Consider the following 50,732-nt stretch of genomic DNA (forward strand, 5'->3'; position numbering starts at 1 on the left):
CCAAAAGTGTCAAAAATATCAGTTAGGGGTCCGATCTGTCCGCCGCAATATCCCAGTCCCGCAAAAAAAATCGTAGATCGCCGTCATTACTAGAAAAAAAACAATAAAAATGACATAAATCTTTCCCGTAGTTAGTAGACGCGATAACTTTTGTGCAAACCAATCAAAATACACTTATTGCGATTTTTTTTTTTTTACCAAAAATAAGTAGCAGAAAACAAATTGGCCTAAAATGTTAAATTTTAATTTTTAAATTTTTTTTTTTTGGGATTGTCATATAGCAGAATGTGAAAAATATATATATTTTTTTTTTAAATTGTCACTCTTTTTTTGTTTTATAGCGCAAACAATAAAAATCGCACAGGTGATCAAATACCACAATTGTCCGTTAAAGTGACACCGTGCCGAATCGCAAAATAGGGCCTGGTCAGGAAGGGGGCTGAAGTGGTTATTGGTTGCTTACATGTTCCACATGGTGTCCCTAAGCCCTGGATTCCAAGGCTAACCTCTTACGTCGCCGGTAAACCCCATTACCCCATCCCCTGCCGCCCTCCATTCAACCTGTTGAACTGTCAAGAACTGTCAAAGCGCGTCATATCTCTCGCTTTATCTCTACACCCCGCCCACACTCCACACACAGCTAATGGAAGCGAAGACGCATGCCTACAACGTCATTTCCGCCTTCCCATGATTCCTTGTCAGCGCTCAGCACGATCTTGTACATTTTCCCGGCTCTGTAACGTAGAACAGCACCCGCTGCTGCGCAGACCGAATGACAGGTGAGCCGAGCCGAGCAGCGGAAATGCCGTGAGACTGATTACCCGTCCTACGGTCAATGCTCGTCTACCGTGGTGATTGATTTCGATGAGAGCGTGTCGTTGGAGAAGGGCGAGCGCACAGCCTGGCCATTGGACAGACAGCTGCGAGGGCTGTTATCAGTCATAAGGTGAAGGTGTTCTGTGGAAATAGCGGAGTTCTGGCTTTTCTAGTCCTATCGGTATCTAGGCTGTATTTATGGAGGATTCCCTTCCTTGGTAACACAGCATCACACAACTAGATGAATGGGGGCTCTGCTGTGACATGATCATATCAATGGATTGTTGTTGTAAACATCAAGGCCCCTTTCAGATTGGCTGAGTCTGCCAGCTCAGTAGGGGGTCTCTCCTCTGATCCCCATTAAGCAGGAGGATGACCGGTCCCTGTCCTCTCCGCTGATGCAGAGTGGACACAGACACCATCTGCTGTCCTCCATGGGCTTTCAGATGGAAACTGACCCCCTGTCTGTTTCCATCCGACTGTCATCGCAACTGAATGGGGAACAGATTCCTGTATGTTTGTTTTTAGTGAACAGGATTGGATTGGTGTTCGGGGTGTCAACGGACACATATCTGTGGACATCCGCCGCTCCATTTATAGCAATGGATGGTCCGATCGGGTCTGCCTGAAAAACCGACAGGCGGTCCCGATCGGTCTATCAATGTGAAAGAGGCCCTACATATACACAGTGAAGTGGTTGGCCTCAGGTGACACATAGTAATGAAACAAATACTCCTTCATACATTGTACCTGTTTATCTGCAGTCTGCTCTTCTCTGCAGCCCTTCAAATTGCAGAATGTATAAAGCTTATCTGAGCTTAGAGAGAAGAGTTCTGAAAGCTGATTGGAGCGAAGGGACACAACCCCCCCCCCCCTTTTCACAGAGCCGAGGCTGGAACTGCCTCCCCTGTCACCTTTTTTCTCTTGGTGTCAGAAAACCTTGTCAGAAGTGACTCATACAGATAGCAGAGGAACGAAGCAGCAGACAGAAATTACATTTATGGCGCTTTTCCAGTGCATGCAACCGAACGGTTCGGCTCGCTTTTTTGCTTTTCCACTGCTGGTACCGCATGGCACGGTGTAGGTACGGTACGGTACGGCGGCGCTTTTCCACTGCATGGAACCGAACGGTTCAGCTCGCTTTTTTGCTTTTCCACTGCTGGTACCGCATGGTACGGTGTAGGAACAGTTTGGTACGGCGGCGCTTTTCCACTGCATGGAACAGAACGGTTCGGCTCGCTAAAACAGTACCACCTCGATTGTGGTTCCAAGCGTACCGTACCGGTACTAAATTCCACAACCCCTCCTATGCAGCCTGATTGGTCCTCACTACAAGGCAGTGATTGGTCAATAATCATCACTGTCATTGTTTATGTGACACCACTGCAGTGAGAAGCTGTGAGAAGCATTGCTGTGTCTCCTTAAGATGATGTCACGGCAGTAGAGGCGGTGCAACTACGGAGTAATCCTGCCCACTACTTATCAGTACTATAAACGGTGGAAAAGCAAACCGTACCGAACCGTTCCAATACCGTACCATGCGGTACCAGCAGTGGAAAAGCAAACCGGCCAAGCAGGGCCGAGCCAGTACTTGCAGTGGAAAAGTGCCATTAGTGCTTTTAATTGAGACAAGTACATACTATAGTATAGAGCAGGGATCCTCAAACTACAGCCCTCCAGCTGTTGCGGAACTACACATTCCATGAGGCATTGTAAAACTCTGGCATTCACAGACAGGACTAGGCATGATGGGAATTGTAGTTCCTGAACAACTGAAGGGCCATAGTTTGAAGACCTCTGGTATAGAGGGATACACTTTGTAAATATTCCATGTCTGAGGTTCCAACCACTTTAAAGTAGAATTCCAGCTAAAGCCTAAGGCTACATTCACATTGATGATTACGGCTGGTGCAAATTGTAGCTGCAGATCTCACTGCAGGCAATGGCTGGCTGTGCAGAGAGCTGCAAATAGTGAACAGGCCTGACAGTTGCATCTAGCCACTCATCTGCAGCTGTAAACAAAAGGTTTCTTCTGCTAAGACGGTTTGCACCAGCTTTCATTGCCAGTGTGAATGTAGCCTAACTAGTCTTAAAAATGCTTCTTCTTCCTTCTAACACCTATACTAACTAACCTGTGTAAGAAAGATTCATATACTTACCTATTTTCAGCCCACTCTGGTGTGGGGGGACTGCTAATGATGGCTGCACCATGGAAGGTGATGTCATCACTCTTGGCTTTCCTAGTCTTAGTCAGGCACTCTCTCCTCTCCCCCGGTAGACGCAGGGGAGATCACATGACCCAAGCAGGCTGAAAATAGGTGAGGATATACATCTTTTTTTACACAGGTTGGTTAGTATAGGTGTAAAGAGGAAGAAGGGCAGTTTTAAGACAAGTCAGGCTTTAGCTGTAATTCTACTTTGAAACTGAAAGCAAATTTCTGTAGTGTTAGATGTAAAAAAAAAAAAAAAATCTGAAGTTGTGATTTCTTTTGTACTTTGCCTTCTTTGATTTAATACTCCAATTGTAGTGGAGATGACAGTTCTATAATTGTTTCTTGTGGAATGTTTAAGCCAATCTGATTTTATTATTGGTGTGCCTACTAAGTTTAACTTTAGGCACCATTTGATGTTACTGTCATGGATTGGATTAATAACGTAGTATTTACGGCCATAGTTGAGTTTTCTCTTTGGTGAGAACTCCTGATGACCTTTTATCTCCTGCCACACCAGAATATTGGAAATGATGCAGGAAAAAAATGAAGATTTCTACTGAAAGCAGAAGAATCGGGACAAGGGACAAATAGCTGTAAGCTACGTCCCTTGTGCTGATTTTTCTATTTTTAGTTTTATTAAAACTTTGGCTTTGACCTGTTTTTTTGAATGCCCTAAAGCTTTATATATTTTTGTTTTAGACCATGAAGTGGCCCTAATGCTTTATATATTTTTGTTTTAGACCATGAAGCGGGTACGCACAGAGCAGATTCAGCTGGCAGTAACTTGTTATCTCAAACGCCGTCACTATATAGATATAGAAGGATCCCTAAAACAAGGGCTGCGGCTTTGTCAGACTGCAGAGGAGATGGCAGCCAATCTAACTGGTAAGTTGATAATTTGTTGCAATAGTACTGGCACTAAAAACTTGATGGGAGTTTTATTTCTCAAATCATTCTCTAGGACGGTTGACTTAAGATGGCTCTGCCCACCTGTAGGAAACACAAGACTAGAGTTTAAAAAGGTTCACAGGAGCCAGCAACCTCAGATGTTGTGTTTCTTGTCTACCTTGGAAAACAGGAAAGCGTAGCCGCTCAGGTGTATGTCTAAGAACCTGGTGCAGGTCGGAGCCGTAGTCCGGAAGCATGCAAAGTATGAGAGGATTGACCGCACTGGTAAAAATATTTCTTGAAATCAAAAATGTTTTCTTTATTGTTCCAATAAAATCAAGTGACAGACAGTGTACAAGCAGACAAAGGTTGACGCGTTTCACGACATTACCAGTCGCTTACTCATAACCACACTACTGTAAGAAAAAAAAAACACCAAAAATGACAAATCTTTCCCTTTGTTAGTAAACGCGATAACTTTTGCGCAAACCAATCAAAATACGCTTTTTGCGATTTATTTATTTATTTTATTTTTTTTACCAAACATATGTAGCGTGAAACAATTTGGCCGAAAATGTTAAAAAATTTTGATTTTTACATTTTTTTTTTTTGGGGGGAATTTCATATTAAAAAAAAAAAGTGAAAAATATTGTTATTTTTGCAAAAATTACGCTCTTTTTTTGTTTATAGCGCATGATCAAAAAATCGCACAGGTGATCAAATACCACCAAAAGAAAGCTCTGTTTGTGGGGAAAAAAAAGGACGTGAAATTCGTTTAGGTACAGCGTTGCACGACCGCGCAATTGTCCGTTAAAGTCACGCAGTAAAAAATCGCAAAAAACCCCCTGGTCAGGAAGGGGGTAAAATCTTCCGGGGCTTAAGTGGTTAATATAAATGGACTAATAACAGCGATGCATGAGCTAGAACAAAAGCTTAAAAAGAACATGGAGGCCGAGACACAACAAATCTTGTATCAAAAAGAGATAAACTAAAAGAACTAATGGAAGAAAAGACTGGACGCACTTTTAATAGAGTTGCTAGAGAAATATATAAATGGGAAAATAAACCAGGAAAATATTTAGCAAGAATATTAAAGAGTAAAAATTTTAACAAATACATAGAAAAAATAAAAAGCAATAGAGGAGAAATGGTCTATTTAACAACAGAAATAGCTAAAGCATTTCAGAGTTGTTACGGAGCTTTATATGAGAAACAAATACTCCTTCATACATTGTACCTGTTTATCTGCAGTCTGAGAAAAAAGGGATTACATGAAGCAGAACAAAATAGAAAACAAAGGTTCCAAAAATATACAAGGGAATAAATTACCTAAATTACAAACAGAAACACTACAAGTTCTAGAGGCCCCAATCTCTCAGAAGGAGATAATGATGGCACTAAAAAACTCACCTGTAGGGAAAAGCCCAGAGCCTGACGGGTTCACCACCCGCTACTATAGAAGGTTTAAGGAAACACTAGTACCAAAACTTTGCACATATGGGAATGAGATAGAAGGGGGGAGGATGAGAGCAGAATCTTTATAAGCATATATAACGGTAATACCCAAAGATAGGAACTATGCAACCCTGTGCTCTAGCTACAGACCAATAGCGCTGTTAAATGCCGATACAAAACTATACGCAAAAGTTCTAGCAACTAGACTAAAAAATGTAATGCCAGAGTGAATCCATGCAGACCAAACAGGATTTGCCCCAGGCAGAGAGGGAAAAGATAACGGGATAAGAACATTACTCTTATTACATAAAGCTAGAGGTCTCAACCAAGACCTACTACTGTCAATAGATGCCGAAAAAAGCATTTGACAGGGTGGACTGGGAGTTTATGCTAGAAACAATATAGGATTTAGGTATTGGCCCAAAGATGATCCAACGGATAAGAGCAATGTATAGGAGTCCAAAAGCATCGGTAAAGGTTCATGGAAATCCCCCCCCCCCCCCACTTTGAAATGTGCAAGGGGATGAGACGGGTGTCCTCTCATCCCTGTTTTTTGTCCTGTTGGAACCACTATTGGCGACTATAAGGAATAACGTAGACATTAGGGGAGTAAAGGTAGGACAAGAAGAACATAAGGTAGCGGCGTATGCCGATGATGTTCTGTTTTACATCACCAACCCTAGAATAACCCTTCCCTAATGTTAATAAAGAGTTAAAGAAATACGGGTAACTATCTAATTTTAAGATCAACCCAATAAAGTCAGAAATGTTAAATATATAAGCTAAGTAAGAAAGAAGAGCACTGCAGAGTGAATTCCCATTCACATGGGCAAAATCAAAACTAAAATATCTTGTGATAAATTTAACCCCATCATTAAAGAAAATCCCTACCATGTCAACTACATATCCATGTTAAATGAGATAAAAATAGACGTTGAAAAAATATCAAGACTCCCACTTTCTTGGTTGGGAAGAATGAACATGGTCAAAATGACAATACTGCCTAAAATCCTATACAAATTTCGATGGTTACCGATAGCTATACCACCGGTATACTTTAAAATAATAAAAACAATGATATTTAAAATTAATTTGGCAGGGAAAAAAGCCTAGAATACAATTTATGATTCTCAGCAAAGATAAATCACGGGGGGGGGATTAGCCGCACCAGATATTAAAAGATACAACACAGCAGTCATAATCTCACGTATGATAGAATGGACAAAAATAAATAAATTCAGACAAAAGATGGGTTAAGAACGAAACTACACTATAACACATTTAAACAAGAATATTAGGATTCCACCAAAATATAGGGAAATACACGAAGACACACATGGTATGACGAGAGTTGTATATAAGACATGGGACATGGTACACAGACAAGCCAAATGGGAAAATAACTCTCCACTACTATCACTAGAAGGCACAAAATATTTTACACCCGGGATTGGGACACAATTTGGCGGTTGGATTAAAAACACGCAGTTAAAAGATATTCTACAAGGTGGAAAGATAAGGCCATATCACAAACTTAATAATAGGAGAGAAAATATGATATTGAATGAATGGAGCTATCTTCAGGTAAATTTTGTGAATCTCTGCTGCAACCCATTTGATCCGAGAAGAAATTTAAATATGATGGAAAAACTTTGCAATCCACAAACAAAAATAGAAGCTAATATATCTAAGATATACAAAATGCTAACCGAGACGCCTGGCCTGTCGAAACCTCCATTAATAGAAACATGGGAGAAAGAGAGGTGGGCGGAGTATCGGAGGTGCAGGCATCAGAGCAGAGTAGAGGGGTGACAGTTAGGAGGGGTAGAAGGGAACAAGGCAAGGAGGCTGATCCTGGGCTGGAGCACCCCAATAGATACGCCCCGTTGTGTGATGTTGGGGAAACCAGTCGGGGACCAGCATTGCTGGAGCAGAGCGACGCCCCTAGCTGCCAGGGGAAGAACTCCTCCAGTGAGGCTGGGAGAAAGGGAAAGGAAAGACAGGTGCTGGTGGTAGGGGACTCAATTATTAGAAGGGCAGACAGTGTAATCTGTGACCAAGACCGTGTGCGCCGAACAGTCTGTTGTTTGCCGGGCGCTCGGGTTCGGCACATAGCGGATCGGGTGGACAGATTATTGGGTGGGGCTGGGGAAGACCCAGCTGTCATGGTACACGTGGGTACCAATGACATAGGCAGAGGAAGACGGAGAGTCCTAAACGATTTCAGGGACTTAGGCGCTAAGTTGAGGACTAGGACCTCCAAGGTAATATTTTCCGAAATACTACCTGTACCTCGAGCCACACCAGAGAGGCAGCGGGAGATTAGGGAAGTTAACGAGTGGCTGAGGAGCTGGTGTAGTAAGGAGGGTTTCGGGTTCCTGGAGAACTGGGCCGACTTCTCAGTCGGTCACCGGCTCTTTGGTAGGGACGGATTGCACCTAAATGGGGTGGGTGCAGCCGTACTGGGTGCGAGGATGGCCGAAAAGTTAGAGGGGCTTTTAAACTAGGGAATGGGGGGGAGGGTACAGATGTAGAATTACCCAGTGGAAAGCAAGTTTCAGAGGGCAGAAATGGGGGCATTAGCGATAGGGTGTGCGGAGCTCCTATACCCAGGGTGGGTACGGGGAAAAATCAAGAGAGCAGCCTAAAAACATCAAAAGAGGATAAATATAACCGATCAAAATTACGAGGTTTGTATACCAATGCCAGAAGCCTGGCCAACAAGATGGGAGAGCTGGAGCTGCTGATATTTGAGGAGGACTTAGATTTTGTGGGGATAACTGAGACTTGGTTTGACAGCTCTCATGACTGGATGGCGTCCATTCAGGGGTATTCCCTTTATCGCAGAGATAGAGAAAGTAAAAAAGGGGGAGGGGTATGTTTGTATATTAAGAACAGTATACAGGTAAATATGAGGGATGATATTAATAATGGAGCTATGGACGAGGCAGAATCCCTATGGGTAGAGCTTCAAAGGGAAGGCACGGCGGGGAAGGTAATATTGGGCGTATGCTATAGGCCCCCCAACCAGAGGGAGGAGGGTGAGGCGGACCTCATGTTACAGATAGGATTGGCAGCAAGGATGGGAAATGTCATTATAATGGGGGACTTTAATTATCCAGATATAGACTGGGCAGAAGGAACCGCGCATTCAGCCAAGGCTCGGCAGTTCCTAAATGTTTTGCAGGACAATTTCATGGGTCAGATGGTGAATGCACCGACAAGAAGCAATGCGGTACTTGACCTACTGATTACCAACAATACAGACCTGCTCACGGATATAGAAATACGGGACAACTTAGGGAACAGTGACCATAGGTCAATTGGTTTCAGTATTAATTACAGTAATAGGAAACACAAGGGTAATATAAGGACGCTGAATTTCACAAGAGCCAATTTCCCTAAACTGCGCTCGCTGCTAGAAAATATCAAATGGGATAGAACCCTGGGAACAAAGAACACGGAGGAAAAATGGGAGTGCTTCAAGAGCATACTTAACAAGGGAGTGGGCCAGTGCATTCCACAGGGAAATAAATTTAAAAGAGCAAAACTAAACCCTGGGTGGCTAAACTCCAACATTAAAATGTATATTAGAGCTAAAGAAAAGGCCTTCAAAAAATACAAGACTGAGGGGTCATTGGCAGCATTTAAGCACTACAAAGAGTGTAATAAGAAATGTAAAGATGAAATCAGGGCGGCTAAAATAGAACACGAGAGACATATAGCGGAGGAGAGCAAAAAGAACCCCAAGAAGTTCTTTAAGTATATAAACAGTAAGAAAGCCAGGCCAGAGCACATTGGCCCCATAAAAGATGATAAAGGAAAAATGGCCACTGAGGACAGAGAAAAGGCGGAAGTGTTAAATAATTTCTTTTCTTCAGTCTTCACAAAGGAATCGGGGGGCTACACGAAACCCGCTTGTAAGGCCGAACTAAATAATACACCTCAGGAAGTGCCGCCATGGCTAACAGAGGATAGACTTAGAGCTAAACTAGAGAAACTTAACATAAATAGATCCCCGGGACCGGATGGCTTGCACCCGAGGGTTCTTAATGAGCTCAGCCAGGTGATTGCCAGACCATTATTCTTGATCTTTAAGGATAGTTTACAGACGGGTATGGTGCCAGCTGATTGGAAAAAAGCCAACGTGGTACCAATATTTAAAAAGGGGCCGAGATATATCCCGGGTAACTATAGGCCGGTCAGCCTAACATCAGTAGTCTGCAAAATTTTGGAGGGGATGATAAGGGACCACATACAAGACTTTAGTAATGAAAATGGTATTATAAGTAGAAATCAGCATGGATTCATGAAAAATCGTTCGTGCCAAACCAATCTGTTAACCTTCTACGATGAAGTGAGCTGCCACCTAGATAAAGGTAAGCCTGTGGATGTGGTGTATCTGGACTTCGCAAAGGCCTTTGACACCGTTCCTCACAAACGCTTACTGTACAAACTAAGGAAGGTAGGTATGGATCATAAGGTGAGTACCTGGATAGAGACCTGGCTCCAGGGGAGAGTCCAGAGGGTGGTGATTAATGGGGAGTACTCGGATTGGGCGGGTGTGGAAAGTGGGGTCCCCCAGGGTTCTGTCCTGGGACCAATCCTGTTTAATTTATTCATAAATGATCTAGAGGAGGGGATATCTAGTACAATCTCAGTATTTGCAGATGATACTAAATTAGGCATGCCAATATCTTCTATGCAGGATGTGGAAATCTTGCAAGCAGACCTGAACAAAATAACGGGGTGGGCAACCACATGGCAGATGAGGTTTAATGTAGAAAAATGTAAAGTAATGCACTTGGGTGCCAGAAACCAGAAAGCAAGCTATTCACTAGGGGGTGAACCTCTGGGTGAGTCTAGGATGGAAAAGGACTTGGGGGTACTGGTAGACAACAGGCTTGGCAGTGGCATGCAATGCCAAGCCGCCGCAAGCAAAGCCAACAGAATACTGGGATGTATAAAAAGGGGGATTCACTCCAGAAATAAAGAGATTATTCTCCCGCTCTACAAGACTCTGGTCCGGCCACATCTGGAGTATGCTGTCCAGTTCTGGGCACCGGTCCGCAGGAAGGATGTGCTGGAACTGGAGAAAGTCCAGAGGAGGGCAACAAAAATAATTAGGGGAATGGAGGACATCGGCTATGAGGAAAGACTACAAGCACTGAACTTATTCTCTCTGGAGAAGAGACGATTGAGGGGGGATATGATATCAATGTACAAATACTGTACTGGCGACCCTAGCATAAGGAACAAACTATTCAGAGAAAGGGAATACAATAAGACACGTGGCCACTCACTAAAACTTGAGGAAAGGCGGTTTAACCTTAAAGTGCGTAAGGGGTTCTTCACTGTAAGAGCGGTAAGGATGTGGAATTCTCTTCCACAAGCAGTCGTATCAGCGGGGAGCATAGATAGTTTCAAAAAACTATTAGATGTACACCTTAAAGACCACAACATACAGGGGTACACAATGTACGGTTAAAAGCAAACACACACGCATCATGGGTTGAACTGGATGGACTTGTGTCTTTTTTCAACCTCACTAACTATGTAACTATGTAACTATGTAACTAAGATAAGATCACGTGTAAACGAACACGAAGTGAACGCAATACTGATAGCTGTTCTCCGTTCGGCGATTGGCATAAATACCATTGACATTAACTATAAATGTCTATCGAGATGGTACATAACGCCATTAAAAGCACACAAATGTCAACCAGAGAAATCTGCATTGTGCTGGAGGGGCTGCAATGTGCAGGGCACAATGTTTCATATCTGGTGGGACTGCCCTAAGATCTGTGACTACCGGCAGAAGGTACAAGAGTATATCAGGGAAATTACAGGAGTGGCCATCATTGACGACCCATGGACATGTTTATTACATAAAACGGATAAATCAAAACGGCATTATGAAAGCACGATAGTACAAAACCTGATAAATTCAGCAAAGGGGATAATCCCAAAAAAATGGCTAGATGCAGAGAGTCCCACCCACTCTCCCAGTGGTTCGAAAAAAAAAAAAAAAATATATATCTATATCTCTATCATGGAGTACTTGGGCAGCAGAGATGAATAACAGACAGAGCGCTTTACAAATAGATAAAATGGGCAGACTTCAAAAAGATTAACAATACATAGAAGTATGGGTAGATTGGAGGTGCGACAGAGGAAGTAGACAATGGAGAAGTAGGAGAAGACACAAAGGAATAGAAGGGTAAATAGAAGCGGGGAGGGATCACAGGCTGGGAAGACAGGGAAAAATGTTTTACTGTAACCGTTGAAATTTACTCTTGTTGAAAATTTATATAAAAAAAAGTGTTTTGGCAGACCAAATGGCACTGTGGTCCAGAGATGGAAGGACCACCCAGGGATAAGTGTTTGGGGTCATGAGAGCTACACCCTTTACCATTAGTGATCCCTTTCTAACCGGGTAGTTTGTTCTCTCTGAGACCTGGTCCCTGATGGTCCCATGTACTCTCCAGCTACTTTCCTCACAGTTCTGGGCTTCAGAGTCTGAGTTTCTTCTTCAGGTAAGGACCAGGTAAAGATTGGAGGTCCTAAGTGCTCTTTGCAGGCTCAGCCCTGCAAGAGGGAAGCCAGGTCTTTGTGGCTATTTGTGGTAGTGGTGGCTGGTGCTGTTGCTCTTCAGTGCTGAACCTATGTGCTATACACCAGTCATGCACTTCTACTTCATCAGAGCAAGGTCCGCTTCAGTGAGGTGTCAAGAATTAACACAGCAATGCCCTTTACTTCACAAAAAGGTGTAGGTTGGTGAAGCCAGTGGCCACTCTGGAAGTGCTTGTGAGAAAAGCGCGCTGGCATTGGTGCAAGAATCTGCATTGGAGCACTGGGCTGGATCAACTTTTTTTTATTTTTTTATGGCACCCTAAACATGGTACAATTTGCCACAGTACAAAATGCACGACCCTTCACACCCAAAAAGGTGTGTGAGAATCAATAAACCGTAAGCGGGAAAGTGCGTTCCCACTATGCTAAGTTTGAATGTGGTATCAGCAGGGAGCATCGATAGTTTCAAAAAACTATTAGATGGGCACCTTAAAGACCACAACATACAGGGGTATCCAATGTACGGTTAACAGCAAACACACACATCATAGGTTGAACTGGATGGACGGATGTCTTTTTTTTCAACCTTGCTAACTATGTAATGTTGCCTCAGGCTTCCCCTTCTTGTTTTTGGGTGATGGAATCTATCACATGTATGAGACAGCATGTGAGTGCTCCTGACCTCTCTCTTCCTAGCCCGAACAGATCTGTGAATCATACATGGGCTCTAGTGTGACCCCATTCTGACATGTCTTGCAGTATTCATTGTTACTTTTTGTATCCTATACTGTGCACCAAGCAATCCAGGCAAGGAACACCAACTCCCTGACAAAGAGGAATGCCATTCATGGCCTTAAGTCAGGAGAAACACCTCTAAATGTACCCGGTACAAGTAGGAATCACTATGGATGCCAGCCCCTAGGGATACAGAGCACATTTGGAAAAAAGGTCTTGCATATTTCAACAGGACAATGCTAAACCACACACTGCATCAATGAGAACATCATAGCTTCATGTGGAAGATTCCGGATGCTTAACTGGCCTGCCTGCTGTCCAGACCAAATGAAAATATTTGGCGCATCTTGAAGCGAAATATACGACAAAGAGGACCTAGGAATGTTGAGCAGTTAGAATCCTATATCAGGCAAGAATAGAAAAACATTCTTCTCCCGAAAACTGTTGGCTCCAGGGGAGCCCTTTAAATCTCTTTAGTCTAGTCTTGTGTTTTCTGCAGGTGGGTGAAGCCATCTTCCGTCAATCCTTCAGGATTCCTGGAAAAGGAGTTACCGAGCAGTAAATTGAGGTTTTGGTGTACTTTCCCTTTTGGTGCTGAAATCTTTTTAGAATGGACCAAATATTTGGGGAATAATTGTGAAATGTTATAAACTTATCACAGATGAGGGAAATACTTTCAGAAAAAACGCATTTAAAGAGAACCTATTCTCAAAAGGAGCTTGGGTTATAAAGTGAAGGTATGTAGAGATGACTGGCAGCCTCTAATACCCTGCTTTTATGGCCTAATTCTGGACTGTTCTGGCAAACAAAGCTTCTGAACATTTCTATTGGCCAGTGAGGCAGGAAAACAGGAATATGCGGGTGGTGCAGCAGACCTGGGCATTACCTGAAAGCTTCTTTTCAGAATTCTCTAGCGTTGTCAGGTATGTGAACTGCACTTTTTTATTTCTAGCATCTCTTTAAAAGAAAGCTGTACAGAGAGAAATACAAGGCTGTCCTTACTATCTCTTCCTTTTAAAATACATTTATCCTGGATGTCTGTGGCTTCAGTACTGTGAGTCATTGATTTGGGACAAACATTCAGCCTGGAAAATTAGTGTTTTTGACATGTATAATTGGTCCAGGTCTGTAACACAAAATATTTAAGCAGGTGAATAGGCATGACAACCAGGCAACTAACATTTTCATAATGGGAAGTCAAAATTGTAGCATACATATCTTTCTAACCGCAGATTACCTAAAAAAAAAAAAAACTAAAATCTGCAGAGCTAAGCAATAGGTAAACTGAATTTAGATGTACCCAAGAAGGTATTTGTATACACTGTTTTGTGTCTTACTTTACAATAGATTTTGTAATTGAAACATTTAAACTGACCTTATATCATGTAGAACTGTCACTTTTAATTTAAATGTATTAAAAAAAAAAAAAACTATCCAAGGAGATATTTGCAGAAATGCATGGCAACTGTCTGATTTTTTTTTTTTTAATTGTACCTTTTTTTTGTTTTTTTTTTTTTTGTTTTTAGTCCTATACCTTGTCAGATATTTTATTAACGCTCACCTACATTGAGAATCTTCTTTTCTGAATGAGCAGGGTCCTGAACACTGGTACCACTTGGCGCAGCATTCAACCCCATTTAGCCACAGCTTGCCATAGACTTTGACTGGCTGCCTGCAGCTGGACTGGATGCTGCACCTGTTTCTCCAGGGCGCACTAAAATGCCAGGACTGATGCATTGCTCCCAGACAGCCCTATGTGCATGGGCCGTAAGTGAGGGGCCTGAAGCAGTGTGTTTTTTTTTTTTTTTTTTTAAATTGGAAAGCCCTCAATTAGAATGGGGGAAGAAATGCAGTAATAGATATTATGAGCAATAATGCTTGATCCACTAGGGGTATTTGTTCCATTCATGTGTATTTGCTTTCCCTATTTTGTTTAGTACAAGCAGAATCAAGCTGTGCCAGTGCAGTATCTTCAGCACCCTGCCAGATTGACCCACAACAATATGAATTGCAGTTTGCACGTCTTCGAAATTTTCTGTCGGGTGAGTAGTTTTCATACTTTATATGCCTTTTATAAATTCAGTAAAATTTTTTAATAAAAGTAGTATGCCTCATTTAGGGAGCAGATAGAAAATGAGATGTGCTTGCATCACTTATCTAAGCCGGGAACAGTAGTGATAGAGGCAAGTTTTCTCGTTCAAAGTATTTTATTAGAGTTATGTACATACAATAGATACAACAGAAGTGTAAAAAGGATACAACAAGGGAGGCCAGGTTCTTGGTTTGGTTCAGGGGGGTGGGGGGTGTTCTTGGTTGTTGTTGTTGTTTTCATTAAAATTTAAAAATGAGGTCCCGCTGGTCGCATGGTTTGTGCGATATGGCTGTATATTATCTAAGGGGTGATGCTTTTTATCCTGTATGTTGTGGTCTGTTTGATTGTTTTTGTCATTCGCCCTTGGAGGATGCTGAGAGCTGTGGATACTGTAATGTATTATGTTGAACTGTATGACTATGCTGGACTTCAATAAAAATCTTTTTAAAAAAAAAAGGATACAACAAAAATGTAAAGAAGATAGAGTCCAAATATAGAGTGGGCAAATGGTATACAAGATATAGAGAGTCAATGAGCAATAATGAACAGTTAAGTATAATAAATAATGTAGAAGTGGAAGTCAGTGGGGTTGCAATAATAGAAATAGCGTTTCCGTGTCCTCCCTATGGAGTCACCCCTAATGGGTTCAAGCTGTGACCCAGAAGAACAGGTAATGGGAACCTTCCACAAATAAAGGATCTTTGGAAAAGTTACATATCTTGACTAAAAAAAGTATCTCGTAGAACATATGAAGAACAGCCTAATCTAGCATGGCAGAGGCAAGTTTTCTAACCTGCTTTATCATTTGGTCCCTGATGCCGGCCAGTGGTGTCTGGAAAGGGACATACTTATGGGATCATTTCATGATTTGGATGAAACAACCCCAAGAAACTGAACTTAAAGTTTTTGCCCATTGTGATTACAGTACTATCTGTACTATCAGTAATATCTGTACTACAAAGATATGAAAAATACAAGTGCAAAATGCAACAATGAATTATGAAGTTTTCACCAATGTCCGAAGTCTGCCAAGCCAAAAAATAAGTTGGTAGCTTTGATGCATGAAGAGAACTATGATTTAAATGGTATTGCTGAATTTTGCCTTATTCATTAATTGGGCCATTTATTATTCCTGGCTTCCTCTTTTGGAGAGACAGGGTAAAATGAAAAGTCTATGTAAGACATGACCTAAGGCCCCTTGGACACTGGGCGCTTGCCCAGCTCTTCTAAACTGCAGGACATGCGCAGTAGGGACCCACCGTGAAGCCGCAAGGCTTCGCTGCTGGGTTCCCTTACCGGCGATGGGGCGGCAGCACCCGACAGCCGACGGAAACATCTGCTGCGGTGCGACATCGCTGGACTCCAGGACAGGTAAGTGTCCTAATATTAAAAGTCAGCAGCTACAGTATGTGTAACTGCTGACTTTTAATTTTTGGAGGGGGGGGGGGGGGCGGAACTCCCCTTTAAGTACGCTGAAATTGACTGGGGTAATGGCACTGCTGGAACAGTTAGAATACCGCTCCTGTGCGTTTAGCCTCCATGTGCATTTCTACATAGTACATTAGCTAAGTCTGCATTTTTTCCGATGTCATTGCTTTCTAAAGTCATTCTTAGTAGATTTAGCATTTTCCTGGATACATTTGTTCCACTCTCAATTCCTGAAAATGTCACTAGTATTGATGCAAAAACCACTGTATATTTTGTTTTTTCAGTAGCTAACACATTTTGCATTATAATTACATTTATCAAAACCTCATTTAAAAAGGTAGAAACCTAGTAATCGGGTCCAATTAAATTGTGTTTGGTAAACTGTTAGTCTACATACTGTATACTTCTGCCTGCTTGAAAGCTTTTAGGTGTTGGCTGACATATACAGCAGATTCAAAGATGGCACACCTTGCGTAGGGTGGACTTCAAGCAGTAGTTTTTGGAAAGGGGTGGGTATTGTGACTTAGAAAAGCACAGCCTCTTAAATTGATTTTTTTGGCAGCTAATTGTTTAGAACATTAGTTGGGACCTGACAGGAGTAGAGATTTGTAAAATGTTTTGCATTGGTTTACTACTAGATAATTAGCTTAGTTTGTGTCTAGTAATTTAATTACCTTGCATTTACCTTATCCTGTGACAGTTACTTACCTTTCTCTAAGCCAGTCTTTCTCAACCTCCTTTTTTTTTTTTTTTTTTATCCTTGAGGGACACTTGAAAAACATTCTGGTCCCAGGAAACCCTGAAATTCTCTGCAATGTTGGCGGAGCCCCATTTGAGAAACCCTGTCTTACTGCACTACCAGTTTTTGCTGAAATTGTGAAATTCCTTTAACTGAAAATGGAAAAGTGGGCCTATGTTCAAATGTTAATCTAACGCCTTGCCTAATAATCTGTTGTATGTAAATGAAGAAAAGGGATATTGCTAAATAACCTCTTCTGGAAGGAATCACTGAAGAAATTCCTCCAGCAGTAACAGGAAATTCTGCACAATGCCGCTGGGGAACCGAAAGAGACTATCCGTTACAATTGGTTGCTAATCATGTGATTTCTGTGATTAACCAATGTTGATCCTCCTGCTACTTTGTATCTACTTGTCGCTGACAGGAGTAAAAAGTGCTTGAAAAGAAAATTACATTTTTAAGACCAAGGAATACAATAGGGTAAAAGCTCTGTGCCCGTCTGCAGGGGCTCTCTCCTCTCACTTCCTGATCACACTGGCTTTGATGTGGCAGCAGAAGGAGGGGCCAAGCTGCACTGTTTGTCTATGCTAGATTGTCAACTGGCTGAGACAAGTGAGCAGAGGCTAAGAACCTGTCTTTTGAACACCCTGCTCTGGAAGAGCAATTACAGCTGATTCCTTAAGCCCTATTGTCTTGATACTCTTGAGAATGTAATTCCTCAAGGCTAAAGAATTGTATCTCTGTGCATATGCACAGGATTTTGTAGCTAAATGCTTAGTTTTCAGAACATACTTGTAAGAAATGTTTTCTACGCATGCCATTTGATGGTCAGTGCCTCTTTGGGGAATCCCTGGACAAACTTATCTAAGATATAACTGGGGCAGGAAGGAACTACCCCATAAGAAAAAAACCTAGATCTTCTACTCCTATATCTTTTACCTCCACTCAAAGAAAGGGATCTTTCTGTTCTCCTGAGGTGTTAACCTAAAAACCAAGGCTTCACACTTTCTCTTGCCCTGAGCTGTGGCCCACCAAGCCTTCATAGAAGCCCTTTTCACAATGAAGGGGCACCCCCACTCAAAGTTTTGTTGGGTGTGTGCCACTCTGGAATTGGGATGTCCCAGACCCATGGGTGCAGTCTGTCTTTTCAAAGGGGTACAAAATGGAATTTCTGTCTCTGACTCTCCTTGCCTTTACCTTCAATTTTTCCAGCTTTACTACCAAAGGAAGGCAGCTTTGACTGCCCTACATCACCTGCATGCACAGGTAGTGGTTAGACTAGTTCTTTCATAAGAACAGTTACAAGGTTTCTTCTTTCTCTATCCCTTTAACAGATTTGTGTACCAGCATTCCAAATGGAATCTACGAGATCTATCATTGCTTTCGTCAGTCAAGATACTTTCTTGTACAAGATGCCTATCTCTATATTCCCATTTTTCATCACCCCAACGATTTCTGCAATTTGCTGTGGGAAAAACAGCACTTCCAGTTTGTAGCACTACCAATCAGACTTTCCTGTGCACCCTGAGGGTTCACAAAAGTGCTTGCCCTGCTTCTGGCTCTTCTATGAACCCAGGGCATTCATGTCACAGGTTACCTAGGCAATCTCCTGCTAAGGTGCTCTTCAGCCAAGTCCTTGTCTGTCAATGTCCAAAGAACCATCCAGTTCCTTTAAAACTTTGGTGGGATAATCAACTTTTCAAAGTCTGCCCTCCAGCCCTCAGTCAGTCTGTACCTGTGTCTAATCTTGCACACAGCCCAAGCCAGAAACTTCCTCCCTCAGGGGAAGATTGCCTCACTAAGGTCCAGCTCTGTGGCCCTACTGTTATGATTAAACTGTTTAATTTATTTCTTCATGAAGGTTCTGGACCTCTTGATGACCTCCGTTGAGACCATTCCCTATGCCCAGTTTCACTCCAGACCATTCAATCCAACATCTTCAGGACTTGGAACAAGCAAATCTATTTTTTGTATCATTCAATCCTTCTGTCCGGACAGATCTCCCTTGCATGATGGATCTCCCATCCTTCCTTGGAGTTGGGGAAAATCTTTCCTTGACATGACTTGGAACATGGTAACAAGATGTGAGTATTACAGGCTGGGTCAGAATTTACAACTCTTACTCCCCACAGGAGTCAAAACTCCCCATTACCATTCTGGAGCTGGAATCTATCAGATTTTCTCCATACCATTGGATCTCCCTTCTACAAGGTCACCCAGTCAGAGTACAGTGGGACAATGACACAAAAGTGACCTACATAATCAAGGGGGCACCAGAAGCTTAGTAACACTAAAAAAAGAATGAGTCGAATGCCCTCGTGGGCAGAAACATTCCAACTTTTTCAGATGCCACATTCCTTGAGTGGATCGTTGGCAGGCAAACCTGGGCCAAGGAGAGTGGTCTCTGCACATCAGGATCTTTCAAAATCTACATGTCTATGATGGGTAAAACCAGATGTGGACATTCTGGCCTCCAGTTCAACAACAAGCTGAAAATGTTTCTGACCAGGACCACATGGTTCTTTTTAACCTTTTTGCAGTAGATACTCTAGCGATAACTAACTAGGACTCCATTCCAAATGCTATGTCTTCTCTATGATGAAGATCCTTCCTCGATTGCTGCACAAGATAGGAGGAAAGGGTTCCAGTTATTCTCATTGCACTAAATTGGCCCAGAAGGAGATGGTAGGCACACATACTCAGACTTCTGGTGTGAAAGCTTTGGCCTCTTCCAAAAAGCCCAGATTTACTGCCCCAAGGCCCCCTATTCCATCCTGCCTCTCAGTCACGGGCAGTAACGACATGGCTGTTGAGACTCAAGACCTAAAGGATAGGGGTACCGCTGACCATCTTACACAGAGTAAGGAAGTCCAACTTTTGCAAGATTTGGTATCGTGTGTGAAAGGCATTCTTTTGTATGGTGCAAGAAGAGAAGTCCTAACCCTGAGAAATACTCTATCTTGCTTGTATTTTGGCCTTTCTTCAGAACCGTATCTAGTCTTGAGTACCCCTAAAGTGGTTCTAAAGGCAGAAGGTTTTTTTACTCCGCAGGAGGGAAGGGCCAGGTGGGCTGGCAAGGGACCCGAGAAGTGGAGGCTCTGGGCTGATCTGTGAAAAACCACTTCACAGAACAGGTAAGTATAACATAGGGCTGGACGATATGGCTGAAAACTGTATCACGATATCAGTGTTTCATATCGGTCGATATAGATAATTATTGATATTTTTTATTACCCATTTAAAATAAGGTAATAAAAAGAAAAGAGAAGGCGCCTGGCCCTTTAAATAAAAGATTGTTGAACCTGCTGCCCTTTTAATTGTAATAAAACAATAAATAGGTATATATCATAGGTAAAAAGGCGCTGGTAATCTTAATATATCACGTGTTATAAAAATTAATAGGTGATTTAAAGTGTAATATATGTGATTAAAAATTGCTACAAATATATATATGATCAACTATTGGTGCAATTAGCAAAGAAAAGTGCATACCAGTGCAATTTCAATTCAGAAGTGTTTGTGCTTCTCAAAGTAAATTAATCCACAAAGGTGTGGATCAGTGAACCAATAAATAGATATATAAAGAATTCCATACAAAAATCACATAAGAATATATAAAAATATAAATATATAAATGTGCTCCAAGTAGTGTTTAAAAGTCCAGACAATAGCATGCAATCAAAATTGTGCTTGGTGGATTCTTATTAATCCCTTCACAGTGCTCCAGGTGCTGGGATGTGACAACCGTCAATTAAGAAGTGCTTGTGCTTCTCAAAGTAAATTAATCCACAAAGGTGTGGATCAGTGAACCAATAAATAAATATATAAAGAATTCCATACAAAAATCACATAAGGATATATAAAAAAATCACATAAGAATATATAAAAAAGTATAAATATATAAATGTGCTCCAAGTAGTGTTTAAAAGTCCAAGCAATAGCATGCAATCAAAATTGTGCTTGGTGAATTCTTATTAATCCATTCACAGTGCTCCAGGTGCTGGGATGTGACAACCGTGGCCTCTTACCAGCTAGCAGCAGGTCACAAGGACCCCCAACGCCTGTGATCCCTTTATTGGGTGGATCAGACCTCTCCTCGATTGCTTGGATCTCTGGCTCCTATATTACTCGAGTTGGACCATGTAGTCCCCCCATACACATAAAGATATAGAAGAACAAATAGCCTCCAATAGTGAAATACTGTTTTATTCTCCAAAAAACATACACTATAAGGTGACAATTAGCCTCTTACTATTTGTTGTGCCCTCCTGGCACTGGGCAATTCGGCAGTACAAAATCGTTTTTTTGGGTCTTAGGAAGATATTCTCCGGGGATCTGCAGCACCCTGTATCTCCTTTCCCCCTTTCTTTGTATTGCAGCGGTGGATGTGTATCCCAGCCTCTGTTCCGAATGCCTCTGTGTGTTACTTCCGGGTTAGCATTGACCACAATGCATTTCGCTTAACGAGCGTCCTCAGGCAGAGACTGCCTGAGGACGCTCGTTAAGCGAAATGCATTGTGGTCAATGCTAACCCGGAAGTAACACACAGAGGCATTCGGAACAGAGGCTGGGATACACATCCACCGCTGCAATACAAAGAAAGGGGGAAAGGAGATACAGGGTGCTGCAGATCCCCGGAGAATATCTTCCTAAGACCCAAAAAAACGATTTTGTACTGCCGAATTGCCCAGTGCCAGGAGGGCACAACAAATAGTAAGAGGCTAATTGTCACCTTATAGTGTATGTTTTTTGGAGAATAAAACAGTATTTCACTATTGGAGGCTATTTGTTCTTCTATATCTTTATGTGTATGGGGGGACTACATGGTCCAACTCGAGTAATATAGGAGCCAGAGATCCAAGCAATCGAGGAGAGGTCTGATCCACCCAATAAAGGGATCACAGGCGTTGGGGGTCCTTGTGACCTGCTGCTAGCTGGTAAGAGGCCACGGTTGTCACATCCCAGCACCTGGAGCACTGTGAATGGATTAATAAGAATTCACCAAGCACAATTTTGATTGCATGCTATTGCTTGGACTTTTAAACACTACTTGGAGCACATTTATATATTTATACTTTTTTATATATTCTTATGTGATTTTTTTATATATCCTTATGTGATTTTTGTATGGAATTCTTTATATATTTATTTATTGGTTCACTGATCCACACCTTTGTGGATTAATTTACTTTGAGAAGCACAAGCACTTCTTAATTGACGGTTGTCACATCCCAGCACCTGGAGCACTGTGAAGGGATTAATAAGAATCCACCAAGCACAATTTTGATTGCATGCTATTGTCTGGACTTTTAAACACTACTTGGAGCACATTTATATATTTATATTTTTATATATTCTTATGTGATTTTTGTATGGAATTCTTTATATATCTATTTATTGGTTCACTGATCCACACCTTTGTGGATTAATTTACTTTGAGAAGCACAAACACTTCTGAATTGAAATTGCACTGGTATGCACTTTTCTTTGCTAATTGCACCAATAGTTGATCATATATATATTTGTAGCAATTTTTAATCACATATATTACACTTTAAATCACCTATTAATTTTTATAACGTGATATATTAAGATTACCAGCGCCTTTTTACCTATGATATATACCCATTTAAAATAAGGACCCTAGGGTGAGAATGCAGGATGACTGGCATGGTGCAGGAGAATGCAGGGTACTGGCATGGTGCAGGAGAATGCAGGGTACTGGCATGGTGCAGGATAATGCAGGGCACTGGCATGGTGCAGGATAATGCAGGGCACTGGCATGGTGCAGGATAATGCAGGGCACTGGCATGGTGCAGGAGAATGCAGGGCACTGGCATGGTGCAGGAGAATGCAGGGCACTGGCATGGTGCAGGAGAATGCAGGGTACTGGCATGGTGCAGGAGAATGCAGGGTACTGGCATGGTGCAGGAGAATGCAGGGCACTGGCATGGTGCAGGAGAATGCAGGGCACTGGCATGGTGCAGGAGAATGCAGGGCACTGGCATGGTGCAAGAGGATCCGGGGTTGTGGGCATACTACAGGAGATGCAGTGCTGTGGGCATGGTACAGGTAGACCATGCCCGCAGCACTGCATCCCTTGTAGTGTGCCCACAGCTCTGCATAATGGCAGGTAGTGAAGCTGTTTCACTTACCTGTTCCAGAGGCGCCTTCATTTTAAAAATGGCGCCGCCACGTCATTGCGCACGCGCCGCTGCCGCTCGTGTAACTTCGGCTATTCCCGGCCTCTCCCGAGCGGCGGCGGCGCACGCGCAGTGACGTGTATGCGACGGGCGGCGCCATTTTTAAAGCTTAAACCCGTCGGAGCTGACTTTAAGTTTTATCGTTCACAGTCTTGTATTGCTATCGATCCCCTGACTATCGCGATACATATCGGTATCGCTTTATCGCCCAGCCCTAGTATAACATGTTTTTTTTTATTTTTAAACCTAAAAATCAAGACTTTCTGCCTTATCTTCCAAAGCACTTTTGGATTGTAATCCCTTACCAAAACCTTTCTAAAGGTTGCTCAAATAAATACATAAACTTGGTGCTCTATGTTCTTCAGAGACCCCTGATTTGAACTGATTACAGACCTCACCTTTTTAAGGTTGCCCTCTTAGCTACCATCATGTGTGTTTGGCATATTTCTGAACTAGTGGCTCTCTTCTAAAGTGCATTTATATTTTGCACAATGACAATATAGTTTTAAGACCAAAACCTTATTTTTTGCTTAAGGTGGTCTAGTCTTTTTCCACCTCAAAGAGGACTTTGTTCTTTCTTCCTTGTGTACTACTCCAAAACATGACAAGGAATTTGCCTTACATTGTTTGTATGTAGTTATTGCTGTCAGTCTATATGGCCATTACTTTCTCTTTTTGCAAGAGGGCACCCTGCTTCCCATTCCATCGTTGCCAGGTGGATCAGACAACTCCCATTTCCTGGCACTATGCACTTAAGGAAAATGTTCCTCCCTTTAACATCAGAGCCCATTTCACCAGGGTTATTAGTATCCCTTGGGCTTTTCAGTATCGGGCATCTATATCTCAGATTTGCAGGGTCTCCAACTGGTTTTCTGTTCATGTGTTTTCTGAGTACTGCCAGGTAGACACTTAGACCTCAACTGATGCAAGCTTTGGCCACAAGGTGCTTCAAGCAGTTATCAAAGTATTTTGGTTCAGTTCTTGAAACCATTTTAGGTTTGTTATGAGCCTGTTGGTAGTTTTGTGCTGATATATCGTTGTCCACCTTTCCGTTTTTATTACTTGGGTTTGGCCTGTACTGTATGGTTAAGATTATAGGAATTTTGACTTACTGTAAATTCCTTATGCAAGAGTACAGTACAGGAGACAGGTCCCTCCCCTCTGATGACTTCTTAGCCTTGCTAAAAACACTGGAGCCTGACAAAGTTGGTGGAATTTTATATGGGTACCATCTAGTTTTTGTGTCCAATTACCTGAAGGTAGCAGCATATAACCCAAGGTCTATGAAAACAAGTACTGTAATCTGTACTGGATATGAGATCTACAGATAAGTATAAAAAAAGTGTGTATATAATATATTAATAGAATAGAGAAGGATTAGAACACCGGTCAGGTTTCTTTTTGTAATCTATGCCATCGTGGGAGGTTTTTACCCTGGAAAATGAAACCACAGGACTTTATAAGTGTTGAACTCCCCTTCAGTATAATTATAGATACACATACATTGGTGAAAAAGAAAAAAATGCTTTATTCAAATACAATATTGGTTAAAAAGCCCAAAAGTTGGGGAATGACATTTCCCCTAAAATCAATAAATTATATTGCACATCACAAAAAGTAACCAATAAAGACACCCCGAAAACTTGAGGCTCCTCCCCTTATAAGTGAACTGCATATAACAGTTAACCCAGATTGTGGAGAGGGCGTGTTTAAGGGGGAAGTTCAAGTGAGTTACTGAGAGAAGATGAAGAACGAAAAACAAGGTAATACAGAACATATTGCATCTTATCACTTAATCAATAACTTCCATTAAAGGTATATTTAGGTCACCTTGCATTTTTAAAATAAATTGCAATTTCAGAAAGAATCACAGGTACTCATTGCTCTCTGGCTAGAGCACCAATTTTAACCAAGACTTTGAAGGCTAGATGGACCCAAAACTGCGGGGGAGAGAGCGCGCCCATCCAAAGGCACCAAACCAAGGAGGGGAGTGAAGAAGGAAGGACTGGCACTACCCCCACTATTGCCAAATTTAAATAGTACTGGTAAATATAAAGGGAAAACCCTAATTAACACTCCTATTGTTAGGTATAAAGCACTTATAACTACCAATTTAACAGACCATCTTCATTCACAGACATACCTAGCCCCGAAATGAAGGGGAATAAAAGATAGATGCCAAGATGGTCACAGAGAAAAGCCACTGCATAAAGGTTGAATGTATATCTGATTAAACAAAACAACAAGAGGAAACCGTTTCAAATGATATTTAGTGATACTGCCATTATCTAAACAGATCTGACCTTACAACTATGTCTTTAAGGGATAGAAGCGACAAAATGTATTATCTCTGGGTCCTCATGCAGTCCCCTGTTTGTTTGTCTGTGTCGCCACACATAAGAGCATCCTATGATGGGTAGCCTGTAGGCTGCCTTGCTATATCAGGTCTGTTTATATTGGCGATCTGGCACCAAAATCACTGCCTCCCTCCTCCTTCCCCTCACACCACCGCCGTCTCTAGCCTTATGACACACTAAGGAATCGGCCAAATGGAACGTGCTATCACACATGGGTGATAATGGCGGAGTGGGCGGGCGCGGTCCCAAGCCACATCTTCGCGCCATCCATCACACCAGCATCAAGGCAGCAGCATCCGGTGGAAGAGGCTAAGGGACACAAGCCCATATATTGGGGCCAGCATCCATTATGGATATAGACAGCTCTCTAGTATGCTGCCAGCTTGTGATCACTGAGGGAGTGAAAGTTCGTCTACGGCAAGCAGATGAAGCGCCATCTTGTGGATAAACCATAGATGACAGTTAAACCACCAAGACAATAAAAGCAATAAATATCTTGTCATGGGGACATTGCCAGTAATCAATAGCACATCAGAAGAAACAATCAACACATTAACAGATACTGTAATTCTCTATAGATAATGCCCCCCAATAGGGCTTACACATTCCGGATTGGGCACCGAAGGAGGCCCCCCCAAGAAGAAAGATGGATGGGTTAGACCTCACCAAAGTGGGGAGGCCATTCTCTGTCCAGGGCATCAGGGATACATCCTTGTCAGAGGAGACGGACCTGATCCTTCCAAAAGAGCTTTCATATATCATAAAACATGGAATTTCTTGTAAACAATGAATATTATCAAATTCCTGGATAGAATAAAAGTGCTATAGACATTACGTTGCATTAGTCTCGGATTACCGAGGTACAGGGGAATGAACCGTTTAGGAGAGTCAGTGAGAGAATTACAGAAATTATTTATAGCTAAAGTATTTGTTTAGGCCTGGAGGTTTGGTAGCATTTAACTAAAAGATCCACTGAGTTTTTAGCTGTAACAATCATTTGTCAATATCTCCTCCTCTTGGTGACTCTTTCACATGTTCTAATGCGAAAAACCTCATGTAATCCAAGTTGAAGTTATGGTTTAAACCAATATGGTGACTAATGGCTGATTCTATTAGGCCGTTTTTAATTTCATATACATAGTCACTTATGGAAAGGTCTCTTTGTTTTGCCTACATAGAATGCCCTACATAGGCATTCCATGTGGTATACAACTCCTATTGTTTGTCAGTTAATTGATTCGCACGGGGTCCATATTTGACTATTGGATAATTGTATCCTATTGCTACTCCAGATCCAATTACAGTAATTGCATTTACCACACTTTGCTGTGCCTCTTTTATGTTGACCCCAGGGTAAACTGGAGGTCCTATCCTGTAAGTGTCTGTGAGTTAAGTGGTCACCTAGCGATTTCACCCGACGATACATCACTTGAGGTCTCTCCCCATATATTTGGCCACTATTGGGTCATCTTTAAGTAGATGCCAGTGGCATGATACAATTCTTTCCACTTAGGTGTGGTTTTGAGAAAATCTGATATGTGTAGGTTAATTTACTTTTGGTTTACAATGGGTATATAGGAGAGAGTCACGAGACCTCTGTTTAGTTGTATTAAAGGCTTTTTTTAAGACCTTTCTTGCTATATCCTCTCTTCAGAAAACAATTCTGTAACTTCCTTGTCTGAATTAGAAAGTCCTCCTCCCTGCTACAATTTCTCTTTATTTTTTTTTTTTAAAGCCCGTAGCGTGTGAATCGTACTCAAAAAGACTTAACACCCGGTGCATAAAAAGTGCACACACGCAAACGTGAAGAAACACAAAAACTGCACAGGGTGTGCGAATGGTCTGACCTCCGAAGAGGTTGGACCTATACCTTGATCCCCCGGGGCGCAAGACTCCTGACAGGGACTGAGGTACTTCCTATGGTTTGCCTGGCCGAGACCTGGCAAACCCCGTTCTCTAGGGGGACTGCCGAAACAGCCCACCCCAAGTACTGGGTGGGGCTCCCCCGAAGGGAGACCCCATGAGAGAGGGCGAACTAAGCCAAAAGGCTATGTCCACCCCCTCCCAAGACTTTCAAGGTAGGCCCGGAGACCCACACCGTACTCATCGTGCAGGAAGAAAAGGTAAAAGTGAAGTGACACACTACAAGGAAAAACACACACAAACAAAAAGGTGGGGAAGTGGAGAGGTGAATTAGTGCCAATGTGTAAAATACAAAGGCAGGCCTTCCGGCCGGAATAAAATTTCCTCTGGTCGAAGCCAAAAGGCCTAGCCCAAGAGGCAGGTGCTGAAAAAGTGTGATGGTGCAGTGACCAAGGTGCCGAAAAACTCAAGGCGAGCTGCCCCTCACCAGTGAGAATTAAGGCACCCCTGGGCTGCCACCCCAGGGGCACATACACCACGGGCTTTTCCGAACTCGGCCCATAGGGTATACTGTTCTTTAGTGTAAGGGGATGGGCACTGAAGGCATGCAGAATGGTATTCGCGGCCAATGGCTTATGATAAAGATCTGTCATTGTTTCCCTCTGGGTTCTTGAAAATTTGAATATCCAAGAAGGTTACTCCAGATCAGGGGCGCGGAACGTACGGCCCGCAAAATCATTTGGTCCGCCCCCCATGTCACCCCAAGTCTCCCACGAGGTGAGGTGTCTGTCTCGGCTGAACTGTCAGAATGGAGCCGATTGTTTCCTATATAGTCCCGGCTCCATCCTGACAGTCTGAGTGAGTCACCGGAGGAGTGATATCAAATGAACTCTGCATGTGAGGAGACTGACCAATACAGGAGGCGTTTTCCTCCAGCGCGGCGCTGCTCCGGAGTCCTGACATGTGACATGCTCCGTTGAACTTGATGTCTGTAGCCAGCATTTTCCGCCAGCAGTACCAGCCAGAGATACCCACAGCAGTACCAGCCTGAACCAGCACTGCCCACAGCAGTACCAGCCAGCAGTACCCACAGCACAGTACCAGCTTGAGACAGCAGTACCCACAGTACAGTACCAGCCAGCAGTACCCACAGTACCAGCCAGCAGTACCCACAGCACACTACCTGCCAGCTGTACCAGCCAGCAGTAACCACCAGCAGTACCCACCAGCACCTCACCAATGAAAAGCAGTTCCAGCCATCACATTAGGGGTGAGATAATTAAATGTTTGACCAACTATAACAGGCTAATTTTCAAGTTTATAATTTTTGTATGGCCCCCGAATGATGGTATAAATATTCAAATGGCCCTTGGCAGAAAAAAGGTTCCCCACCCCTGCTCTAGATTGATCACGTTCCATTGTGAATTTCAGATTGAATGAATTGCATCCAATCCTTTCCATAAACTCCTTCAACTTGCCTATCGTACCCATCGAAATTAAAATATCTATGTACCTGTACCATGAAAGAATATGGCACAGGTACGTAGACTAATTTGTTCCAAAGAAAACTGAACGCTCCACCCCCCCCCCCCCCCCAGGTACAGGTTTGAGTCCGACAGGGCACATTTAGTCCTCATCACAACTCCCTGCACTTGAAGGTAGCCAAAACATTTCTGGAGAGAATATATATATATATATATAAATATATATATAATATATATATATATATATATATATATATATATATATTATTCTAGCAATTCCAACATAAATGCATTTATATTTCCATGTGGAACTGTCCCGTTCCCTTAGAACAGGGGTGTCAAACTGGCAGCCCTCCTCCTGTTGCGGAACTACAAGTCCCATCATGCCTGTGGGAGTCATGGTTGTAACTGTCAGCCTTGCAACGCCTCATGGGACTTGTAGTTCCGCAACAGCTGGAGGGCTGCCAGTTTGACACCTGTGCAAAATTCGGCAATTGTGGCCACTCCCTTTTTAGAATGAGGTATCAAACGGTATAGGGCCTCAACATCTATTGTAACCAGCCATGCATCTGCAGGTACAACAGTATCTTCTAAGATTTTTAGGAGGTCTCTGGTATCCTGTACATGTGACGGTAATGATGGTATGAACGGTCTCAGATAATCGTCACTCAGTTTGCTAGCCTTTTCTGAAATGCAACCAATCCCCGATACGATTGGTCGGCCTGGAGGGGTTTCTGTATTATGTATTTTTGGTAGAGTAGAACGTTGATAAAACTGGATTTTGAACATTAGGAAAATCATATGTATTTTTGTTTATGGTGGCGTCAGCATACGCTATCGCAATGATGTCTCTGAACTCCTGATGGAATTTGGTAACCTGTGTTTCTGGAATGCGTCTATACCAAGATGCATTGGATAGAATATCCCAACACATTTTGATATATTTGGCACCATCCATGACTACTACATTTCCCCCCTTGTCAGATGATTTTATTACTATATTCTGATTTTTCTTAAGATTTGTTAATGCATTCTGGTACTGGAAAGTTCGATTTCTGTCATTTATGACCGTATGCGGCATAGATCTAATATCATATAATGCTTTCTGGATAAAAGACCAGATATGCACATTCTGTTGCAAAGGGGGGAATGGCTGATTTATTTTTATATTCTGGGATAAGTTCCTTAAGCGTTTCCATAGGTATCTCCTGATACTTATCTGGATACTCGGACCCCCCGGGTTGCTCTCCTCCTCCCAGAGTGATTTTGGCGCCAAATCGCCAATATAAACACACCAGATACTGCATGGCAGCCTACAGGCTACCCATCATAGGATGCTCTTATGTGTCTTGACAAACGGAACTGTATGAGGACCCAGAGATAATGCATTTTGTCGCTTCTATCCCTTAAAGACATAGCTGTATCATTTTGTCGCTTCTATCCCTTAAAGACATAGTTGTATGGCTGTATCTGTTTAGATATGGTAGTATCACTAAAGTATCGTTTGAAATGGTTTACTCTTGTTATTATTTCTGTTTAATCAGATATACATTCAACCTTTTATGCAGTGGCTTTTCTCTGTGACCATCTTGGCATCTATCTTTTATTCCCCTTCATTTCGGGCCTAGGTATGTCTGTGAATGAAGACGGTCTGTTAAATTGGTAGTTATTAGTGCATTATACCTAACAATAGGAGTGTTAATTAGGGGTTTCCCTTTATATTTACCAGTACTATTTAATTTTGGCAATAGTGGGGGTAGTGCCAGTTGTTCCTCCCTCCCCACCCTGGTTGGGTGCCTTTGGATGGGCCTTCTCTCTCCCCCAATTTTAGGTCCATCTAGCCTTCGATGTCTTGGTTGAAATTGGTGCTCTAGCCAGAGAGAGACGAGTACCTGTGATTCTTTCTGAAATTGCAATTTATTTTAAAAATGTAAGTTGACCTAAATATACCTTTTTTTAATGGAAGTTATTGATTATGTAAGAGATAAGATGCAATATGTTCTGTATTACCTTGTTTTTCTTTCTTCATCTTTTCTCAGTAATACATCTGAACATCTCCCCTAAACAGCCCTGAAGAAGCCAAAGGTGAAACGCATTGGAATGAGTCTTGCCCTCTTCACAATCTGGGTTCACTGTTATATGTAGTTCACTTATGAGGGGAAGAGCCCAACGTTTTAGGGGTGTCTTTATGGGTTACTTTTTGTGATGTGCAATATCATTCATTGATTTTAGGGGAAAACCCCTGAATGTGAAAAAGGTTGATATAAAAAAATCTAAATTAGAATTTCTTCAAAGTCTAATCATGGTAGAAAAAGGCTTTATGATGTTCAGTTGCAAATATTGTAAAAAGATAGAAGGAAGGCCAATGCGCTACCAATGGGGTATGAGACGTATGGGGTAAATTGGATATGTAAAATATAAATCAAGTATATGAAGGGGGGGAGGTTATTTCTTTTGTGCACAAGGTGAGTAGGTGTTGCCACCGTCCCATAAATCAAGTATATAAATGAAACACAGAAAAAAGCAGCCAATTGTGTAGGTTCACCACGTACTAAATATAATGAATAAAGAAAGAATCAGTGCTAATTTCTCTATGAGCAGAATAAATATCTCAATAAAAGATGTAAATCTTAATCGCTATATATATTTTGATTCCCCAGGAAGCGCAAGATCAATAAATAGATGGATGTGACAAATGTAAAATGTCAAATGTGTTAATCAAATGTAGAAACTCCGATTCCCTAGGAATCGCACAATAAATAATGATGTGGCACATGGAAGGAAGGAGGGAAAATAGAAGATGACCAATGTGTAAGGTATATAACCACTCAACTAGATACAATCAGGATCTACAGTGCCATGAATCCCATAAAATACAATGATAGTAAAAATCAATATGCAAGGTGCAAGATAGAATAAATCGATAAATAATCCTATAAATAGCATGAATTGCATAATACACAGTGGTAATAAGGTGCCAAATAAAATGAGAGGGTAAAATAACTAATGTGCACTATGCAGGGTAAAATATCAAGATAATAATGAATATTATCAATAAATATGAAACAAATAATATAAAGTTCCTGCGTGGTAAGGTGCTAAAAATAAAGGTAGATGATACAAAATGCACTAAAAAGTAAGTGAATATAATAATTCAAAGTGTCCATGTGCAAAAAAAAAAAAAAAAAAAAAACTTCATGTGCTCCAAATGCATGAGAAAAGGGACTCTTGTGACTCTTCTTATTGCTAGCAGCAGAAGAAACGTGCCACCAAACGTGAGCTGATCCAAAAATGAGTGCAATGGCCGCTCACCTCCATTACACTCCATTACACTCAAAATGATTTTAATAAATATATTGGAGGTGAGTGGCCATTGCACTAATTTTTGGATCAGCTCACGTTTGGTGGCACGTTTCTTCTGCTGCTAGCATTTAGAGTCACAACAGTTACTTTTCGCATGCATTTGGAGCACATTAAGTTTTTTTTTTTTTTTTTTTTTTTTTTTTTTTTTTTTTCTCATATGGACACTTTGATTGAATTATTATATTCACTTTCTAGTTAGTGCATTTTGTATCATCTACCTTTTATTTTTAGCACCTTACCATGCATGAACGTTCTATTTGTTTCATACTTGTTGATATTATTCATCGTTATTATCTTGATATTTTACCCTGCACAGTGCACATTGGTTCTTTTACCCTCTAATTTGTTTGGCACTTTATTACCACTGTATTATGCGATTCATGCTTTTTATATGATTATTTATCGATTTATTCTATCTAGCACGTCACATATTGATTTTTACGATCATTGTATTTTATGGGATTCGTGGCACTGTAGATCCTAATTTTATCTAGTTGAGTGGTTATATACATAACACATTGGTCATCTTCTATTTTCCCTCCTTCCTCACATGTGCCACATCATTATTTATTGTGCGATTCCTAGGGAATCAGAGTTTCTACATTTGATAAGACATTTATTTGACATTTTACATTTGTCACATCCATCTATTTATTGATCCTGCGATTCCTGGGGAATCAGAATATATATAGCGATTAAGATTTACATCTGACATCTTTTATTGAGATAATATTTATTCTGCTCATAGAGAAATTAGCGCCTATTCTTTCTTTATTCAGTTTCAAATATTGGCCTTGGTTTCTGAGTCCCATATATCATCCACATCTGCATTGCACTATTGGTCAATGAAGGTGACAATAACTGTGATGTATTAATAGTGAGGCAAAGAAAGGGCAGTGTTCAACTTGAGAACAGAGTTGGTATTGCATAGTTGAACGCCCAGGGTCTTGAGGCTACCAGGATACTCGCATTCAAATGAACATTTCATGTTTTAAACAGAGCAGGAACTGAGTATAATTCTCTACTGTAGTCCCAGAAAGTAGCAAGAACCCGACAGGGGTTTTAGGCTGGGTTCACACTGTTGCCAATTGGATGCAGGTTTCCCTGCATCCAATTTGCATGATGGGAGACTGTGTCCGGCTCTGAATGGAGCCGGTTCACACAGCTCCGTGTCGGCTGCAGAAAAGTCCTGTGCGTCTTCTGGTGCGTTTCAGGTCCGAATTCAGTCAAAAAATCTGACCTAATTCGAATTTGAAATGGTGGATGGGGACCGAATGGACCCCCTGCTGCGAGCCCCTCCTGAGTTCAGTGTGAGCCCAGCCCTAATCCTTCCCAATTCTACCCAAAACTAGAACAAAGGTTTTTTGTTAGACACTGAGAATTAAGAATATGTAAATAATTTTCTATATATTTTTTTATTTGCAGAGGAAAATTGTCCTTATACCCAAGATGTGACATCTCTATTATATCCTCTCTTTGTCTACCTCCACCTGGACATGGTCCAAAATAGCCTTAAAAGCATGGTGGATAGCTTCTACAGTCGCTTCCATGGCATGTTCCTTCATCATCCAGCACAGAAAGATATAATTGAACAACTTCAAACTGCCATGACCATGCAGGACATTCACTCAAACTTCAAATTGAGAGCATTTCTAGATAACAAGTATGTGGTCCGTCTGCAAGAAGACAGCTACAACTACCTTCTGCGCTACCTTCAAAGTGATAACAATAGTGTTCTTCTAAAGGCCTTGACTCTGCACATCCAGCTTGATGTTCAACCTGTCAGACTCACAGAGTACCAGTTGTATACAAGTGATACATTTTCTTCAAGAGGAGAGAGCAACAGCCTTGACACGCAGGATGTTCCAGCTCCTATTTTGCAGAACGAAGCGGCTCTTGAACAGCTGCAAGACTGCATAAAGAAAGTCAAGGATGGGCCACCTTCATTGACAACTGTGTGTTTTTATGCATTCTACAACACTGACAACTTGCTGAATACAGCTGAGATCTCTCCTAATGGCAAACTTCTGGCTGCTGGATTTGACAACTCTTCTGTCAAACTCTGGAGTCTGAGATCAAAAAAGCTGAAAACACGACCACACACCGTGAATGTTTCTCACATACGACTAGCTTGTGATATCTTAGAAGAGGAGGTATGGTTCTTTGCATTTATAATTAAGAATTCTTAGTCACAAAGATTTTATTCTCATCGGTACTACTTTGTTTATCTAAACAAAAAAGCTAAAATGCAATATGTTGGAGCTTACCAATCCTTACTGCGGAGCTCCAGTTGTTTTTGTTATTAAAAGTCAGTAGCTACAAAAAGTGTAACTGCTGACTTTTAATAAACACACACTCTCCTGTCTGAAGCCTCGGTTCTCTCCCTCGGCTCTCCCAGGCGCCGGCACCACTAGAGTAGGCAACTGGTGAGTTGCGCTGCATGTCCTGAATGGCCAGGCAATCTTCTGGGACCTGTGACATGTACCAGAAGATTGCAGGGAGGAAGGGGGAGAGGAGGCGGCCCGAGTGGAAGTTGGAGTGGGTAACTGTCCTAGGTACCCCCCTCTAAAAAATTGATATGCCAAATGTGGCATGTCAGGAGGTCAGGAACTTGCCACTTTTGGGTGGAACTCTGCTTTAAGGCCTCTTTCACATCATGGTGCAGAGATGTGAATTTTTCTGCATGCGTTCTGCAAGGGCACAAAAAAAAAAAAAAAAAAAAAATTCTCTATGTACCCTATATGTGCAGGAATCTGCAATGTGTGTGTGCAGTTTTCTGCACAGAAAAAAAAACACTAACGTGACCTTTTATGTTGATGTGATTAGGGCACATAACTGATCTGCATGAAAACTGATGTAAAACCCCACAAGCGAAATTTGCAAATTTTTTAAATCCATTCTCATACAGGTATGGTGTGAACGAGCCCTTAAGAAGGTGGCTACACTGGTTTTCTTTTTTTTTTCCTTTGTCACCTGGTGATTTTTGCAGACTAAGCTGTCCAGCAAAAGTGGCAGTTAAAAGTCCCACTGATTTACCAGTTTCCCAAAACTGTTTCATTAAATCTGTATTCAACTCCAAACCAAAATTGTAATATGTTAAAACTTATGTTGAAAAATAGACTTACTAGCCAGTTCACCAGGTGAAAATAGAAGAAATAAATCCCTTAAAGAAAACTCATGCATCCTTGAGAATTGGTAAACTGCAATATAATGTTTGCTTTGGGGTTTTAACACCGTTTTAGGGTATACTTCTGGTGTTAACTCTACAGTTTGCCAGTGTGCTATGTGCGCTCTCAGCCAAACTTTCCAGTCCTCAAATGGCTGGTGTCAAAGCTAATCACATGTGCAGCAACATGGCAACTGCAGATTAAAAAAAAAAAAAAAAAGTGGTGGTACAATCTTTTACTGTAAAGGATGGGAGTTTTAATAGTTCCTCTTTAAAGCAGAGGTAATCCTTCCTATCCTTTTTACAACCTAGGTGGAGCCATCTTGGCCTCTATTTTGATCTGTAGTTGCTATGCTGCTTCATGTGATCAAATATGACTCCAGCCATTTGAGGGCTCCAAAGGTAGTTGATCCCTGACATAAGCACACTGGCTGATGTGACCATTATCTGAAGTCACTGAAGGGATGACTAAAGGCTGAAAAAAAAAAAAAAAAAAAGTTCTCAACTCCCTCATTCTGGCTTGTTGCAATGGCCTGAAAACCGTTGGAAGTGACCATCCAGTTTTCATGTAAAATTAATGAACATTTTTTAACAACTTTTTAACTACTGGGGCCCTATGACTGCATAGGCTATTTACTGGAAAAGGTAAACTTAGTCTTTAAAGCAATATTAAAGTCCGGTTTATTACTTGTACTTACAGGTAAGTTTAGGAGATATTCACATTTGTGACAGCCAGTGATGTCCCCACCGCATGAGCACTGTGACCTAAATGGACGGCACACTAGAATCCATTGAGTGATATGTTACAATTGTGATTCCGGTGCACATGTGTGGGAGTGAGCCATCGCGGCTTGGCCATTCAAACATCCAGGGTTCGCAAACCCGGGAGGAAGACGATGGAAGCCCTGTCAGTGGTGACAGCGCACCGCTGGAGGGATCTTCTTTACAGGTAGGTCTGTCATAATGTGCTAGAATGTGGGGCATACTAGCACTTTATGACATTTAACCTGCAGGGAAACAACAATACATTTTTTCTCTTGCATCCTCTGACAGACGCAGCCTCTTCCAAGTTTCATCACTATTGGGTAATGGCGCCCTCTGCAGGAGCAGGCTAGGTAGTGAAACTTCATTAAAAAGCTTTAACTAGACACACCTTTAGGGGCTGCCCCTCTAGACATTACCCTCAGACACTTAGAGCTTACTAATCAGTTTCTTGCTGCCTAGCTCAGGAATAGGACCTAGGATACCCTGCTTGGACTCCGGTCTCCGTTTTTGTTTTTTCTTTGAAACCTTTTTATTTTATTTTCTCCACTCACTATCGCTAGCTAATCAGGGGGATCCTCCTGGAGAACTACAATCGGCAGCCGGGCTGGGCTTCGCACTGGATAATCTAGATCCTTATGGTACCCTGGCCTGGCCTACGAGCATGCGCACGTTGTGGTCCGCCCAGGTCTCGCCACGACGGTGACCCGACGGATGGGGAGGAGCCTGCGGAGAAACTGTTCGCTGGGACGCATCAACCTGGAAAGCCCTGTGTTGCAGCGTCTTCTCTTGGCTGACGGCACCCCCACTCTAACAGGAAGCCCTGGTCTGGTAAGCCGAAGGCCGGTCAGTCCGGTGCTGCGGCCCAGTCTTCTTCCGCATGAAGGGATTCCCTCACCCATTTCAGGGGTGGAGGGACATGTGCGTTACTTTCAGGAACCCTGGTTGTCCATAGTTCAGGGCAAATGGATTCACAAACTGATTCGTTCAGGGTACAAGATCGAATTTTGACCTCGCCCTGCAGACTAGTTCTTTCCATCAAATCTCCGTCTGTCTCCCGATCGCCTGACAGCTCTCAAGGGGGCAGTGCAAGATCTTCTTGCTCATGGCGTTTTTGTCCCGGTTCCACAGTGGGAGAGATTTTGCGGGTTTTATTCAAATCTGTTCAGTGTCCAGGCAAGAGGGCAAGGTTCGTCCGATTCTGGACCTCCAGTCACTGAACCGCTTTGTGCGGGTGCAGAAGTTCCGGATGGAATCCATGCGGTCGGTGGTGGCATCTTTAAGTCAAGGGGATTTCCTGGCCTCCATCTATTTAAAGGATGCGTATCTGCACATCCCTATCAACAAAGGCCATCAGCGGTATCTCCGCTTCGCAGTGGCAGAGGAGCACTTTGAATTTGTGGCATTACCCTTTGGTCTAGCTTCGGCTTCCAGGGTCTTCACCAAGGTTTTGGCCCCTGTGCTGGCTCTGCTGCGCAAGAAGGGGTTTGCGGTCCTCGGTTATCTGGATGATCTCTTGTTGCGGGTGAGCTCATGTGCCACTCTGTCGGGCGATCTGACGGTCGCGGTTCAGACGCTCCAGGAGTTCGGGTGGATCAGAAGTCGGAACTGACACCATCAGTGCGTCTGCAATATCTGGAAATGGTCCTGGACTCCGCTCAAGCTAACGTTTTTCTCCTGGAGGAACAACTTCAGACTTTGCAGGGCGAGATCAGGTCCCTCATGGACAACGATCTCTCCTCACTGTGGACCTGCATGAGGTCCCTGGGGCTGATGGTTTCAGCTTTCGAGGTGATCCCGTTTGCCCAGTTTCACACAAGGACTCTGCAAGCAGAGATTCTTGCCAAGTGGAATAGGGATCCCCAGTCCTTGGACAGGATAGTGTGTTTGAGCCGTCCCACGAGGATGGAGCTTTCATTGTGGCTTCTGTCACCCACTCTGAACCAGGGCAAGTCCTTTCTGCCCCTGTTTTGGACAGTGATTACCATGGATACCAGCCTGACGGGCTGAGGTGGAGTACTGGACACTCTTTGTGCCCAGGGGATGTGGTCGTCAGAGGAATCCTCCTTGCCGATAAATGTCCTGGAGCTCAGGGCGATAAAACTTTGCCTGCTCCATTGGGCGACTCGGTTGCACGGTCGCCCGGTTCGGGTTCAAACCGATAATGCCACGGCTGTGGCTTACATCGATCACCAAGGGGGCACCGGGAGTGCCCGGGCGGCCAAGGAAGTGGCCGAGATTCTGTCTTGGGCCAAGGCGCACGGTCCAGCTATCTCTGCTGTTCACATTCCTGGAGTGGAGAAATGGCAGGCAGACTATCTGAGTCATCAGTCCTTGGATCAGGGGGAATGGTCCCTGCATCCGGAGGTGTTTCAGCTACTGTGTGCCGGTGGGGGACTCCGGACGTGGATCTGTTCACGTCGCGTCTCAACAAAAAGGTGGAAAGGTTCGAGGCCAGAGCACAAGATCCTCTGGCAGACACCACGGACACATTGGGGGTGCCTTGGCACCAGTATCAGCGGATATATGACTTTCCCCCGATTCAACTGTTGTCCAGGTTCCTCCGCAGGTTAGCGCTGGAACAGGTACATGTGATTTCTGGTGGCCCCAGACTAGCCTCGTCGGTCTTTGTACGCAGACCTTGTCAAGATGGTCATCGAGCCTCCCTGGCGGCTACCTCTAAGGGAAGATCTGCTGTCTCAGGGGCCAATCTTCCACCCTGCTTTTCGGTCTCTGTCTTTAACGGCATGGCGGTTGAAGGCCAGGTGTTGAGAGACAGAGGTCTCTCTGATGCTGTTATTCCTACCTTGCTGAGAGCCCGGAAGGCTACCTCCAGGAAGATTTATCATCGTACCTGGAAGGCGTACTGCCTGGTGAGAGTCGCAAGGGTTGCATCCTTGCTCCTTTTCGGTGGCGAGGGTCCTTGCTTTCTTGCAGAAAGGGGAGGAACAGTGTTTGGTGTTGGACAGGATTAAAGGTCCGGTGTCGGCCTTGTCCATTTTCTTCCAGCGTCTCTTGGTGACTAATTCCCTGATTCGCACCTTTATTCAAGGTGTGCGTCATTTGGCTCCTTTGCCTCCGTGGGATTAGAATATGGTTTTGTCCATTCTAAAACGACCTTCCTTTGAAAACATCAGAGAAATACCTCTGCCTGTGTTGTCCCAGAAAGTTGCTTTTCTAGTGGCTATCACTTCTGCTCGCAATGTCTGAATTGGCGGCTCTGTCCTGCCGTTCACCTTACCTGGTCGTTCATAGGGATAAGGTTGTTCTGTGACCCAACCAGTCTTTTCTCCCTAAGGTGGTGTCTGCCTTCCACCTCAATGAAGATATTGTTTTGCCTTCTCTTTGTGCGAAGCCTAAGCATCCCAAGGAATTTGCCTTGCATTCGTTGGATGTGGTTCGGGCGATCAGGGTTTACCTGTCGGCCACGGAATCCTTTAGGAAGTCGGATTCCCTGTTTGCCCTTCCTAAAGGGGCCTCGGAAGGGTTCGGCTGTGTCCACTGTAACCAATTCTAAATGGATCAGGCAGACTATTGTTCAGGCCTATTCACTCAAGGGTCAGGTGCCTCCTTTCCCTGTGAGGGCACATTCTACTAGAGCCGTGAGTGCCTCTTGGGCTTTTTGCCATCAGGCTTCTGTGGCTCAGGTGTGTAAAGTGGCAACCTGGTCCTCTGTGCACACTTTTTTACCAAATTCTACAAGATTGACGTGATGGCATCCTCGGATGCTTCCTTTTGGCCGCAAAGTTTTGAGCCCTGCGGTTTGCTGAAGAGACATGTTTTCTCTTCTTGGGGTGAATTTGTTGTCCTGGGGGTTAGCTCCTTTTGGTTGAGCTTTTGTTGCCTTGTTGGCCACGTGGCGCCGCGGCATTTTATTACTTGTATACCTTAACTATAGTATATATTTTATATGCGGCCCGAGAAAAATTCTCTACACTCAATGTGGCCCAGAGAAGCCAAAAGGTTGGACACCCATGGTCTAGAGGGACAGCCCCTAAAGGTGTGTCTAGTTAAAGCTTTTTAATGAAATTGCACTACCTAGCCTGCTGCTGCAGAGGGCGCCATTACCCAAACTTGGATGTTTGTCTGGGAGAGGGAAGGGGTGTTAGATGTACTAGCAGATTTAGATACACTAACAAATTGAAGCCTGTTCCAGCTAATACTTTTATAAGCTGTTACAGCGAACTGGTTTCTTCCTTTTTAGGATAAAGGTTTTCTATAAATAAATAGTTGATCATTGCAGGCACCCCTGCCAGTGTTTAATGCTTTGTCTAATCCCTTTACCTGCAAAAGAGCTTGTTCTTTTGAAAAACAGACTTGCTGCCAAGATCACCAAATGAAAATAGAAGAAAGAGCCTAAAAAAGAAAACTATCCAGCCATCACATCTAGGAATTAAGATAGATTATAATAAATGTTTGGTTTTAATACTACTTTAATGTGCAGTCTCCTATATAATCTGCATCACTGATGATATTGACTTTTTTCAACATCCTTTTTTGTAGGGGGAAGATGAAGATCAGGCTGGTAGCGAAATGAAGATACTTAGAGGACACTGTGGGCCAGTTTACAGTACCCGTTTCCTTTCCAATAGCTCTGGTCTTTTGTCATGCTCTGAAGATTCATCTATTCGCTTTTGGGACCTTAAAACCTACACAAACACTGTCCTGTATGAAGGCCATGCATATCCAGTCTGGGATTTAGATGTTAGTGCCTGTAGCCTCTTTTTTGCAAGTGGTTCTCATGATCGCACAGCTAGGTTGTGGTCATTTGATAGGACATTTCCTCTCAGAATATATGCAGGCCATTTAGCTGATGTTGACTGCATTAAATTCCATCCTAACTCAAATTATATTGCCACAGGATCTACTGATAAGACAGTTCGATTATGGAGCAGTCAGCAAGGAAACTCTGTAAGACTTTTCACCGGACACAGAGGGCCTGTTCTTGCTCTTGCTTTTTCCCCAAATGGAAGGTATTTGGCCTCGGCTGGGGAGGATCAACGTCTTAAACTATGGGATTTGGCATCAGGGACTCTCTATAAAGAGTTGAGAGGGCATACTGACAATATCAACAGCCTTGCATTCAGTCCAGACAGCAGCCTAATTGCCTCTACATCTATGGATAACTCTGTCCGGGTATGGGATATTCGAAATACTTATTGCAATGCCCCTTCTGATGGTTCTTCTAGTGAACTAGTTGGTGTATACACAGGGCAGACTAATAATGTATTGAGTGTTCAATTTATGGCATGTAATCTACTTATGGTTACTGGAACAGCACAAGAACATCAGGAACATTGATGCTAACTTCTACTGAGAACATTAAAAAAATACTAAAATGGATGACTTTTATTCTGAGGATAATTCACTCCTAGGCATTTTCCCAACTCTTTAGTATTTGTACACCATTGAAGGCCTTTGGATTTCCAATGTACTTCTGCTTCATGTCTGCCAGATTATAGAAAATGAAAATTTAGAGGTTTGTTTGGGTATTTTTTTTTTTCAGAAGGTTTTCATACATTAAAACTCATAAGCACATGGAAATACTCTGATATCAAAATAAAGAAGGGGATTTACAAAATAGGATCAGATTACAATGGGTATCGTCCTTTGCAAATCTATCAGGTAAACTTGACTTTCTTGTCTTTGTCCAGGACATTGGCCACATTTTGGGTTTGAATACTGGCAAACAAACTGTAGGCTAGCCCAGAACAATCCTGCCTGCGAGCATGCTCAGTTTTTCTACTATTGCACTTTTTTTTTTTTTATTCTCTAATAATGAAGACCTTTGTCTACACTACTGCTATAGCTGGTCTCTCAGATTGCAGCTATCCAGCAAGGTGTGGCTTTCTCGATGGACTGGACATTGCTAGGATAGCCTGGAATTGACTTTCAGGCACTTGGTTCTGTGAAGGGTGCTTTTTAGACTCCCTTCAGGTAAACCATTAGCCGTGGAGTGCTTTTCAGGTCTAGAGCCTCTGGCATAACCTCTGCACTATTAAGACTCTTTGTGAATGAGCCAGTCAGGCCAAGCACCTGGAGCTTACTCAAGTACATAGGTTGCTGGGTATCTTTAAATTTCACATTTTCTGCTATATTCCACTACAGAAGGGGTTAGTGTTGTGGGAATGAGCACTGATGTAATTTGCTGGTTGGAGTGCCGCTCTGCACTCTTTCGTGTCATACAGTATTGAGGAACCATTTCCCTGCTGCTATTCCTACTTTGCAGAGAGCCACAAAAACTGTAATTCATTCCTGCTGCCTGTCTACAGTGATTTTGGTCACTTCTAGCCATCCAACCCTCATCTGCTACTAGCGGTCTTGGTTTCATAGGTACTTGTGGCCTTGACTCATGCCCCAAGCCTTATGTTACCTTACTGCCTCACAATCCCAACATGTCAGAGTGCGACTCTAAGCACAGGGGCCACAAGTGAGCCCCTGTACCTTCTCCCACAGATTTTGTATCTGATCTGCCCATGGCCCCTTAAAAAAAAAAAAAAGTGGTCTGGTACCACTGTGGATTTGGTAGCGTCCTGCTTTAAAACAATTACTGTACTAGTGGTGGATGCACCCGGGGTGTTTACAAAGATTTGAAGGGTTATCTGATCCAGATTCAGCCGGACAATGCCACGAGGACCTTACTTCTTAATAATCATTGGTTTTAGTGTCGGTTCACACTATGGCGATCCGACTTCAGGGGTGACCTGTGAAGTCGCGTGCACTGCGACTTGCACAGACTTCACATAATGGAAGTCAATGTAAGTCGCTCCGATGTCGCCCCGAAGTAGTACAGGAACTATTTTCTAAGTCGGAGCGACTTGAGTCGCTCCTATTAGAACGGTTCCCATAGCATAGAATGGACCGCGACTTGTCAGGCTGACCAGTCGCCTGACAAGTCGCGGTAGTGTGAACCGGGACTTAGCGGCATGGTTGTTGAAAGCATTTGTAAATAACACATGTTATATTTTCTTGCTCAATGGTTTTGCACAGAGTGAACCTGAGCCTCCTCCTTCTGGGCTCCCCCACCAATTCTCCTGGCTTCTCCTTTTCTCCATGTGCCACCATAGGAAGCTGCTTCCCATTGAGGCACACCTCCATCCTGAGCTGCGTTGTTTGTGTCTGTAAATACAGACAGCGAGGCTTGGCCCCATCCCGCTCCCTCTTCACAGGATTTGACTGACAGCAGCAGTAGCCAATGACTTCCTCTGCTCTCAGCATAGCCTGTGAGAGTGTGGAAAAGAGGAGAGCGCCGCTGCAGACAGGCACAGAACTGGATCGAGATTGGGATCAGGTAAGTATAGGGGCGATACAAATATTAAAACTGTTTTTTTTTTTTTGTTATCTTAAAGCAGGGAATTCATTAAGGTTAAAAAAAAAAAAAAAAAAAAAACTGAAGCCCGGGATTTAAAAGACAGAGGTATTTCTGAATCTGAGATGCTAAAAAAGCTAGGTTTCTAATTGGACATGGAAGGCCTGCTTCAGCTTGTGTGAGACTTTGGGGTTTCTACCCTAAGAAGTTTTTTGAAGGGGCAAACATTCTTCTTCTGGACCAGTATTTGGCTCTCAGTATGCTAAATGATCAGGGTCCTCGTTTTTTCTCTTTTTTGTTTCAGAGACTGCTAGCCTCTAAGGCTCCTTTTTCATGGCCGGGTTGGCGCAGCCGCAACATTCCTGTGGCAAGAATCTGCGGATTCTTGCTGCTGGAATGACCTAGTTATGAGGCCGCTCAGTCCATTTAAACTAATGGCAAGCTGACAGAGGCTGCTGCTGTTTGCATATAGCAACACACAGAGTTATTACCTGCGATATCCGGCAGCCACACCAACCCGGCTGTGTAAAAGAGGCCTAAGTCTTTGAGACCTTTGTACAGGCACTCTCTCATGTAGCTTCCCATGTTTATTCCCTTCTGAATCTGTGGGATGTGAATTTGATTTTCTCTGCTGTGCACTTCAGGAATAGCTGTTTGAACCAATCGTAGACATTCATCTCTCTAGTCTTACCCACAAGGTGGTACTCTTGTTTCCACTGGCTCTATGAGGCGAATTGCTGAACTGACTAGTCCTCTTGTCTTGCCTGGAGAAGGTGTTGTGGCATAGGCTTTGCTTTCCTAAGGATATTTCTGCCTTTCATGTAAACCAGGATATCGCTCTTCCATCCCACTGCTTTTGTTGCCAAAGGTGACTTCTTGACTCAATGGATGAGAAGGAAAATAGGATTATTGTACTTGCTCTATAATTCTTTTCTTGAAGCCCATTGAGTGACATAGGTCCTATCTCTCTTTGTTTATGATCATGCTTGCTCCCATACTGCTTTGCTACTACTGCATTGCTGGTAGTAGGAGGTGTTATCCTGGGCTGGCCTACAGTTTTTTTGTTTTGTGTTCTGCCAGTGTTTCAGGCCCCCTATAGGCAGCAGTATAAACTGAAGATGGATACACTTCATGTGATCCTCGGTGTACTAAAAGTAGCTTACGGTGAGTAGAAATCTCCCCCCCCCCCCCCCCCCCAAACAAGGTAAAGGTGAACCTTAATATAAAGATTTAAAGTATAACTAAAGGCAACATTTTTTTTTTTTTGTTTTGTTTTGGATAGAATGAAGAGGGATTTAGTCCCCGTTCACATACAGGCGACGCTACTTCCAGGGGCGACCTCGGAGCGGCCGCCACGGACTTCATAACATTGAAGTCTATGGCGGTCGCCTCCTGGTCGCACCAAAGAAGCTCCGGACCCTTTTTCTAAGTCGGAGCGACTTGTGTCCCTCCTATTAGAACGGGTCCGCAGCTTCCCTATGGAAGGCGACCTGTGAGGCGACCAGGTCGCCTCACAGGTCGCCTAAGTGTGAACGGGGGCTAAAACCAGTGTCAGCTTTTTTTATTCTTTGTGGTCTGTGTCCCCGTTGGGGATATTCCCTCCTCTCGATTTGTTCTGTTTACCATTATCATTGAAAGTGAAAGTAAAAGAAAATCCTAAATTTTGTGTTGTCCCCAGAAAAGTAATAGAGGATAAATCTTTCAATAAGGACACTAGTTCTGGTAATTTGGGGGTCCCCAAGTGATTCCCTTAGTTTGCAAGGTTTTTTTCTCACTTCCTGTTTGGTTATGGGACAGGACGTGAAAGTAAATCTCCGCAATGGGACATGGTGGGCAAAAATAAAATCTGACAGGTTATAACCCTCCCTTGCTCTATCCAAAATGAGAAAAAAAAAAGTGTTGCCTATAGTTTTAATTTTAAAGTAAATATCCTGCCCAACACCAGACATGATTCCTGCTATTTATTACCTTATATATCAGAAAAGCCTCTGTGCCTTTCTTATTTTGTTTGTCTTTGGGACCTGACTATAAGCACTGATGTTCATCTCAGGGTCACTTGTATACAAAACAATACCTGTAAAAGAGGGGTACATATGCTTACTTTTCCTGCAGCCCATGTGCTACATTACTACTCCCAGGCTGCTACATGTATTCCACACTTATGGATTTGTGAAATACCCAGTCTCTGCTGCACACAGTGGTTTCTCCCGTTGGCATGTACAGTGCTGCGAAAAAGTATTTGCTCTCTTCCGGATTTTTTTTTTTTTTGCATATTTTGTCACACCTAAATGATTCAGATTGTAAAACTAATTTTAATATTACACAAAGATAACTGGAGTAAATACAAAATGCAGTTTTTAAATGATGATTTAATTAAGGGGAAAAGGGGAAACCTGCCTGGCCCTATGTAAAAAAGTAATTGCCCTTTAAACGTAATAACTGGTTGTGCCACCCTTGGTGGCAACAAATGCAATCAAGCGTTTGCGATAACTGGCAATGAGTCTTTCACATAGCTGCGGAGGAATTTTGGCCAACTCTCCTTTGCAGAATTGTTTTATACAGCCACATTGGAGGGTTTTCAAGCATTAACAGCCTGTTTAACCACTTAAGCCCCGGAGGATTTTCCTGCTCAAAGACCAGACCCCTTTTTCAACTTGGCACTGCGTGACTTTAACTGACAATTGCGCGGTCATGCGACGCTCTACCCAAATGGAATTGATTTGCTTTTTTCCCTACAAACAGAGCTTTCTTTTGGTGGTATTTGATCACCTGTGCGATTTTTGTTTTGTTTTTTTGCGCTATAAACAAAAAAAGAGCGACAATTTTGAAAAAATAGCAATATTTTTCACTTTTTTTTTTATATGAAATTCCCCCAAACAAAATGTAAAAATCAACATTTTGATTGGTTTGCGACCATTGCGTTTACTAACTAAGGGAAAGATTTATGGCGGTTTTTTTTTTTAACTTGTAATGGCGGCGATCTGCGTTTTTTTTTTTTTTTTTTTTTTTTTTTTTTGCGGGACTGCGACATTTCGGTGGACTGATCGGACCCCTGACTGACATTTTTGACACTTTTGGGGGTACCAGTGACATTACTACAGTAATCAGTGCTATACATATGCACTGTTACTGTAAAAATGAAACTGGCAGGGAAGGGGTTAACTATTAGTGATCAAGGGGTTAAGTGTGTCCCTAGGGGCATGTTTCTAATTGTAAAGGGGCGTGGCTTGTGATGTAACCACAGAGACATACAATCCTACATAGCTGGATCGTATGATCTCTGCAGTTACACCAGGGAGAATGACAGGCGGCTTTGTTTACATCAGACATCGGAGCCGCCGGTCACACGCGCGGGGATGGCCGTGAACGAGCGGGAGCGCACGCTCGCCCCCTGCAGGCTACGTCGCGTACTACGTCACTTTGCCCAGGAGGGGCTGACTGCCGCAGTAAATGTACTGTGGGCGGTCGGCAAGTGGTTAAGGTCATGCCACAGCATCTCAATCGGATTTAAGTCCGTACTTTTTCTAGACCACTCCAAAACCTTGATTTTTTTTTTTTTTTAAATTCAGAGGTAAACTTTCTGGTGTGTTTGGGATCATTGTCCTATTGCATCATCCAAGCGTGCTTGAGGGTGAGGTCAGGAACTGATAGCTGGACATTCTCGTTCAGGATTTTCTGGTAGAGAGCAGAATTCATGGTTGCATCAATTATGGCAACACATCCAGGTCCTGAAGCTGCAAAACAGCCCCAGACTATCACACTTCCACCATGTTTGACTGTTGGTATAATGTTTTTTTAATAAATGCTGTGTTCGTTTAACGCCAAATGTAACAGGATGAACACTTTCCAAAAAGTAAAATTTTTGTCTTATTAGTCCAGAGTATTTGTCCAAAAGTCTTGCGGATAATCAAGATGTTTTTTGGTAAATTTGAGATGAGCCTTTGTGCACTTTTTAGTCAGCAGTGGCCTTCCCCTTGAAACTCCTCCCATGGATGTTTTTTTTTTTGTCCAGTCTTTCTTATTGCAGAATCGTGAACACTGACCTTAACTGGCAGGCCCTGCAGTTCTTTCGATGTCATTGTGCTCTTGGATTAATTTTGGTAGGCCGGCCACTCCTGGGAAGGTTCGCCACTGTTCCAAGTTTTCTCTATTTGTGGATAATGGCTCTTCTGGTGATTCGGAGATATTCACCCTACATGCAGCCGCTGACATCAGCATGGCCTGCGCTCTGAAGGTTCAGCGGTCCTTCAGAGCCCCTTGCCGGAAAGTGAACTCCCACGCGCATTCGCGGAACTGACGCCATCGCGGCTCTTGTCACTTACAGCGCCGAACCCGGAAGAGACGTTGAGGGAAAATGACAGCTCCCTTAGCGGTGTCCGGGCGACCGTGTGGGGGCTTCGTACTAAGGAAAGTATTTCATAATGTTCTAGTATGCAATGCATGCTAACACATTATGCTATTGTCTTGCAGGTTTTTTTTTTTTTTTGTACTCAGGGGATACTACCGCTTTAAGTGCAACAAATGTGCAAAAAAAAAAAAAGGAAGGGGCAAATACTTTTTCACAGCACTGTATGTCAATATTGGGTGCAGGGGCTGGCAGGAGGAAACTGTGTGCAGTGAGGGAAATAACTATCCAATTTTAAGTTGGGGAGAACAGCAAAGTAGTGGTGTTTCAACACACTGGCTGGTGGTAGGGTAACCATATTCACATTTTCTTTACATATATGCTGTTGGTGATCCTGCGGTGACTCTTTAACACCCCCATTTTTTCAATGCTAGACCCTGACATTGGTTGTTCAGCTGTCAGAAGCGAAAGCAGCAAGAAGTGGCTCTGCCATGTAACAGCTGAATTACAGAGGGCGGGGCTCAGTGCTGGGAGAAGGTGGTACTTAAAGAAAAACTGAGGTCCTGTGTACAGACTGTGCCCAGTGGGCTCTATAGTAACCTAGTGGTTCACGAATTTCATATTCTTTGATTATGCAGTCCATGCAAGAATCATTCATGTTCAAATAAATTTATTTTATTGTATTTGTGACCTTTTACTTCAAGTAATTACAAATCTTGGGACCTGGTCCACGATTGTATTCATTCTGCCTACTGTTTTTCTGTGCAGCGTGTCCCCAAAATCAGCTCTGTAAAAAATGATAGTTTGGTTATTTGCCAAAATATAGTTCAGACAAATTGTTACATTTTCATATGTGTGCCTTTTACTCTTCTATTACCCAGTTCAATACCAGAGCTCTTTTTGCACCCAAGTTTAAATGTTTGAAGATTGCATAAAACCCCCCAAAATGTATAATTAATGAAAGCAGATACCCTAGACCAGGGGTGTCAAACTCCATTTCATCGTGGGCCGCATCAGCATTATGGTTGCCCTCAAAGGGCTGGTTATATCTGTAGGATTAGATCTCCAGAGCACCCCATGTCCTGGGGGGGCAAAGAGGAGCCTTTCTACAGCTGCACAGAGGAGTGCAGGATCTGGCAAAGGAGTTCTGTCCTCTCTGCTGTCGACTACAGAGACAAGGTGGGGGCAGAGACAAGAGGGGTGCAGCAGGAGAGGTGCGAGGGCCACAAGAAATGGCCTGGGGGGGCCGCATTCGGCCTGCAGGCCTTGTGTTTGACACCTGTGCCCTAGAGAATAAAATAGTGGTACTTCCAATTTTTTATGTTACATGGTATTTACCGGAAGGGTAAAAAATACACTAAAGTAAATTTTAGGGCACATAAATGACCCAATTCTTAGGCAAAATTTAAAAGATGTGGTTGCACCAAGTAAATTGATACCCTTCATATCAAACCTTAAATTTGTGTGTGCCTGTGAAATATCAACAAACTTCAGTACCCTCCATTTTTCATAGGTGAGGCTTTAAAAAAAACCCTATAGGTAATCAGTTTAGCATTACAGAGGAGTTCTGGCTCTAGAATTATTGCTCTCACTTTAACGTGCGCGGTGATATGCAACACATGCATTGTAAGGCATGGGTTTGATGTTCGGACCTACATGCATGTGGGGGTGGGGGCCTCCGAAAAAAAAAAAAAAAAAAACTTTACCATTCTTTGTCTTTTTTTTTTCCTTGGCATCAGGCGTGAGTAATTCTTATTGCGCGATGCTCCAGACATGCAGTTCTGGGCACTGGGTGCTGATTTAAAAAGCTGGCTCCTAGATTCTATGCAAATCTGTCACGCCCTGGTATAGATGTTTTAGGTAAAAGCTATGTCCACCTTTTCGCAACATGCGACTAAGCATCTCAACCCTCAACTCGTGATCGCAAGAAAGGGGTTCCTTTTCCCTGCAGCCACTATCACATTTTAAAATTGTAAAGACTCCGCCTGCACAAATGGATCATTCACAGAGAACTGTAAATTAATAAACTACAAGTCTCGTCTTCCACTGCAGCAGAAGGACTTGTAGTACTCACTGTAGAGTGTGTGCGCTAATCAGCTCATTCATAGTTCATTGACAGTTCCTGCAGCTCAGTAACTAAAATACTGTGTGCAGGTATGGGCAGAGAACCGTAAGAAGTGCCTGACATTGCACCTGTGATCCACGGATAGCAGGCATAATACTTTGCAGGCTCCTATGTAAAAAATAATAATAAATGCACATTGCCTACAAAAACATATGCATTTTATTTTTTTACCCTAAAGGTAAACTTAAGCTCTAAAATATCCAAAATCAAATTAAGAACAGTGCAGTGCTACTCCAAATCAGTGCAAAAGTGTAATTTCCAGTAATCTATAGAATCCCAAACGATGAGAAAAAGAGAAAAGAAGGCACACTGGCCTAGTGCATTTATCCAATGTGTTTAATATAGAAATAATGATAAAAACATATAGGTGTCTACTCACAAACAGCAGAATAATAATAAAAAAAAAAGGAGCTCTGAAGAAGGTCAGTCCTTCGACACGCGTTAGCCGGTTGGGTCCTGGACAGGGCCCTCTCCCTCGGTCATTCACAGGTGGTCTGATGAGTTTTTATTATTCTGCTGTTTGTGAATAGACACCTATGTTTTTATCATTATTTCTATAATACACATTGGATAATGCACTAGGCCAGTGCGCCCTCTTTTCTTTTTTTCTACAGTATGGTCAGGACAACCCCAGTCAGAGGGCAGCAAGGCCACCTCGAATCATCCACTGCACGACTGGGTATTATTGACATTATACCCATTACATGATCCATCCACTCATGCACAGGAGTTTGTTGTTTACACATGATTAACACAAGTAAAAAATAATTTGGTGTTGTGTTTGGGTGCACAGTGGTGATTGTGAAGAATTAT

At 42.7% G+C, this 50,732-nt stretch overlaps 1 protein-coding gene across 3 annotated transcripts; it reads left to right on the forward strand.

The window, feature by feature from the left end:
* Positions 1-680: 680 nt before the first annotated feature.
* Positions 681-41,649, forward strand: TAF5L (TATA-box binding protein associated factor 5 like). Of its 3 annotated transcripts, none has more exons than XM_082251496.1 (5): positions 681-779; positions 3,770-3,914; positions 14,621-14,725; positions 33,638-34,365; positions 40,644-41,648. In XM_082251496.1, exons 2-5 carry the CDS (start codon positions 3,773-3,775, stop codon positions 41,439-41,441), a joined length of 1,773 nt encoding a protein of 590 aa, XP_082107622.1. In that variant the 5' UTR covers positions 681-779; positions 3,770-3,772; the 3' UTR covers positions 41,442-41,648. The 3 variants fall into 3 exon arrangements, with proteins under 3 accessions (XP_082107622.1, XP_082107623.1, XP_082107624.1); XM_082251497.1 differs by lacking the exon at positions 681-779 and adding an exon at positions 828-946 and having other exon boundaries at positions 40,644-41,649; XM_082251498.1 differs by lacking the exon at positions 681-779 and adding an exon at positions 3,546-3,622 and having other exon boundaries at positions 40,644-41,649.
* Positions 41,650-50,732: the final 9,083 nt, after the last annotated feature.

Source organism: Pelophylax lessonae (assembly GCF_965119305.1).
Source record: "Pelophylax lessonae genome assembly, chromosome: 3".
NCBI classification, from domain to species: Eukaryota; Metazoa; Chordata; class Amphibia; order Anura; family Ranidae; genus Pelophylax; species Pelophylax lessonae.

What these genes read in the sequence shown, in the direction of transcription:
- TAF5L (XM_082251496.1), top strand. Translation starts at nt 3,773, where the DNA reads ATGAAGCGGGTACGCACAGAGCAGATTCAGCTGGCAGTAACTTGTTAT. An exon ending in GATGGCAGCCAATCTAACTG is followed by an intron (nt 3,915 to 14,620) that starts GTAAGTTGATAA and finishes TATTTTGTTTAG; the next exon opens with TACAAGCAGAATCAAGCTGT. An exon ending in TCTTCGAAATTTTCTGTCGG is followed by an intron (nt 14,726 to 33,637) that starts GTGAGTAGTTTT and finishes TTTTATTTGCAG; the next exon opens with AGGAAAATTGTCCTTATACC.